At 43.1% G+C, this 72,089-nt stretch overlaps 1 pseudogene; it reads right to left on the bottom strand.

The window, feature by feature from the left end:
• Window positions 1–15,598: 15,598 nt before the first annotated feature.
• Window positions 15,599–51,674, bottom strand: LOC149283204 (serine/threonine-protein kinase MRCK beta-like; annotated as a pseudogene).
• Window positions 51,675–72,089: the final 20,415 nt, after the last annotated feature.

The following is a 72,089-nucleotide window of genomic DNA, read 5'->3' as shown; positions in this document are numbered from 1 at the left end:
GCAGAAGCCGGCATCGCCGGCTTTCTGCTGCCCGATCTCCCGTAACAGCTTCTGGCATGAAAGCCGGTAAGCTGTTACATATGAAAGTGCGCGATCGCGCAGTTGCAAACGCGCGATCGGGCATTCCCTTCCTGGTTGCGTCACTGCTGACGTAACCCGGGGGCACAGAGACGCTGCGATCGGTGTGATCGGTGCAGGGGGATCGCGGGGAGGGGAGTGAGAAACCATCTCTCTCACTCCCCCTCCCGTCCTGAAAGAGAAAAGCAGAAAAAAAAACGTTAGTCCATTTAAAAAATAATATAAAAAAATCATTAAAATAATAATATAAATACAAAAAAAATATATAATGTGAGCTGTGATGTCATTGTGACATCACTGGCATGTTCAGGAGGTCCTCTAACCATTACTGTGTAAAAAAAATATATAAAAAATAAAAAAAATGTAAAAAAATTAAAATAAAAAAAGATATATAAAAAAAGATAAAAAAAAAATCTTAAAAAAAACCTTACTTCCCATTGCCATAGCATAACATCTAGCCAGGATAACCCTCCTGCCCCCGTTCACAACCCCCAAACCCGATAAGCCATAGGCATAAAAATTATACAAAATTGTACATCTAATAGTATGCTCCCTGGTGCTGGGAAAGTCTGGAAAATCTATATAAATTAGGTATTTCTGAAATCAGGACACCTGAATTGATAAACTCGGAGGGGACTTTCCATCACTTTACCTAATTTTGTGAGGATTCAGAGGGAAAATGTATAAAAAAAAAATTAGTTTATTTTTCTAATCTAATATTTTTTTACAAAGGAAAAATGCATTGAGTTCTCTTCTGCAAGAGAAATGGTTAAAACAGAAAGGCAAGAGATGTCGTTACGGGGCTGCTATGGACAGGAGTTCAAAGTATGCTTCCCAGTGAGTCCAATAAAGGCTTCGTGTTCCATGGAGTGCATTTTCCCCGCAGTCGCCTTGTAACTTCCGGCTACGATGGGCTTGTGTCTCGCTCCGCACTTCATACTTAAAAGCAGCAGCATGGTTTGTTTTGTTGTGTGCAGAATTACGGGGCATTTTGTTGACGTCCATTGTACTTACTGTCTCATCAGAACCTCTCTTCATCACAGCAACACCCTTTGAGCCGAACATTACCACCGTTTTCGAGAGTCGTCGGTAAAATGAAGTTATTATTGTGAAGAGGTTTTATGTAAGCAAAATGCACGGCTCTTCAAAGGATTGTCAGACTAATAATCCCCATAATATCTGTTTGGAGTGAAAATAACTGTCTATACCCTCGGCTTTTGTTCTTGCTTTTCAAAGTTCTTAATGCCTTTGCTAATGGAGCCATTTCTAACACTATGTCCTGCAAACAACATGGGGTGGGGAGGATAATGGGACTTGGAGTCCAGCAGTAGTTGAGTGCATGAAGGGCTTGCAATTTCTAAACCCTTTCAGGACGAACGCCATGTTCTAAACTTTACAATTGTACTGATGCATTTTTTTTTTATGTAGACAAAGTATTTTGTCGGCAGAATAACACAAAAAAAGTTACTATAGGATGAAACCCTCTTCTATTCTTCTATTGTTTTGTGAGACGCATAAAAAAAATCTGCTATTTCGTGAAAGATATGACATAAAATAGAGAGGAAATAGAGGCTTTGGTTGAAGTTGATACTTTTTATTGGGCAAACATAGAAAGATATAAAGTTAAGTAAGCTTTTGGCATGTGGGAGGTTATTTTTTTTTTGTTACGGGTACAAAATGTGGTAGCCCAGATGCAATATGGGAAGAAAACCGCACAATAGATCAATAATTCACTTGAATTTTTCTTAATAAAAGGAAGCCATTAGGAGAAAAAAATCTGACATTCTGAAGATAATAGGATCTTAAATAATGAAGAATACAGAGAAAATGTAAGTTGAGAACAAAAGTGCGTGGCTTTTGGACTGCTCACAACAAGGAGCAGTCTATAAATAGAATGTGTGACAACCTATGACATCACACACAACAGGTTCTGCATTAAAATGCATAAATTAGCACCGCATTAAACTGCACAGTCGCCATTAAAGCTATTCCGGAGAAATAAAGTTTAAATACGTGGTAAATCAGAATTATTTAACGAGTTTCCGGTTGTCTCTCTTCTCGCCGTTCCAGCTTTACAAGGACCGCTGGAACCAGTCAACAATCATCAGCAACTCAACAACGGTGAAGAGATAACATGATGAGGTTTTTTTTATGCATTTAAATTGCTTATTGTACTCTGTAAAATCATTATATTGGTTTATTTAGAACTGTAAAAGGCAGAAGTTGGGAAAAGTGATAGAATGTGCCCCAAACAAAATGTTTCATCTGAAAGATACTTAAGATGATTAAAGAAATTAAACCCTTTGGGGGGGGGGGACGTGATCCACCACTAAACCCCGAATTAGCTGAGCGCCACACTTTATTGAATATATAACAATAAAAAATAATACAAAAAACATACATAATGTTTATTTAGTATGTTATAAAATAGCTCATGGCTATTGCTTACCATTAGCATGTCAGGTTTGCTGCGAAATACCCCTTGCGTGGTAAACATTAAATTCCGCAACGCCGCTAATTTATTGAATCCCCAAATTCCTAGGAAGAAATTAACAATTAATGTGTCACAACAAAGTAAAACAGAAGAAATGCGACCGGTTTTTTTTTTGTTCCGCTATTAATGAACGCTCGTAACTTAACGTTGTTTGGTTGTTGGCATCTGGCGTAATGTATCTCCTGTCCCCAAACTAGAAAATATATGACTTTCAGATACAGACTACATATGGCGTTCCACCACAAAGCGGAGCACCTTTTACGCCGTACATACCTAAATCACACATTGACCTTCTGTTGTTGCTCGTAGGTGAGATTTTTGCATGGAAAACAAATATCATTGATCGTAGGGAGCAGATGTTCATACTTATGAATCAGAACCAAGTGTTACTTTTATGTGGTTTAACCAATCATGATTTTAGTTTATTGCTTCCAACTCCTTGGCTCTACTCCATCGCGTTTGTTCGTTCTTCAACGTTTTCGCTTCCTTTGTTGGTTTGGGATGGGTTAGTGTCAGGGAACTGGGTCCATACAGACGACTGTAATGACCCAGCGTGCCCATAGATGGAGTTCAGGAGGTATTGCGCAGGAGTGGAGTAGGACAGGGCCTGGTGCAGGGCGACTGTACTCTCCCAGGTGGGCATCTAGGGTTGAGCAGCCACATACCAGCACCCTGACAGAGCAGCTGACGATGTCCAGAACAAGGCAGAACCAAACTTGGCTGGATGCGGAAATCCAAACTAAACTTGGATCTGACAAAGCATCAAAACTTGGAGATATCCTGCAAGCATCCTGGAGCAGGCATGAGACATAGCACTAGAATCATGTCAGGGTGCTGCAGGAGCTGGGAGTATGGAAGCTAAGCAGAGGTTATAGAAGAAACATAACAAGCAAGGGATAGGGAGACCAGGCAAGGAACATAACCAAACAAGACATACATGATACAGGGCACAACAAAGGACAGGGAACAAGGAAAGGAACACAGGGGAAGGAGTGAGGAGCCAGAATCCTCAGACGCTTCTCCTTTAAGCAAGGATAGGACTACTTAACTGGGACAAGGGGAGAGGAGAGAGGAACCGAAATCCTCAGATGATTCAGGGAAGAAGGGCAAAGGTACATAAGAGACAAACAAACATGAATACAGGAACTAGCCTAGGACTAAAAGATAACAATTGGAGATTCCGTCACATCATATGGCCATAGTATGCTTAGCCCACCACTACGCCAAAGTACTCCAATGACCGTGGGTCCTAACGCTAAGCCCTGCATACGAAAGACTGATAAACTAAACATTGACTCCAAACACAGAACCGAGAAAGACATACCTTTAGACTGCAGACTGAGACAAACAGAACAAACGGGTGGGACGCACCTTATAAAGGAAACAGGAGCTGACGCAAAGAGCAGACTGGAATCAAGGAATCAGAGGTACAGAACAGAGCATACGGAAATCCAGGAGTGGACCAAAGCAAAACATGAGAACTGAGGCAAGGCAGGGAAAACAGAGATATGCAGCTCCGCGGCCTGGATGGACCCTGACAGGTAGGCCGGATCTTCGGTCTTGATGGTTATTCATTTTCTCCATCACAATATCATGCGTTGACTGGAAGTGCCGCATGATTTTTTGGTATTAGCGTGCCTGTCGGTGTGTCAGTATATGGTGTTAGAGTGTATGGTGTTAGCATGAGTGTTTGTGTTACTATGCATACACCATCTTGCATTGAGAGTGTGTGGGTGTCTTAGTGAATGGCGTTAGTGTGTATGGTGTTAGCATGAGTGTTAGTACTTGGAGGTAGCATGCACCATCTTACATTGAGAGTGTGTGTGTGTGTGTGTGTGTCTTAGTGAATGGAGTTAGTGTGTATGCATTAGCATCTGATGTCAGCTTGTGTAGGTATATGTTGTTGGTAAATTAGGGGTGAGCCTTGGATTAACGGAAGAAAGAGGGAAAGGAGGAAAGAAAGTGACTGTGTGTATGTATGTGAATGGTGTTAGAGTAAGTGTGTGTGAGTTAGGGATGGGGAGGCCTAAAGAAATACTGCCCCAAGATGCCACTGACCCTAGGCTCACTTCTGTACCAAAAAATATAAAATAATCTCATATTTTGTTTCCCATGAGAGGTAGAAAAGATTCTCGTACTACGCTGGAGCAGAGAAATAACCTAATAAGCGTTCTTGACTGATCATTTCAATATCGAGGGAATGTTCAACATACTGTTATTCAGCCCAATTTAAAATGGTAAATTGTAACTTTCCGTGAACTTCGACAACCCATATCGCAAGAGATTTTGCTCGATTTCCTTAGTTATGGATTAGCTGTTCGATTAATGAAATTACAAAAAAACTTTTTTTAAGTTTCCAACTTTAGTTGAATCGTCCTCTTCCAATACTTTGTGAAGAAGCTGCGAGACGAAAGAAGGAGGTGAGCCCAGCATCGCCCAAGATTCTGTGTACAAGGTGGCCTGGTCCTTTTTGTTTTAGGAAACCAGCCCTGCTTGTACGCAGCTCCATGGCACTACCTTCAGGGGAGGTTTGTCTTCCTTTGTAAGATGTAAATTTAATGTAACTGCAAAGCTTTCTGAGCTATGAAACACTTTTTTCTTAAGCTAAATTGATCAACATTTTTCTTTAAAATGTAAAGCCTATTTACCACAGGTACTTCCCTAGGCCCGACCCAGGGCAGCAGCCAAAGCCCTCCCCTCCATGTCTGCTGACCTCATTTCAGAGCGACGGAATATGATGTAATATCCTGATGCTCTGTGACATAAAGCAGTCTAGGGAGGCTGTGCCAGCTCATAATATAAGCGGGCCGGTTAAGGAGATCTCTCTTGTAACCGGCCTGTTGAGCAGCAGCACATCAGGGGCGACCCACTTGGACCTACCACCCGAAGCCTAGTCAACCTAGGCCACAATATAAGTGTTATTTTTAATATACTAGTTTTAATACTTGATTAGTGTGTCATAGGCAAAAGAATTGGGATTAGGGACAGTCCAAAATATGACAGCATTCCTTAAAACACTGAATAAATATTCCAAAGGCCTGTTATGAAATGGCTGTGTGGTCGAATGTCCTCGCCAATAACACTGATTCTGGAACTCGCAGGCAGAGACTTTTTTGCTGGTCTGTATGTGAGCGAAACCGTCTACAATGTAGCTTTTCAGCTAGATAAGACATGCGCAAATCACAAAAGGCAGATCATTCAACTAATAGCTACTTTATGGCTATTAAACAGCTTTTTGACATTTTCTAGTCTTGTCATCATAAAAAGGTCTTTCCTGAGTCCAACAGAGCACAACAGGTACTAACGTAAAAGAGGGATTTAATGCCGATCGTCACGTCTTCCAACTGAAAAGTACAATTATTTTAGAAGGTCCTTTCATTGATGGACAGTAATATTTTTAAGTGCTTTTTCTAGTTGTGAGTCCCATTTTTTCCCCATTTCCTCTATTATTTCTTAGTTCAATCTACTTTCTCTATCTTTGTTGGTTTGTTATAAACAACTATTTTAGTTTTCCATTTCTTAATTATTTTTATTCTTTCTCTGTTCTATAATATCTCTTGAATTATCAACCTTCTCAAGTAGCAAATGACCAATTAACTATAAGTCAAGAAGATGCGGAAATAGGGTTATTTCAAAATACCAGAACAAGAATAATGTTTGGGGGGGGTATTTTAAAAAAAAATAAAATCCTATTTTAACAGGACAGCAATAATAGAGAATAATTGATGGATACATCCTCGGGAATAGATTGGATCAAAACAAGACGGATTGAATATCCAGCAGTTCTTCTTATAACGTGGCTAACACAGTAATCAGGTTTCTGAAACGCGCAACAATCTCACCGAGACAATTAAATAAAAGCCGCATGCATCAAGCATTTTTTATGCTGCGCTATATGTTTTTAATACTGAAACTGAAGTTGTTTTTTTAGGGTGCACCTACAGGCAGTGGATAAAAAAAAATCTGAAGTTTTGAAAAATAGATTTTGGGTTCTTCTTACCCGTAATGTTGCTGGCCGACAGCCACCCACCGGCGTGATCTGCCGATCCAGTGGGAGACCAATAGTTACAGTCAGTGACTGGATATTCCCGGCCATACGCTACATGACCATAAAAACGTAGCTTTCAGACGCGAGTATCCAGCTGCTGACCACATTAACGTCATAGGACAGCTGCTGGCCTTAAAGCGCCAGGGCCACCTAATCATCGCCAGTGTGAGCAGCCACTGGACAGTTCTTTTCTAAGATATAGCAATGTTTCCACGTTGAAGGAACCTTAGCAGAATATTATGGGAAACTAAGGTGCTTTTCATTTATCTTTGGCTGGTTTTGGACACCGGAGCGGTAATATTTCCAGGTTGATGTAAAGAAGAAGAGATTTCACATCTATTTATAAGCCAACTTGTGTATTTGCATGATATGATGATTAAGAGCCACTTAATATCTAAACAATCTGTATTCTGTACTTCAAATGAAATCTTGAACCCTTTAGTTTTCATTTTCCTATTAAACAATTTAGAATGGAACCTAAGTTGTGTATAGACATGGTCCCCATGGACAGTTTTGGTTGAGTAATCAATTAGAGAGGAATTAGACCCACGGTTCAAATGTCCGCTTATAAGAGATATAATGAAGATTAATTCTATTTTATGACTTTGAACCTTATTGTCCTTGATATCCACAGCGGAGCTTCTTAAAATCATGAATCAATCTATTTCACTCCCAGAAGACGTTTCCGAGACTTTTTCTGTATCCAGATGAAGTTCTAAACCCTAAATGTCAAGGAAAGAATTGTTCTTCGGCTTCAACAAACTGTCAGCGATTCAACCTTCAATTCATCACCAATTTTATCCTTACAACGGTGTGTCCTGTTATGAAAGGCGGAATATTTGTTAATCTATTGGTTATCTAAAAAAAAACTGAAAGAGTAGAATCTTCACTTATTGTCAGAAGGTTGGGGTCTTTCGAAATAGCATTTTTTTTTGGTGAAATTTCAAATCAAGGTAGGGTTCCTTAAAATTGATTTTTGCGATTTTTCTGCCAAAATGTCTCTTCTCGGAAGTGGGGCTCTTTAAGCGCTTCTGAAAAGATGGAAAAACTATGTTCATGGTTCACAGTGGGCACAAATTGTCAAAGGTAACAATCAGAGATTGGGTGAAATTGGTGGATTTCAGTATTGAATTGATGGAAAATGGAACTTTCCACCCAGTATTTCTGCATCCAGTTGACAAGTTGTTTGCGAGAAAGTCCTGCAGGTAGAAAAATTGTAAATTTTCTGCCCAATTCTGTTAGTTATTCCCTTCCGAAACTCTGGGTCAGAGCTTTACCCAGCCCAGACCTCGTGTATCGACTTGATTCCACTCCCGCTCTCCTCACAATGGTTGAAGCCCTCATAGCCGTTGTCCTCATAGAAACTCGTAAAGATCAGGAGAAAGAAGACGTTTCAGGTCACATCCATCATTATCATCTGATATATTTAATGTAACAATCTTTGTCTTCATAGCTTTTTTAATAGTTGACATATTTGATTGTGCTTCGTTTTCCATCTAAAATAGCCTTAAAACAGGATTTCACATTTATTGACGATTCCCCATAGATGTCCACTGAGAAATTATCCTCTCCATTAGAAAGAAAAATCGAGAAATGAAAATTCTAAACACCTCTGCCTATAATTTGTGTCCAATTTTCATAATATGATTGTGGTTTTATCAATGAACAGACTAATAACATTTCTCTTAGTATCATTTTTCCCCTCGTATTCCCCGGGGCAATCACAAAAGTTCACTGTGCTTAGAAGATAAAGATTTAATTATGTATAGAATTTAGCTGCCCTGAAGATTCTAGAACATTGTAGATTTAGTCACATCTGTTACTAAATATGGAAGCTCCTGGGTGAAGCGACTGGAATGGTGTCTGCTACGCACACCTCAAGGCTTTTCCCTTCCGGGCGTTCCGGGTCAACCAGAGGAAAGATTTCCATCTCAAAGAGATTCGGTTCCATCGTGTGATTACCTTGTGCTTTAATTACTTAAAGCTGCTGTTCCACCCAGACATTTTTTCCCCTAAACTCTTAATTTTGTCTCTCTTGTATGTATGTGAAGTAGACTCTGCACTGCTCTGCTCTGGCTGCCTGCCAATCGCTGTGATGTAATACATGGAGGCGGAGCCTTGGACAAACAATAGGACTCTGTTTCTAAGCAGCTTTCTTTTACCTCCCTTTACACAATTTAGACTGGTTTTCAGTTTTTTTCTGGTTGGGTGGTCTTAAATCTAAGCGGGGGCGCACCTACAGTATTTGGCACCCCCCCAAACGTTAAAATATAAAAGAATATTTATGATACAAATCTGTAAACTGTTTCATCCCAGCATTTCTTCTCATTTTCTGCACTTACTTGTTCTCTGGTGCTCTAGTGGGGTGTTTTCACAAAGAGACACACAATGACACTCACCTTCCCTTTGCGGGACGCCGCCAGGACTGCACACTGGCGTCAGCGGGTGGTCCCACTGATGTCGGGGGCATCCCCGCTGATGTCGGGGGGCGTTCGGCCTGATGGCAGCAAGAAACACCCCCATTAAAAGGAAAAAATGGGCGGGAGCGGGGCGTGTCAAGACCTCGCTCCCGCGACCCAGAGGATTCGGGTCTTCACCCGGAGAACCGGAGAAGCAGCGCTCACCCGGAGAGTTTCCAGGTATGACTGGAGGTCACCATCAGTGCCCCCAAAAAGCCTGCCTGTGCATCTTTTCCCCCAAACATTCTGGGAGGGAAGGTGAGAGATTATGCAACGTGTGCCGCTAGCTGCGGGTATTACAGGCACATAACGGCTTTAAAGGGGAGGACAAGTGGTCCTAGAGCAGCGGGCCCATTTGAAGTTGCAACCCCCCACGACCATGATTGTTGCGCCCCCTGGCTGGAGGTCAGATGAGTGAACGGAGCTGCATCCAGATACGTTCAGCGAATCTCTGCTTTAATCACATCGATACAATATTTATATACCTTTTCCCTCCCGGCACGAAGCACTCCGTGGGTCCTGCAATCACTTGAACTCGGTTGTAATTATCTGTGCCGAAGAGGTTCAGTAAAGAAGCTCTGCCAAAGCAAACCGTTCATCAGTAAGCGGCCTGTAAATATTTAGCACACGTCCCTTAACTCATTCTGCCGCCGTCCTCCGTCTGTTCCTTGGTGTCTCCTTCTCTCACACACATTCTTAAACCGCTCGTTCCCTCTTCCCTTTTCTAATGCCCAGTTTTTAATCCTCCCAAATCCTCCTAATGTTGTATTTTCACGAGACATTTGACAGATGCCGTTTCCATAATTTTTCATGACAATACTCTCCGTCAATGCTGTTGGGGAGAAGAATTAAAGTTCCCTGTATATTTAATTAGAGGCATTTTACGGCCACTGACGTCTGCTGTAAGAGTCTGCCAGTTCTGGTTTCAGGCTCTTTGAACGTATGGACTATAAGAAGCGCTTCGGACATTGTTGGTGCCATATAAATAATAATAATAATAAAAATATTCTCCACTTTCTGAAGAGCAGCACAGATAGAACATCAAACCTCGATTCGTAGGTGATAAGTGTGGGGGTCTTAAGGATAACTAGGACTCTAGAAGCCTTGGGCAGGGTCGGAAGGGTTAAAACTGTATGGTCACATAAAAGGGAGAGCCCCACCGATCTGCCCATGCCTCCAACCAAGTATGAGACCAAGAAGAAGATCCTTCTCGTCAGACACAGGAGTTCTTGGGGGGGGGGCGAAACTGTACTTACCAGTAAAAGGCAGGTGAACTCTCATGATCCTCAGCCATGTAAACCTTAACTGGGAGGTGTACGTTGAGCTGGAAATGGGATCTTATCCGAGATTAACCACTAAGCATAGCAGAAAGGCATTTAGTCGCTGCCGTGCTTAACAGGAATGAATAAGTAATTCTTTAAAGCAGGGGACACGAGTCTAGTGCTAATTACAGAGTAATGGAAGAGCCGGCGTTCCCTTCGCACGTTTCACCAAAATCTGTGGCTTTAATGCAGAACTAATTGTATTCGTGATTTATACATCGAGACGATCGTGTCATACAGCTATCAGAATGCAACGTAGCAGACATCACCGAACATTGTCCCTAGGATAATAATGCTTTTGTATCCAGTGCTTAACCTGCGCCCGTTCCCTGCCAAGTGCAGAAGATCACATTTTATGCCGTGTAACCGGTCTGCCATCTAGCGGCAATATGTTTTCAGCAAAAAAAAAAAAAAAAAAGAGAAAAATACCAGATGGGGTTAAAACTGATTTATAGTGACCTGCCCTGTCCCAAGGATCACTCTACCAGACATAGTCCTTGTTTACCTCCCCTGATGCCCCTCTTTTCTAGAAGCTCAGGATGTTTGCTGGGTATGAGGGTATCACAGCCCTAAAAATCATAAGATAGAAAATGTATTAAAACCTTTTACTTCTATTCTGGATTTTCTCAACAAGGTCAATGCTTAGTGCCATTTTCTATCCAACCCAAAACAGCGAAGAACAAGAAGACCAAATGTATCCAGTAAAGACAGATATGGTTCCTATGAATCTGGCTGCGCTAGGTAGATGAGGGGTAAGATGTAGGGACATTTGGGAACACATTATGCAGATAAAAAAAGGAAGCCAAAATCCATTCTCGTTGGGAAGCTTGCTTGAGCACGGACCTCCTCTTCTTTTATTACTTGATCCAGGACTCCTTATATCCTGATTACACCGAGTGCAGATGAACGCGATGACGCTTTATCAACAAAGAATTATAGGTAGAAGAGATGCAAGCGTTCAGTGAGACGATGCTTGGGGCTGAATGCATTGATTTTGGACAGTGGACCTCCTTGTGCTCTTGGATCTAGAGGAACACCAACTGTGCCCCATTGATGGGGTCAAAACATGCGTGAGGTTGTTGGTTCGCTCGCCCACAGAGCATTTAGGTTCTGGACTGTCCTTTTGGGCAGGATTAGACTGGTATGTAGATGGAGATGAAATGTGAGATGCCCCTAAGTGGTGACGCACCGTGGGACAGGCTAAGAAGCATCTCAATGGAAGCAGTAAATACAGAGGAAGAGAAAAAAAAAATAGAAAGATGTAGGTAGAAGCATTGTAGGCATCCCTGCTCCCATAGGCATTGCCTTAATCTCCCATAAGAGAGTAACCAGCAACAGAGGATCTAGGGGGGGCACATTTTTTTCTATTTCATATATTGTTTTAATGAAAAAATAAAAAAAAGGGGGGAGTTATGTGTTGCAGTCAAGGATGTGCGAGATAAAAGTCAAGTTTACCGGTCCCGTGTACTGTGAATTCGGTGTATACAGTCACGCTAGACAAGTGCCAGCGTGAATCCAATAACCGACCGTTAATCCAAGAGAGCTTCACATCACACGGTTTAAGAGGTACAAACACTAAGCGCAGCTCGTTACGGTAACGTTCGAGTTAAGGGATGGAAATTGCCGAGATATTCTGCATATCCGCTGTCATTGCCGCTGTCGGCTGTCAGCGTGACACCAGGGATGTGGCGTCGAGCGAAACAGGTCATGCAAATTGGAAGCAGTGCTGTCAAATTCAGTTTATATCTTCAGTGAAAACAAATCCTACCCTTCTTCTCTGGCACGTCCGCCGCATCGCTAATGCCTTGATCGGTGCACCTTTTTTTTTCTGTACAAGCACTGTTTGTTAACAAACGCGGGTACAGACAGGCAAGCGGAGTACGTTATTCAGACAAAGTCTAATTTAAAACAAAAGATTGGCGACAGCTATTTCCCTCCTTTCCAGTATAGCAGATCCTTAAGAATGCGGTTTGAAACGTCTGCTCAATCGTCCTACTCGGCTTGTATCAAATATATTCCCTTTGTGAACAAAATGCTAGTTCTAGAGTCCTTCTATTCTTGGTGGCATTGTGGAGATGAGGCTTCTCAAATTTTTGAAGTCTTACGAGGAAAGTCTTAGGTAAAATACCGCGAGGTTTGAAATGTTTGGTTCTCCATTGAGTTGACCCAAATTCCATTGACCAGATGTTGAGTACCCATCGGCTTAGCCGTAGAGCTTTTGAGTTGGATTCCGCAAGTCAATGGTTTAAGGTCAACGGAGTTGAGTTGACGTTGTCTAATGAAGTCCTTTTTCATGTCTACCGCACAACGCTACTCGAAATTGTAACGCTTTCTATTGCCAACTTAACTTGGTGAACTTACAAAATTTTGAGCCAACGCAGTTGAGTTGGCCTAAATATGTCAACGGGACACAACGTCAACTTTTCTGAACAGACCTCTAAATATCACGTGAGCAGCTAGAATACCAACAGTTTACAATATAAGACTTAAATAACGATTAGAAGCAAAACCTCTCTCATTCTTACCTTATAATTTGTTTAATGCTCAAATAATAATAATATATATTTATATTTATTTTACATACGATTTACCCTGAATACACACACTTTAGAGGATACTCATAAAAAAGTAATTCTGGTACAAAACTCGGAGACCAGGAAAATATAACTGGTTGTTCTGGAAATGACAATGCTTTAGACTTTGTACACAAAATAACTTCTTACACAATCCTGATAGCCTTCGGTGCTCTATTGACGAGGTCGTTCCTGAGTGGGAGGGTCACTTAAATGAAAAATTAAGACATTTTGGCTGTACATGTTAATTTTAATGTTTTAAAACAATGATTTGACATTTGATGAGAAGTGTGCTTTGACTCATTCTCCACATTAGTAAGAAACCAACTACATTCAAAATGACAAGTGGGTATCCATGTCAAATGTTTTAATATGTTAAGACAGACCAGAACTTTGAAAATTGCCTCCTCTGATTTATTAACAGTGTTAAAAAAAATAAAAAAAAAATAAAAAAAATAAAAATAAAATAAAATTAAAAAAAACGTACAATTTATAATTACAATGACAACTTATATTTATATATATATATAAAAAAAATTAGAAAACCCCATGACGCTCTTAGCAGAACCTCTAAATCGGAAAGGAGCTATGAAACGCACAACAGAACAGGCAAAAAAGACTAAGTCACTTGGCTTTCATATAAAAATAAGTGCACGTCCTATACAGTGTTTCAGAAAGGAACAATTAACCATTGTTACACATCATTGGCCCAATAAAACCGAATTTAAGTTAATGGCGATACAACCGTCTTATGATTGGCACAGAAGGCACCCTAAGTGTAGCGGTGACAAAACGGATACGCCAGCCAAAATATTAATGACAAGCTTTTAATAAAACAGGGTCACGGATCGTGGGTTCTAAAATGAATCAGACATGAAAGCATACGATTAAATATACACGCAGAGCCAGGCGGCTGTACGGACAGGAGCAAAATGTACACGTGTCGTGACAATCTTTCATTTTACATGATCAAAAGACTGAATATCTATGTGGTTCTCATGCAAGCGTACATACAATGGATATAGTGTGTTTGCTGGGGTTGACTCTTCTGGCCATGGAGATTTGGGGGGGGGGTATTTTTATTTTATGTAAAAAAAAAAAAAAAAAGAAGAAAAAAAAGCAGCACATATACATCTGAGTAACTCTTCGTATTCAAGAGTTGATGGTTAAACCCTGCACACAGTAACGCTTGCAGGATCGCCTATAATTTAAAGGGTTAATGACCCACTTTGGTTGGCGATTCATTCGACTGGACGCCCGAGTGACAAAATCTCTTCTTCCTTGTTCTGATCTCTAAGAACATATTCTACTTATACACAAGAGAGTATCTTCACAGTGACATGTGCACATGTACAATAAAGACATGTAGTGTGGTCTTCACGATGGCAACGGAGACACAAAAAAAAAATTAGTTCACAGGTAAGAAGCATTTCCAGGTCCCATACGAAGAGGCCGAATGTTCACGTGTGGATGGGGGATAACGGCATGAAGCAGACTACAAAACGATGGAGGGAGAGGATAAGTCGTAACAAAGACTAGGAAGCCTTTGAACTGTTGGCGTCGCTGCCCACCACTGATCACACTTTGGCAGGGACAGGTAGACCTAGCGGACAGATTTTCTTTTTTGTTAATCATGTTCTTCCACTTACAGCCATAGTAACCGCTAGGACTTACTTGCGAAACTGCCGACAGCATGATACGGGGGGGGGGGGGGGGGTCTTTAAAAGAGTTGACAGCTGCAGGAGAGCATTAGGGTTTTTGTACATGATCAACCAACCAACGGGAGATTAGTGAGATGCTTATTTGTTTTTGCTTGTATTCGATCGCCTCTTTTTGTCATTACTAAGAAGCCACCTTTCTTAATTGAAATACTGAGCTCATAATACATTTTTTTTTTTCCTGTGCAAGTAAAACAATAATTAAAACGCGAAGCAGATCTAGGTTTGCGAGTTTAAACCCACGCAGGTGTAGATCAGCTCTTACCCGGAGATGCAGTATATTAACGGCAAAGGACCAGGGCAGCCTTCATTAGGTACGACTCCCGGTCTAACATTGGCTTCATGGGAGTTGTAGATCACCTGTTCCAGCCAAGAACAGAAGAAGCCTGACCTTCTGGTGCAGCCGGACCAGTGTTACGATTCCTATGCAAAACCCCAAACGCCTCGGTAATATTCGTTAAGAGCCTATGTCACGTTCCTAATGAATTATCCTATCTCTGACGCTGGTTACCAAAAGCAGTAGCAGCCTCTTTTTTCTTCTCCCCCCCCCCCCCCCCGAACTAGCAGCATCATAAAAAAAGGTGACATTTAAAATAAAATAAAAAAACAAAAAAAAAACATCCTATCTTTTTGTCTCTCTATAGTAAAACAAAAGAGAACAGAATCAATATAAGAAACAGTGAATTCTTTTGCATATAAAAAGCTTGATCACATATATTATACCCTTTTTTTCTAACTTTTTTTTGTTGTTGTTTTTAACTTTTACTGTATCTACAACAGGGGGGGGGCTTAGGATTTGTGCAACACTAGAGATTTCTCGTCTTGGCACTATCTTAAGGAACGGACGTCTCCTTCCCTGTAGGTCAGGGATCGATGATGCTTTGAAGTCCTGGCGTGGAGAGCGCGCTATGCGTCGCAGGCCGATTGGTCCATACCGTCCAACGTCAGCTGATTTCGGTGTGGGGAGTTGGGGCTTGGGGGTCCGCTTGGGTTTGAGCTGTTTGATGGAGTGGAATGTTTTGTGGAGTCTGAATCCGGCTGTAAATATAAAATGGGGTAAATGTGAGTCAGGTGTGGGTTTTGCGCTTTCGACCAACTCTGACTTTCCCAAAGCTCTCCAAAGAGCAAACCTATCCCTGAGTACCATGAGAAAACATAGACCTAGGCATTGGTAATAGAAAATAAGACCCCCAAAGTATTTACCTCTCTGTCCAGATCCTGGTCAGGGTCTATGCTCCGCGAGGGCAATTCTCCAGCACCTGAGACACAAATTAAGGGTATCAATCGTCACTTCTCATTAAATTGCCACGAGGGCTGGTTCACAATAAGCAGAAAATACATTGTTGCATATAATGCATTACAAACCAATATATTGGCAACAATCTTACAACCACAGAGATGGACAAGCCAGCAGAGCTCAAAGGCAACGGTTGGCTTTATAGGCGGATAAGCGCAAGCTGGAGCTTCCGTCATCATGAACTTGGTCTCTGTGCAAGTACCAGGAGCTCCAGAGACAAACTTGTGCTCGGATATCTCTTGCCCACTCCTATATATTAAGACTTTTTTTTCCCCCCAGTAAGCCAAGCAAGCTACCCAACGTAGCCAACATCTGTAACACTTGAAAGTTAGGGTCGGGTCCCTTAGATTACCTGAAGAAGGCCGTGAGATGTAGGATTTGCTCCTCTGCTGTTGCTGCCGAGCCAGGTTGGTTGAAGGAGGACGCTGCCTTTCTCGAGAGGTTTCATCTTGACTGGGCGGCAAGACGCTCTAGGAAAAATATTAGAGGTTTAATAAACTTTTCCACACGTCATGTACAGATATTGTACACCTGCCTTTAACTAAAGCTTTTATACACAAGGTAATGTTATTTCTCAAGCATTTCCAGGAATGCATCGGTGGCTATTGGGGTCTCCCAAACATATTTAGTGGTCCTAAAATCTTGCGCTCTAATGCAATTCAATTAGTCAATAGAGTTATTGTCATATCTGCCCTTCAACAAGACTTTTCCAAGGTTTAATACGACCAAACCAAATACCGATGCTCCTGTTTGTGATCGCCATTAAGGGACAACACCGTTTGTCGCTGGAAATGTTAATGAAGGATTAGAATGGTAACGTCGGAAGCTAATCTACACGCGTAGAGGAAGATAAACTTAGGGTAAGGGCATCATTTGGTCTCTCCAAAAACCGGGCAGTGGAATGCTTTGATCTCAATTGGTATGGAAAGTAGCGCTTTCAGGGGTGATACAAAGTAACGTGCGGAGTAAATGTGGTTGAGCGATTACAGAATGTTACTTGGCTGCATGCCATGGGAGCTGAACCAATGATTACTTTATACCATTACCGGGCTTGTTCTCCACATTTTTATCTTTCTAGACCTCTTTAGATCTTTAGATTCTGAACATAAACCACAGACTCAATTGGACATAAAGTGAATTCATGTTCTTCTTGAGACAGAAGGTTGCAGAGACAGAAGGAATCCCTGGACATCTGATCAGGAATACTTACAAACACCACCATAAACATCAGTGAGCAAGCTTATTTTATGCTTCGTGTCCCTTTATTGAATGCAGACTATGAAACAATAACGGGCCATCTTTCTATAGACACTCAAAGGAGGTTAACTGCGATGGCCCCAAATCTTGCCCTGTGGACGACAAGTCCTCCAGAACTGCCTTAAATAGACTGCCATCAAACTGATTTTTAAACGTCTGTGTATTACTCCCATGGTGTGCCACACCATCCAATTCCATAAATGTGCGTTAATGAGTATGCTTTAAATAAATGTAAAAAAGCGACAACAACAAAATAAAAAATATATATATATATATATATAATAAAAAAATAAAAAAGAATTAGTTGTTGTGTTTGTGCACCAAACCACAGCACACGCTTCAAAGCACCGTTTCGAGCGGCTGGTCCTACCCTTGCTAAAGAGGAAGAGGAGGGACAGGAGGAGGAAGAGGACAGAGAGAATTCTTGCTCGTGCTGAAGGAAGAGGTTTGCAGAAACAGAGCTCATGTGATAGACGTGTTCAAAGTTTGCCGGAGGTGATATCAGAGCAGAGTTTCGGGAGGATGTTATTTTATGGGGAAACAAGAAAATGAAGAAGGACAGTGACCAATTTCCAAGTAACTGCGAACACAGCAGAACAGAAAGAATTAAAGTTCAGCAGCAAACGTTCATCCGGATAGAACAAAAAAAAAAAACACAAAAGCAGTTTACCAAAGGAAGATCCATGAGTGCTTGCATCCCATCCCCTGGTCCCATGTGGGCAACGTGGTTGAAGTTGGTGGGATTCGATATCATTCTAGATCTTAATTCCGGATCTCTCAACATTTCCCTGCAACAGAAGCATGCTTTCTTAAACCAGCAGTAAGCACCCCATATCCCCTACCATCGAGAGAACACATTTCATGCCTATCGATTAACCCTCTGTTTTTTTTTTTACCTTCTTTGCTGCAGCCTCTCCTCTTCAGGCACCTTGAATACGAATCTCCTCTTGCTCCTCGTTCTCACCATCTGCTTTTTGCTGTTATCAGATGTTTCTGGGACGCTAAGGAAGGGGCCCTCTGAAAATAAAGAAATGAAAAGTACCGTATTGGCTCGGATATAGGCCGCCCCCGTATATAGGCCGCACCCTAAAAGTTTGGTGCTTTTTTAAAGAAAAAGTTTTTTTCTTTAAAAAAGCACCAAAAAAACATGCTGCCACTCTGCCCCCCCCGAGATATGCTGCCACTGTCCTCCTCCCCGAGATATGCTGCCACTGTCCTCCCCCCCCGAGATATGCTGCCACTGTCCTCCTCCCCCCCGAGATATGCTGCCACTGTCCTCCTCCCCCCCGAGATATGCTGCCACTGTCCTCCTCCCCCCCGAGATATGCTGCCACTGTCCTCCCCCCCCCCCGAGATATGCTGCCACTGTCCTCCTCCCCCCCGAGATATGCTGCCACTGTCCTCCTCCCTGCCCGAGATATGCTGCCACTGTCCTCCTCCCTGCCCGAGATATGCTGCCACTGTCCTCCTCTGCCCCCCGACTTACCGGAGCTGACTCCCGGCTGTCTTGCGAGGCCGGCGGGGGACATCTACGCAATACATCCGGCACCGGAAGTTGTATACGCGTATTGCGTAGATGTCCCCCGCCGGCCTCGCAAGACAGCCGGGAGTCTGCTCCGATAAGTCAGGCGGGGGGCCAGAGGTAAAACGCATCGTGCGGTTAGACAAACGCACGATGCGCTTAGACAACCTCCCGTGCCGGCACCCCCCCCCCCCCCCGTGGGAAGTGCTGGCAGGGGAGGCTGTCTGAGCGTATCGGGGAGTAGGATGCAGGTCCCCTGCACCGCTGCGGGGGATCTGTATCCTAATCCCGCTGCCTGCCCGGCGCCCGGGACTGCATGTCCCGGGCGTCGGGCGCTAGACCCCGAATATAGGCCGCACCCCCACTTTAAAGACTTAAAGTGGGGGGGAAAAGTGCGGCCTATATCCGAGCCAATACGGTAATCAGTATAGCCGGATAAAGCGTTCTAGCTTTCGGCTGTACTACAGAGGAACAAAATCTTAATACACTCATTAAACGCGACAACGTTATTTCACGTGTACATACGAAAAAGACTACTGTGCAAAAGAAGCCACCGACTCCATAGTCTTTATAGACCTGGTTCATTAATAAGATGGTCAGAATTAAAAGTGAATGTTATTTATAGGGATGAAATCATTTGTGGATGATCTTACTAGAACAACATATAAATAAAATAATTAAAATCATTATCCATATCCTTTTTGGGGGAAATTTCTGGTTACTGGTTGACTTTGTAAGTGTGTTTCTGTGATACTGAACCTGAATATGTGCTCCTCAAATACAGGAGACGCGGGGGCTCGGAATTCAGCAGGTTCAGAGTACCTTCCACATTTAACGGCTTGATCTGTATTATAAAAAGAATTTAAAAAAAGTTAGGAGGTCACATCAAAGGACAACAAATAATGGAAAGAATGGGAGATTTAATTTGTGTTTCATCTTACCCGTCGCAATCCGATCGTCTGAACCCATTCCATAGAGGCCACATCAAACACGTCAATGCCGTACTCGCTGTATACGGTGACATAAGAGGAGCTGCAGCCTGCAAAAGACAAGAGAAGACATCGTCATAATCATTAAAAACCCAGGAGGTTTCTGAGAAAAGTTATCCTAGACCTTAAGCTTGTTAAGCAACACAGGCTCGCTGATCATGGACCTGCTCTACTTCCCGACGATCAAAGGGTTAACAGAATAAATGCATGCGCGTGTCTGCATGTGCACATGCCTGGTTGATACATGGGTCAACTATGTAAATGAGGGATTACAATACTCCTCGAAACAGGTGAAGCTCAACACCTAAAATGTTCTTAAACAAACCCAGAACCCAATTATAAAATTCATTACACATGAATGAACCGGACCCAAGTCATCGGCACAGCAGTCACATGAGATACGTACTGCAAGCAATAGGGGTGGCCGGCCACATCAGCTCCTGCAAGCGCGTCCGCCTGCCCTGCGAATCCACATAAACTCCCATCTGACTGAAGCACAGCAAGCATTCGTCGTTACTGATCTCTACGGCGCACAGGGCATCGAAGGACTGCTGGGACAGGAACCCAAGGGAGGGATCGCTAGGATTCACAAGGTTCACAGGTTGCCCTTCTCCGTGGACGTTTAATAGCGAGAAGCCGGACTGGTAGCCAACGCAAAGCCGGTCTTTAAATACCGCCATCCACTGAACATTTCCGGGAGCCGAGACCTCGTTAAACTTCTTGTGGTATGGTTTAGTTCTGTGGATTTCGTAACAAAGAATCTGCCGCTTGACGGCCACAAACAAGCAAGACGTGGACGTTTTCTTTAGCGTTCCGGTGGCGATGAACTGGCAGCCCTTGGATTCCGGAAGCTTTATGTCAAAGCTGCCTTCCGAGCCGTCCAGCGCGGACCAAGGAAACAGGTGAACGTGGTGGTTGCGGCCGCACACAAGAACAACGATCTTCTCTTTCGGGACCAATTCGATCTGGTACACCTTCTTACAGTCGGCGGCACGGACTATCACTGCAAGCACAGAACGGGTCATTGTTATCCGGTTAATATCACCGCGAAGATTATAGAAACACAGCCACTCGGCCACATTGAGTCTGCCCGGTATTAGTGACGCAATAACGTTACTCGGTCGTTGGTCTCGTCTTAGATTCAGGAGCCCTATGCCTATCCCGTGTATGTTTAAACTCCCTTGCTGTATTAGCCCTGACCAAAAAAAAAAGACCATTGCCGGTCCTGTGTAGGTGTAATAATTGTTTGCACCAGAATCTAATTTGACTATTTTTCTGTTCCCACGTCTTTCGTTTAAAGGCAAGCTGTGTACATACCGTCTCTTGTAACCTCTATTACGTAGAGTCCTTCTTCTGTGCCCACGGCAATTCGGTCTCGATCTATGATACAAAGGATAACAAATCATGAAATCCTCAGCCGACGAAAGCACCACCAATACAGAGCCACCCAAAAAAATTAAAAGGTTAACTATTTCAACAGAAATCAGCAAGCAAGTAGTTTAATTAATATTTTAAATAATTATACAGACATTCATTATGGAGCACACTGAAAAATATATATTTTTTTAAATTTAATTTACTAATTACATGGCCCCGAAGCATCACTTAGGATGTATGATCCTCATGTTATTAGTGGGATCGCTTCCTTAAAAAGGGAAATGACGTTGATTGTTTAGGGGTCTATCAGCCACAGCCCCCACTCCCTCCCATAGTATTTAATGTAGTTGAGTGGCAGCCATCAGACATGGAAACACAGAGGGCACATTCAATCAGCTGTCCCAGTAACACGGTGCCATTAAAAGCCGCCGCGGAACATCGTACCGGCCGGAATTAATGCTGTTGAGAGTTCCGCCATGACGAAGACAGGAAAGACACATGGCTACAACATGGATAGACAGAAAAAGCGGTACATCAAACAGGAGCGGCCTGATCCCACCGACATGATGAGGTCCATACCTACGACAGCAGCTGCAACAACTGCTTTAATAAGGGGCAAAGTGCTGTCGTACGCCTCCTGCGGACAATGCACCATCGTGTTTCTGAGATTGTTCTTCTGTAAGATGGACTGCAGGCCTTCCAGAATCCCGACCCATTTCCTCTTCTCGGCCTCGCTCTCCGTTAGGATAAGGAGCGACGTCGTGGCCTTGGAAGGTGCGCCTAGAAGAGAGGCCGTCACCTGCACAGACAAAGCATGAATCGTTACAGGGATATCAGTGGCCTCTGGCTTATTCTGTGTTTTTATTTCTTTAATACAGACAATGTTCCGGCCATGTCCGAAAACAAGTAGAAAGCTTACCCGAAATATGCATGGAATGTCCTTGCGGGTGGCGTGGATCACATCGGATGCCAAGACGGAACTCACGGAAAAGTCTTCATCTCTGATTGATCGGACAGAAGAAAGGATGAGAGCAATTCTTGCGTAAAAAGTCTGGCCGTGGCCATTAGTACTTACGGACAAAAATGTAGAACATTATATTCTGGAAAACAATGGCGATATGTATTGGGTTGGGTACTCTTCATATTGTTTTTGCCTTGTAAATGAACCCTTAAGAGCAAACACGTCAATTAAGATACGGTACAGAGGTCAATATTAGCCGTGGGGGGTATGGGGGATTAGCAGACAGTTGCTGGGTTCAAGTATTCTTGTATTAGATTTAAAATCCAGAGTCATTTTGAAGACAACAGCAGAGTACTGGGCTTTAAAGAATTGCTCCGTAGCCATGCGATATTTCTCAGTGGATCAAATACTCGGATCCCTGATCGTATACACACCTGAGATCTACCACTTGGCTGGCAATCACCCCAGGCTGGGTAGACTTTCCTTCCGGGACGTCGTACAGAAAAAGCTTACAGTCGCAGACCACGGCGTACGCTCTTTGCCAGCCCTTTTTGACTCCCGTTGGTTTCGGTATCTGTCAAAAAGATTAACGTATTTAATCCTTAAAGTGGGGCATGAAAACAGTCTTAAGATCAATTTTAAAGAACACACCAGAAGTTTATGGGATTAAAGAATGAAATCCGTATTTTAGAAGTGTATCAAGGATCAAAGGCAAGGTTTATCAAATTATAATTTTATCTGATATGATTGATAATTGGTGCAGACATACATACATACATACATACATACACACACACACACACACATACATACATACATACATTTTAAAGCATTCAGGTGCTCTAAAATCACTAAGTGGTTAACTAACTCTACAACACTGGGGCGAACTCTCCACCAGCCACTCAGCAAAGAGTTCACAAGAGATACTCACCCTCACGTAGCCCTTGTACGCAGTCCCTATTCCTCTCTGTACATCCACGCCAAGTGGTCTTTTGGCTTGCTCGGGGGGAATAGGACATACCTGAGGGGAACTGTCTTTACAGGAAACATGACAAGCAAAAGGACACACTGGAAGAAGAACAAAAGAAAGCATGATAGAGCGAGTATACTAAATGAAAAAGGGAAAAAAAACTGCAAAAACAAATAAATCTAAAAACAGAGCTTTTGGTTAATTAAATTAATACAAAGGTACTGAATCCTCTTATGTTCTACACGGTTAACAGATCATAACCAGTTCATTTTCTCGGGGTGCTTACCTTCACACGCATAGCCTTGTCGGACTAATCCAACCATGAGTGATGTGCAATGGGTACACTGAGTGGGGCTCGCAAAGGTCTTTATTGCAAGCTGGTGAGCTTTAGGCTAAAATACAGCAAAATTATACAATAAGTAATAAAACACTCCCCCCAACATCAAAATCAAAGGCTTCTATAGCATTACAGACAGACAGTCTCATAAACAAGATGTCCCCGCAGCGCTGGCAGAACCAAAACTAGATCAGAATCTGGGCGAAATCCTTCATCTGTAACTTATCGAAACCGTTAACGCCAAAGAATGTTACCGAGGGGCTTGCTGGGATAGCCAATCACAGTGTGTGGCCGACCCCCCCCCCCCCCCAGACAGCTTTACTATTAAGTAGATCATTGGGGAATCTGTACAAACAGGGGTGATGTCCGTTAGCTGTAGACATATTATAGGCAGATCATCAAGTTTAAGAATCAAAAGAGCTCTTACCTTAGGAATAGAGATGGAGATTGGAGTAAAAGTGGGTGAAGGAGCAGCTGGTGCTCGGACCGACGGTCGAGTGGGCTCCTAAATCAAAGCAAGCAGACTTAGAGTAAGTTTGGTGCAGGTATACTGCTTGATTAACCCTTAAGTGCACAGGACCCAGCTTAGTGATCTCCCACGGAGGTTTCGCTATACACGCAAAGAGCCGTTATTGTGTTCCCCCGAGAAACCACACAGATCTCAAGGAGCTGCATCCCGGTGAAAGAATCAGCTTTTCGACAATCCCAAATTAAATTCGTTTATAAAATCGCGCACACTAGATGGCCTGAATAGCTCTTATCGGACTTCAGGTTCTGTCTCATAAATACACACACATTTTCACTCTTGTGGACTTTTCCCCCCAATGTCATTACTAGGAGCCAAACATCAGCTCTTGGGGAAAAAAAGCTCAATATAGGATAAAATTACATTTACGCACCAATTCTCAATTTAAATTATCAGCTGCCAAGCAATGTTATAGCAAGTCCACACCGACGTTGGTCTACTAGACAAGCACAGACTCCATCTGATGATAGAAGATAACTGCCTCTTGTCTAAGCATCCCGATCAAAGACCTGAACTGCCGGGGGATTGGAGTTTGGGTGCGAGGGCAACGGTTTTTGACGAGTCAAAGGAAAGAGTAGAAAACTCCCAGAATCTACGAGAAGCAAAGCTTCTGCTGAACCCTGGACTACATCAACAAACGCTCATATAGTTAAGTTAAGTTGAAATTCACTTGCCTCTTGTGGTTGCTCGTGGGCTGAAGGGACAGACAGAGAAGGGGAGACATCAGGTTTGAACGAGGGGAGATCTTGTTCAATAATAGTGCTGGTCTGTAAAAAATAAATAAAAAAGTTCAAGGCATGAATTACACAATACACTAAATGGTGTGTATTTAGAATCCAGATTTACAGGTCAGCAAAAAAATGGCAAAATAAGTTCTTACAAACCAGGACAAAATAGCGTTACAAATAGTAATAAGGCTACAGTTAACAGGTACAAGGAGAGTTTCAACATCTATTAAAATATTGACCTCTGGCTCAGGTTCCACTTTCCTTGTAGACAAGTTTACACGTGAAATACTGTTTACATGGATGTATGTACATATGGCAATTAGTGAAGTTAGTGCAGATGCTGGAAAAGGCTGTAGCTGCAGTGTAATACTGAGCCAGCAGGTGGCAGGCTGGAGCACAGTAAGCAGGGGGCCGTTTTACCATTTACCCTGCGTCACCATTACCTCCAAACACATTTCGGTGAGGGTTACAGTGTATGGTGGAGCTTTGCAAAATGGGTTTTCATTAGGGACCCTTAGGGACCATTTGGGTCATATATAGTTGTGCGAAGAAGAGAGTCGACCCTCTTTGAATTCTATTGTTTTGCAGAACACAACAACCTTCTGCTCCTTAGCAGGTCTAAAAATTAGGTAAATACAACCTCAGGTGAACACGTGACATATTACACCATGTCATGATTTATTCAACAAAAATAAAGCCAAAATGGAGAAGCCGTGTGGGGGGAAAAAAAGCATATTAGCACAAACATCATACCAACTGTCAAGCACGGTGTTGGAGGGGTGATAATGTGGGCCTTATTTGTAGCTACAGGACCTGGGAACCTTGCAGTCATTGAGTCTACCATGAAATCCTATGTATACCAAAGTATTAACGAGTGAAATGTGAGGCTGTCAGACAGCTAAAACTTGGCCAAAATTGGGTCATGCAACAGGCAACAGCACACTAGCAAACTTACAACAGAACGGCTGAAAAAGAAGAATCAAGGTTGCCATGGCCCAGTCAACCCTATTGGTGTGACCTTAAGACAGCTGTGCATGCGCAAATGAAATGAAGCAACATTGTGAAGAAGAGCGGGCCAAAATTCCTCCACAATACTGTGAAAGACTGACAAAGTCATACAGAAAATGTTAACTTCAAGTTTTTGATGCTAAAGGTGGTTCTACAAGCTACTGAATCATAAGGTGTACTTAGTTATTTAAACACAGCTTCTACATTTTGGCTTTATTTTTGTAAAAATCAATCATGACTCGTGTAATATGTCATGTGTTGCTTTATTTACCAATTTTTAGACCTGCTAAGGAACAGGTGATTGTTATGTCCGGATACGTAAAATCATAGAACACAAAGCGGGTATTACTTTCTTTTTCACAAGACTGTGTGTAATATATATATATATATTTATTTTTATTTTTTTTTGCAACAGATTTGCTTTAAGAAGAAAAACAGAAGCATTTGTTTTGGAAATAAAGAGCCCACCGTGCCAAATATATGTCTAGTTTCTTAAATAACATTAACTGGGTCACAGATAGTAGTACATCTCAGGAAGTCCATTGTTGCAGAAATCGTTGAGTGGTTTGCAATACGTTGCAGGAGAAAATTCCTAGATCAGAATCTGAAAATATGTTCCATTCAGAATTAGGTAGAACAATGACTAGGTTAAGAAGAATTCCACATATAGTCGACGTATGGCACTAAATGTGAGTGGATGACGAATAAGCAAAAAAGAAAACACATTTATAATGGTTTTGATTTCCTTATTAACACTGTTTTCTTCATATTAGTCTATTATGGTTTATATGTTGGTGAACACAGGACAGTGTTACTGGGTATTAAAGGTTGTCCTAGGTTACTGGGTGCTGGTTTGACATCAGTCATGGCTTTAACACAAAAAAAGCTGTTTATAACAGGACTTACATCTTCCCAAAAGGCTAGCAGTGAGGCTCTAGACGGAGAAGACATTGGCTCCTTTGGTGGGACACACGAGGGACACAAAAAAATCACTTAAAATGTACATATACATGAACGTCAGTCGGGTGATGGGTACATAGATCGTCTTTGTACTGCACCCCCTTTCAACTGCTAATAGAGAAAGGCTGCTCTAGCAATCATAGGATTAACAATGTAAGCAATGTAAGCGATGCACGCTGATAAATGATTAACTGATCTGGCATCTATTTTTAACCATTTATTTTAAACGGTGGACCGCTCGCCAATGAAGCTGTTCACATCAACCAGCAGAAGACAAGGGTGTAACCAAGCCAACGACAACTGAAATTGAGATGCACACAGGGGTAGATCCATCCCAGCCTGCGGGCTTATGTCCGTGTGCCCCTGTATCTGTGTGCATGCCTTAGGCCTAATAAACATGCCCGTGATGTGGATAAACTACATTTCTCATACTCTGGTTTGGGACCGTCAAATTCGTACATTAACAGCGCCTCTTTATTAACCACTACTTCCATCATCCTCAGCCACAGGGTCAACAAGATCGTCGTATATACCAAATAATTTGGTAAGCAAATATACCAAGGTATACTCACCCTAAGTGAAAGTTCATGTGGCAGAGGAGAAGTGTTAAAATACTCAAATATGGACTCTTGGAAGTCGGGAAGTTTCAGTCCTGAAAGAAAACGAAGCCAAAAGTAAAGAAATCAGGTTCTGCCAGATTACACAGTAGCGCCTGAATCCACGGAAAGCGCTAGCTTCGCTCACCGCTATCTTCTCTTAGCTTTTCTTCCAACTTCTTTTTCAAGCTCTCCATTTCCTCCAAGAGCTCTACGTTTTTCGATTCGGCGTCTTTCAGTTTGCTGTAGAGGAAAGGGGATGGCGTTATAACATTCAAGCGATTACGGGTGGAGGCATTGATGGAAATCTAACAGAGATTACTTGCAAATACCTAGCTGACAAAAAAAAAAATAAAAAAATGGCAGCTTTCACCCAAAGAATGTAAACATAGTAAGTGTATACAAATACATAGACGTGCAAAGCATGTTTCATGTCTAAATATCTACCTCTATACACATCGTGACGTGTAAATAAAAAGCAAGACTACCGCTAGGTAGTATTGGCGTATGTTTCAACTAGCCCAATGTCATGGCCAAGAAGAAAGCAGTATCTTTTCAGGAACTGCAGGTCGGTGCCATTGTATGAAATGTTGAGAGCCTAGAACGCACAGATCACCGTTACACGTAGCTCCGAGCAACACGCAAGCCTCAACATAAAGCATCTGTTTTATCTCAACGACGAAAGCGTTTACCGGTCGAGTCAAAGGAATGTGGAATGTTGAAATAAAGCATTAAGGCATCGAGATGAGATGGTTGGGTTTTACTCTTAAAAAGTTGGTCACGTCTGTTACCGTTTCATACGATATACACAAAGTATCGTACGGCGTAATAAAATACAAAATAAAAATCAGACCTTTCAAAAGAGATATTTGCATCCTTTGCCTTCCTCAACTCTTCTTGGACCACTTGCTTGGCTCGAATCTCCGCGTCGAGTGCGGACTGCAGCTCCAGACGAGCAGACATGTCGAGCTTCTGGCTGCGACGCACCTTCCAGAGCGGATCCTGCAGCAGGTACATCGTAAAAGGAATAAGCCTTTAATATACAGACGCGCGCACAGGTTTTCTTATTCCTTTTTAAGTCATAGAACAGAGCAGAAGTCAAGAGTAAAGCATTCCCCCCCCCCCCCAATCCCCCAAGGATTGCGGGAGGGCGGAGGGTAAAACTTTGATTCCCACCACCGAAATCACCAAAGCAAATCACCGTCGTGTTGGATTGCCACGGTGTGATTTACCGTTTGCCTTGATCAGTGGCGATCACGCGAATAACTCACCAGCCTATCAGAATTGTAAGGGGCCAAGCCTTGTTGGTATGAGAGGTCATGCTAAAGTAATCAGAACATAAAATCCGTTACTAGAAACAAAATGGTAAAATCCCAACGGAAAAACAAAAAAACAAAAAAACTTTCAAATCTGCTCCAAGTTCATAATAAAATAGAACTTTGTTTTTATATATATATATTATTGTGCCCAAACAGGTTAATTTAAATATATTTATATGTCGTATCTGTATTTAGATAATAATTAAGTGATCTGTCTACTAAGGGCTATTTGTAAGGAGTTTGCCTACAGGTTTCCGAAATCATATATGCATATAATGACGACAGACACCAAACAGGTTCTTCCCCCCCCCCCCCCCCCATGGAGAGCACAACACAAGGAGTTAAAAAGAAAGCTTTAAACGTTACATCACGACTCTTAACTCACCAGAGTCCGCGGTCCCAGACTGAAGCTCCTCAGTGACTCAAGTTCCTCTGTCATTTTAGAAGCTAGTGCTTGGAGATAACCCCGGGCATCTTTCTCATCGCTTACCCTGAAAACAAAAAAATTATATATAATATATATAAAAAATTATATAATATATACATATATATAATATATATTGATTAAGATGGAAGAGGACAATGAATGTTATCAAGTATGGTACACTCCTATAATAATTTTATTTATTGAATTGTGTATAATTCAGAACAAGCAATAGCCCTGTTATACAAAAAAAATAGAATATAAAGAGTCAGATGGAGATTGGTCAGCACTGAACACCTGCTGGTAACATGACACTTTTTGCCGAGGCATAAGTCGCCAGCAACGTCGGGCATTTCCATCCTCATAATAATCAAAGACGTTTAAAAACAAACATTATACAACGTCAATCGTAATCAACTTGACTCCGACCGGCCACGCCAGAATTTACAGGCGAGGACGGGTATCCGCTTATAAACGGAAGCTCCAGAACGCGAGACGTACCACTGAATGATTTCAGCGATCTGGGCTTCCCAGTGCGCGACGGATTCCTTTTTGGCCGTCAGATCTTGCAGCTCGTCTTCCAACTGTCTGTTTTGCGAGCGCAATTTATCCACGAAAGAAGAGAGCTTGGGAGAAAACAAAAATGTGTATTTTTAATTTATGCAAATATCAGTCAAATGATCACAGTAAACATAAGACTCACAGATGTCTTTATATAAAGTTTTTTCTACGACAGATGTCTAATTGTTACATGCCACTAAACCTACAGATTTCAGTATAGTAATTCTTTAGCACAGGTGGCTTCTGTCCCAACCATCGTGTCCATTACCTGTGACATTCCAGCCATCAGGTTTTTTTTGACAATAGCATTAAAACAGGTCCTATCTAAATAAATTTGGACTTTTTCCAATACCAAGGGACCAACGTTCTGGAACAATAACCATACCTTTTCCGATTCTGTAGAAAGTTTCTTATTCTCTTCGAAAATAATGCCCCTCTCTCGCTCATATTTTTCTTTTACCGTTCCCACGGCTTCCTCCAGCTCACTTTGCCTGGGACAGAAGGAAAGACAGACTCGGTAATCGTCCGTAGACAGGGCGAAGGATCCTTTAGGAGGGCGAAGGATCCTGTAGGAGGTCGAACGCAACTCACCTTTCTCTCCTCGTCTTCTCCAGTTTATCTTTCAGTATGAGAATCTCTTTCTGCAGGGCGAGCTGTTGGCCCTCAGAGTCATGGATTCCCTTTTTTAGGTTTTTGATCTCTAAGGAGTGAGATGTATCCCTCCTCAACAGCTCCTCTTCGAAGTACAAGATTTTTTTCTCTAGCTCGGACTTCATCTTAGACAGTTCCTGCTGGTGCTCCAACGTGACCCCGGGGGTACGTCCTCCTTGCTTTACCTATGGGGTTGGGGGACAAAAGAGGGGGCATCTAAGACTGTGCAACAGTGTCCTGGAACATCTGCCCTACGTACACATCCTATGACCTATAGATATTCATCTTTCACGGGCTTCTGTAGATGGTGGATAAGGCAGGTGGGCTGTCTGGGAACAAGAAAAGTTCCTCAAACAGATGATCATCTTCCAAAGCCTTAACCCGAGAGAAACGGATCAAGGGCTGCTCTTTGCAAATTCAGAAACCTGGATCTGCTTTCGCGATTCATTTGATCTCGCAGAGAAGGCAGTCGGTGTCACGCAGTAAAAAGGAGCTCGGCATTCTAACCTTGAGAGCTTCCAGTTCTCTTTCCAACTGCTTGGAGAAGTTTTCACTATGTTCACGCAGCTTCCGTTCCTTCGAAGCCTCGGCAGCGGCATCTTCAAGCTGAGTTTCCAACTGTTGTGAGACAATACATATAAGATTAAAATTATGCACCCAAAAAAATTGGGGGGGGGGGGTTATTTTGCATCCCTCAGAGTATCACAGAAAAAAAGAAGTCAGTTTCTGCACCAAAATCTGTTAATATCGCACACGGAAACGTAGCTATTCCGCGATCTCACCTCCTTTCTGGCTTTCTCGGATTTCCGAATGTCCTGGCGCATGGAGTCGATTTTCTGTGTGACTACTTCCAGTTCTTCCTCTTTGTCCCGTAGCTGGCGGGACAGCTTCTGTTTTTGGGAGCGGAGCTCGGCCATCCTTTCGTTGAGCTCGGAAAACTCCTGCAGGGCGAGCTTTCTCTGCTGGTGGGCGTCCTTCAGCTCCTTGGTCTGCGACTTCAATCTCTCCTGAGCGTCGGCCAGTTGCTTTAACAGAAGGAAGACAAATCATGTCCACAAGTATTTATTTTACATGTTACAGGGTCTTTATGCACTTGTGTACTGGTTAGCCCATTTGGACGAGACACAAAAGTACTGCATTACAGGCATTTTACATTTTAACTCCACTTCCCCCAACCCTCTTTACTTTCTCTCTTCAAACACAGTATTTTCAGGTCTAATCTGGTTTAGGAGATCTGCCCCCAATGTCACGCTTCTCTCGAGTGGGTTTATAAAAAAGGGGGTAATGCTATAATGCACTAGTCACCCAAAAAAAAAAAGGCATAAACAGCTAAACACGCGCTATATTTAAAACCTCGGCAGGTATGTGGGTTAAAGGTTTTGTAACGAGGCCAAAGGAGATATGAAACACTCGCTATTCTGCGCAACGCTGAGATAATACAAGGAAATAACTGGACACAATGTACCGAGAGTAGAGACAACCCCGTATAACCACGAGGTGCGGCCAACATACGCAGAAGTCAGCCTATGATAAACGGCCGATTATCCAGAACAAAGCAGAAATCGGTTTGCTGGCCGGCTCTGGAGGTATTGAGAAAGTGGAAATGCCTGCTAGGGTCCAAATGATGGACCTCTGCAAGAATAAACCAGTTTCTGATGGCTCGTTGCCCCTTACAAGCGAGTCTGATTAACCAGTTACATGCTGTCAATGTTTGCAATAGAATGCAGAATAGTCCAATCGTGTGAATAATTAAACACAGAATCAATTTCTTTATTTGAAGTTCATCCTGGGAACTGTATACATGATCTGAAGCACAAAGTGATGTCATCAGCAGGTCTGCTTACATCACTAGGAGCTTCGGCGACTACAACTCCCGCTACTACAATACTGGTCATTATCATGACTTAAGAACGTTACTTAGTAGAACGGATGTCCCTTCATAATCTCCGATCGACACCTTACGTGTTTGGCATAAATCCTGTCTGGGTGACATACCTTATGAAGGTCATCCCTTTCTTGCTTTAAGGTTCTAAGCTGCTTCTCGAGTCCTTTCATTTTGATTGTAGAATCATCAAGCTGTTGTCGGAGAGCAACCGCATCCTCGAGCTGCCTCTCCAGCCGGCTTGAATCTAAAATAAGATGTAATCAAAATGTGAATATCCAAGAAAAACGTCCAGTAACACATTAAATGCTTCAACGTTTCAAAACAAATTTCCATTTAGAAGCATACAAGCGGAAAGAAAGAGAAAAAAGTTAACCCGCTTACCAATGCATTTCGTTCTGGAACACTACAAAAACTTAGCCCACAACTGGGGGAAACCAGTGTTTAGAACAAATCGGTGATATTTCAGCCAAAAAAAGAACATACCTGATAACTTGTTTTTTAAACGTTCAATTTCCTCATTCAGCTTTCTGATCTCCTTCTCCCTGTTTAGGGTCCCGGTTGATCGAGACGAACCTTGAAGAGACTGAACCGCTTGTGTGGATTCTGTGGAAATAAAAAATGTAATCAGACCGCAGCCTGTGTTTTTATTCACGCCGTTGTGAAGATCGCAGCTCCGCTAACCTTGAAGCTTTCGGTTGAGTTCCAGTTTCTCCTGCTCAAGGCGCCGAATCCTTCGCTCATAGGCATCGATCTGCAGGCTGTTCTCCACCCCTCGCTGCACGTCCTCGTCTTTGGTCACAGCGTTAGAATGAATGAAATCTCTCAAAGAGCCTCGGTCCGAAAAACAGCTGGAGAAAAAAAAAAAATAAAGGGTTCCACCATTAGAAAAATATGTATGCTGTATTGTCCCGATTATAGACCGCACTTTCACCCTAATTTAAATATTTAAATATCAGGGGTGGGGCCTATAATTGAGGTTAAGAGATGTGCAGAAACGCTTCTCTTTCTCCGCGATTCTGTCTGCAATATTCTGGCTTCTTGGCGTTCTCTTGAAAATGGGCAGGGCCGCGCCATGCCCCACATTGGCAGCCCCTCCCCTGTTTCTCTATTCGGGGGGGGGGGTGCCCGGAGGCTCCGCCCTCTCGCGGAAGCACTCCAGGAGGCGGATACCAGGGAGAAGCGAATGAAGCCAGAATAAGAAGGCAAGAGAAGAAGAAGCAGTGCTGCTGGAGAAGGAGACAGAGACGCGGGAGCTGGAAGACGGTAAGGAGGCCTTGAAAGAGAGTAAGCGTGGGACCATGATTAAGAGTGAGAAAATACTGTTTTATCCTTCTACTGTGTATTTTTTTCTTAACCAAATTCTCTCTAAAGTAGCACCAAACTATAGGGGAGCAGCCTATAATCAGCACAATACGGTTTTGCTCACAGTTGCAGATTAGTTATTTATGCATCCGATCCAAGATTCTAAGTCTTTCCGGGGTTATCAAGGGGTTCATCTTCTTACAGAAGGAAGCATTTTAGACAACTCATTTTTAAATCCTACATTCTATTAACACTTTAATGTTACACGGTACAGACATATGCCTGAAAACCCTATTGCGGTGTCCACCAGTCCATGCCCTGCACCCATTCACTTTAAAAGAAGTCATAAATGATTCCAGAGAAGCCGTTAAAAAGTTACGTGTACGCGCAAGCAGCGAAATGATCACATCTACAAGAGTTTAGCTTGTAAAAATGTTTCCACGGAAGCGCATGCATTAGATCTTTCTAAAGAAGGGAGATGACAGCTTACTTCCTAGAAGGCAGGACACAGATCTTCTAAATTAATAGCAACAAAGGATCCTGCAAAGGTGGTGGTGACCCATGTCACCTTTCAAGAATGGAAAATAAACCACGGCGTAGCCAGGGATGCTGCCGGGGCAATGCCAGCTCCTTGGGCAGGAGTTTGTAGGACAGTCAGGGCCAATGCTGGCAAGTGTCTTCCGTGTAAGGGACTGAGCTGGCCCTGTGTGATGTATAATTTACTAGGAGACTGGAGAAATCCCATTGATTTAACTATACATTATACACGGCTGGCCAAGTTCCTTGTGCAGCAGGCGTGAGGAGAGGGAGTTGAGAGCACAACTGCAATGACTCCTAAAGACTCAAGTCCTTTAACAATAGAGTCCCTAATCTGTGCTGCATATCAGAACTGGGATATATTATTCAAAAAAACAAATATGGGTGATTTAGGCTTTATTCTATCAAAAAAAACATCCACGTCATCACACTTCCCACAAACTGTGTGTAAGCCGCTGTCAAGAAGGCCAGGCTTACCTGTCGGTGGTGTAGGTGAATCCTACAAAAGGTAAGTGGAATCCTGAAAAGCCGCTGTGAGTACTGTGGGGCACCATTTCCTGAGCAAAAAAACAGAACGTGAAAACAAACAAGATTCTAAAGGATCCACACAATGATTATAAACACAAACAAAAAGTCAAAGTCTTACAGGATTCCTAAGAACGTCATCGTCGACATCAAAATTTGACGTGTCGGACGGACTGCTGACATCGGGAATGTACGGAGCCTCCATGTTCCTGATGTTTTCCCAATCGATTCCCTCGAAAAAACGGGTGCGTTTTAAAATCGCCTATCCCGTTCTGCCCAAGTCTGCGCTCGCGGCTACAGATCAGCCGCTGGATGAGATCCTTGGCGTATTCGGAAATGTCCCCAAGATGAGAGGGGAACTGAAATCTTTCCTAAATGAAACACAAAACATTATATGCTAGTTAAATAAAAACTTATCCTAGTTTCATTCTTTCTATAAACACAAATAGTAAGGCTCAGAACAAAAAAATTCTGGGGGGAAAGAAACAAAAAACGTAAATAAATTCTGACAATATTGTGCAAAATCTAAAATTATATTAAAAGCCATTGCGCAACACTCCTGGCACTAAGGACACGTAGAAATCATTAAATGTTGTTATTTCCTGTTATTTAATTCAGACTCTAATATAATTTAATAATCGTTTTATAAAAACACTGCTGGCTCCAGATATATAAAAAAAAAAGTAAAATAAAAAAAAAAATAAAAAAAATTATTATATATATATATATATATATATACATACATATATATATGCACACACACACACACATATACACAAATTTTGTGTACTTTTGTTGAAAAATGGATGGACGCAGCATTGACGCCTATCATTAGAAGAGCAAACCACGCCATGTTCAGCTATTATCATGGGAGTTAAAGACGTCACTGACCTCAATGTTATTTTAACCTCATAAAAACGCATTAAGGTGTTATTCTACAGCAATAAGGAAAATTGTTTATTTTTTTTAACACATTCCATTTATTGAATAAGGCAAAAAGTGTTTGTTTTTATAGAACGGTTACGCTCTGTCCCAGAACTAAATTTAGTTTTGCAGCTTCTAGCCTTATTATCTTTAAATGCCAAAAGCCGTCTTTATTCATGTTAACCTCGGGCCGCCGTGCACATATTCTCCAGACCAAATTAATTATGGCCTTTTATAGGGCTGGTAGGTTAAAAGGTTTTGTTGCCATAGCGGCAGAGAAGCATGAGAGAAACGGAAGTTCGGAGCCCTTTGATTCATGGGGGTCCCCCGACGTTTTCAGACGTTAGTGCAAATTAATGAAAATAGGTAATTTCATTAAAATTGAATTCTGTATGAATGCAAATTCGTAAGTCTACCTTAAACCTATTTGTTAGAGTGGAATGGGTTAAATCCTATATCTCAAACCCTGCTACAGAGGACCCTTGGATTTTAAGCGTCTAGGTCTACAAGCACAGGCTCAAAAACACTTCAAAATCCACTTGTGGTCATGCGCAGAAAGATGCTCTGCCAATTAGTTGCCTAATGGATATGGTTTATCAAAGCAGCCAAAACCGTCCGACATACTTCATGATTCATGATCTTTCCGTAGGTCTCCACGAGAGACTCTGCGTAGAACGGGGTTTCTCCATATAACATTTCATACATGCAGACCCCCAGGGACCACCAATCGCACTCGGGGCCGTATTTGCCCATTCCATCCTCCATGGCTTGCAGGATCTCGGGGGAGATATAGTCAGGTGTCCCAACCGCGACCGATGATTGTACCTGGAAGGAAATGTAATCGTTGAATATTAATGTACCTTATCAGCGAAATGATAAAACCTATGATCATAAAACAAAAAAAAATAATAAAAAACTTCAGAAGTCCGGTCATTAGCACATCCTTCCTTCACAAAGCTCATAACAGCAAACATTCTTCAGTAAAATGTATATACACTACTGTTCAAAAATTTGGGGTCAGTTTGAAATGTCCTTGTTTTTGAAAGAAAAGCAAATTGTGACCATGAAAACATGAAATGGATCAGAAATCCAGCGCAGACGGGGTTAATGTTGGAAATGACTATTGTAGCTATAGACGGCTGATTTTTTATGGAATTTCTTCATAGGCGTACAGAGGCCCTTTATCACTCCCATCACTCCTGTGTTCCAATGGCCCTTTATCACTCCCATGTTCCAAGGGCCTGTTATCACTCCCATCACTCCCGTGTTCCAAGGGCCCGTTATCACTCCCGTGTTCCAAGGGCCCGTTATCACTCCCATCACTCCCGTGTTCCAAGGGCCCGTTATCACTCCCATCACTCCCGTGTTCCAAGGGCCCGTTATCACTCCCATCACTCCCGTGTTCCAAGGGCCCGTTATCACTCCCATCACTCCCGTGTTCCAAGGGCCCTTTATCACTCCCATCACTCCCGTGTTCCAAGGGCCCTTTATCACTCCCATCACTCCCGTGTTCCAATGGCCCGTTATCACTCCCATGTTCCAAGGGCCCGTTATCACTCCCATCACTCCCGTGTTCCAATGGCCCTTTATCACTCCCATCACTCCTGTGTTCCAATGGGCCTTTATCACTCCCATCACTCCTGTGTTCCAAGGGCCCTTTATCACTCCCATGTTCCAAGAGCCTTTTATCACTCCCATCACTCCCGTGTTCCAAGGGCCCATTATCACTCCCATCACTCCCATGTTCCAAGGGCCCGTTATCACTCCCATCACTCCCGTGTTCCAAGGGCCCGTTCTCACAACCATCACTCCCGTGTTCCAAGGGCCCGTTATCACTCCCATCACTCCCGTGTTCCAAGGGCCCGTTATCACTCCCATCACTCCTGTGTTCCAATGGCACGTTGTGTTCGCTGATCCAAGTTTAATTGTAAAAAGCTAATTGATCGTCAGAAAACCCTTTTGTAATGATGTTCCAGCCACAAATGTCCTTGTTTTCCATGAAAACAGCCGAGTGACCACAAACTTGCGAACGTCAGTTTATAGAAACTGGTGTATTTATACTACGTCCAAAGAAATCGAAAAGCATCGTCTTCCGAGTAATCCTACTATAAATACCTAAACTGCACAAAGTGCGAAGCATTTACATAGAGTCAGTACTTACAGTTCCATCATCGTTCATCTTTAGACACGAGCCAAAGTCTGCTAGGCGGATGTGTCCGTTCATGTCTAGGAGGACGTTATCAGGCTTTATATCTCTGCAGAGGAAAAAACACGCGATGATCACGTGTAACACAAACAATTAACGTCACGCCGTACGGAGCCGACCCAACATGCTATAGAAATAAGGGTACGCGCATTTACGGCTGCCGGTCTTTTGCTCGTGCAAAAAGGATCAACTGTATGGTTATATGAACATGCGCATTATACGCCACCGTCCTTACTAAAACCAAAAGGGAGTTCAATGCCGTTGCTCAGATTTCATGGGAAGACCACCTCGGGATGATCAATGTGTCCCAAATCTCTCCTACCCATATGATGACATTTAAAGGGAAACCCAAGATTATTTTTTTTATTGCGCAAGTCCATAGTGGAAGGACTGCTGAGGCTAAACTGGAGTCCATAGGGATTAAGTTCTCGGTCTGCATGCAGTATGGATAATAAATAAGACTTTAAAAGCGGGACAGTTCCTTTATGTCGGTAGTAAACTAACTGGCTTAAACCAAAGAAACAGAAATCAGATCATTAACCCCGTTGTCCTTAAACCTATCACAATGTCTTGTGAGCCCGTACATGTAAGTCGTGAAGGGGTTAAGGCGGAAGCCCTGAACTGAAAAGGTTTTTTTAAACCTGCCGATTAAAAGGGAAACAGGGGAGACTATATTACGGCGTTAGGAACAAACGACGAGTTTTCCTGCTTGAGGAGTGGGGTTTGAAGGGTTACTGAATAGCCCCACCGCGTCGAGCTACGAAGGGGCAGACTATTTCGCAAGAGTTTCGCAACCGGTGCGAGGCCCGGGTCTCGAGCGTCTAGTAACATTCTTTAGGTTATCAACTAGTTTGTTTTAAGATCTCTTAAGCCTGACAAAAGCTAACAGGAGAATTGTCACAAGAAGCTATCCCCGTGGAAGTAGACAAAAAAAACTAAAACTGTGTTGGTTAACCCCTTAAGTGCCAGGAGTAAGGAATACATGGCACCGGGTGGGTTTCATGGCACAATCTGCAACTCATAAAACAGTCCGTGGGCAAACTACCCCCCCCCCCCCCCATCAGACGGTGCAACCTGGGGGTTACGGCGGCTGGATGGAGGTGACTGGGCAATAAGACAACGAGATGGGGCATTGCTGGCTTCAGGCTTGTTTATTGATGGATAATGACCCCAGGTGACCTTTTAAACCTCTCTGTGTTATGGAACTGAATAAATCCCTGGCTCTTTCTTCTACTAAGCAAAGCAGATCTGCACATTGTAGGGGTACACGTCCGGACTCGTAACGACCGAAGGTTTACAGATTTAAATCCTCGGGCTTCTTTATAGGACAGGGCGATTGCAGGGATCTCCGCAGGGGGGAATGTCGTCTTCCGGCTCACCTGTGCACGTAATGCAGCTGATGAATGGAATGGATGGCCAGCACCATCTCGGCGAGGTAAAATTTAGCCATGTCTTCAGGTAGACGGTCTTCAAATTTACTGAGAAGCGTCAGCAAGTCCCCCCCTACGTAGTAATCCATCACTAGGTACTGCGCCAAAAAAAAAAAAAACAGAAGAGAAAACGGGGTTAAATTGTCTGTTCGGGCAACAAAAAATAAAAGGCAGAAATGGGGCTTAAACCGCGTGCTTTATGGGTTTTTTGTTTTGTTTATTAATTCAACCGATTTGAAAAAAATATTAAAAAGATTAACCCCTTAATGACAAAGCCCGTAACATGTACGGGCTCAAAATGCATCGTTTTCAATGGGTTTAGGGACTGCCCATTGTCCTTAAGGGGTTAAAAGAAAGGGCATTTGTGGCAAACAAGTCCTCTACCTATTCTTTCCCCGGTCAAACCAAGCCCGTCGGAACAAGCTTCTACCGACGAGGAGGAATAAATAGGGTGGGTAAATTAATTGCGTAGATTAGAATTAGAATCTCGCGTTAGAGCGCCACGTAATGTGCGTTTTTAAGTATATCACACAATAAAATCTGAAACGCGGCGATAGAGTGATTTAGTTAATCGAACCCCAAAGTGAAGGATTTGAGAACTACCCCCCGGACCTGAGGGATGGTTTAACGTCAAAGTGAATAAGGTCGCGCTTACCAGATAATTCTCGTCCTGAAAGGCGTAGTGTAACGTGGTAATCCACTGGCAGTCGCCGTTTACCAACACGTTTCGCTCTTCTCGAAAACATGCTGTCTGGGTGGGTGGAAGCAGAGGCAATCAAAATCAGAGGATAATAACCCGGAAAATCCAGTAAGGGTCGGGGGCCTGCCTTTAAACATTTGGCTTGGTTTTATCCTCAAAACATTAGGGTCGTAGGGCTGGAAGGGTTCGTACGAGTCTCGTTCTCATTATCGATGTACAGTATCGGTTAAAGGGTTAATGACCCACGACGGAACAGAGCCTGCCCCGCATACACGCAGCCACGGGGGCCGTCGTCATCGCCAACTCAAGGCCAGACAGGCAAGCGACGTATGCCCGGAAGGGTCGACAGAAACTGGGTCACCGCTTTCTAAGACGCGCGCCCCAAGGCGTGGGAGGCGAGGTGCGGATCCGAGCGAGAGGCGATACTTACTTCTGCTCTCTTAAGCATTTCCCATTTGTTCAGGATCTTCATCGCGTATATACGCTCCGTGCTTTTCATCCGAACCACCGCCACCTACGGAAACGAGGACGGAAACGTGAAGCACCTTCTCCTGTCTAAAGAGGGTTAAAGGGAACCTCCATGATCCAATCTTGGCGGTGTAACGGATACTACTACTGCGTTCGGCAGAATGAATGATGAAAAAGCATACAGGTATATTGGCCAACGAGGAAAAGAACGTTAAGTCACCCAAACTCGTGGAGGCTCAGAGGGTCTTATTAACCGAAACCCACCGGCTCCTGGAAAGACAATGGACCCGGCATGTTTGGAAAGACGAGGAAGGCAGACGCAGCGAGGATTCGGGCGCCGTCTGCCAATGCAGCCCTTAGCGGCTCTAAACCATCACACCTGGTTAACGGGTACTTGTCTCTCTTTCCTTTTACACATTAAGAAAGATGCTGAAGATGTAGGGGTCATTTATATGTCCAGGCACAACGTTTCAGGGGGACCCTGCCTGACGGGAGCCCCGGTTGCCCTCTAAGTCATTTTAAAGAGTGGCAAAGAGGTGAAGCCCCCAGCAGGACAAGTCATTCGCGTGATCTCAATTATACCCAACCAAATAATAATAAAAGACACGGCTATCAAATAACTGAGACAGTCTGCTTGGTGGTGATCTGTCCACGCCGGCACCCCCGCTTACCTCTCCAAACGCCCCTCTTCCGATAACCTTTATGATTTCAAAGTCCTCGCGGTGAAGCTGCATCCCTTTCAGCGTGTGCGTGAACGGTTTGGCTGCGGACAGGAAAACAGACATATCAGAGAGGCGCATGCGCGTCGTATAACACGGTCCTTTTCCGCTGCCTGACCCCACCGCGCTCCATCCCTTCATCATCATCGTCTAGAAGCAGGGAAACGTCCATCCGACGCACCCCAAGACGTCAATATCACCCAAAAGGAAGATACCAGATTACAATGGAACACCATGGAAGGTTTACCCCAAGTCAAGGGAGGCAATGCAGTGCTAAATACCCCCCCACCCCCCGCTTAACTAATAGGGCAGAAACACAAAACGGGCATTTTTTTTTTATTAAAAAGATCTCTTTGACAGAAATCACCATCATCATTAGAATACGGAGGGATTTTCTATAGCACCCCACGCAGCCAATAAAGGAGGTAATTAAGTTTATTGTATTCACGGGAAAATGTTTTGAAAACAGAAAACCACAATATTTTAAAGAGATGTTTGTAATTAAAGGTGTACGTTCACAAATAAAACCGGACATGTTTATGGAATATTTAAATCGATGATACACGAGGCGGAGAAAGAATGCCGCGGTGCGCCGTAACGGCAGCCGCTCTAACTTGGGACATTCGTCTCATTCTTTGGAAGGAGGGTTTAGAGTCAACTTATTTTAAAAGAAAGACAAACGCAAAACCAACCCGCAAACGTCCCAAAGCGGCCGTTACAAGCGCTACGGGGGCTGAGCATTTATTATACTTCTCCACCTGACCACTTAACGCAGAGAACTTCTCGCACGAGCGTCCCTTGTATTACTCTCCAAAAGTTTGGGGTCACCTACAAACTTTCCTGCTTTTCAAAGAAAAGCAGATTTTTATTTTTTTTCCCCATTAAGATAACATGAAATGGATGAGAAACCCAGCACAGACGGGGTTAATGTTGTAAATGATTATTGTAGCTGGAAATGGCTGATTTTCAATGGAATCTCTTCATAGGCGTACAGAGGCCCTTTATCACTCCCATCACTCCCGTGTTCCAAGGGCCCGTTATCACTCCCATCACTCCTGTGCTCCAATGGCCCTTTATCACTCCCAGCACTCCTGTGTCCCAATGGCCCTTTATCACTCCCAGCACTCCTGTGTCCCAATGGCCCTTTATCACTCCCATCACTCCTGTGTGCCAATGGCCCTTTATCACTCCCATCACACCTGTGTGCCAATGGCACGTTGTGTTCGCTGATCCAAGGTTAAGTTTAAAAGTCAAATTGATGATTAGAAAACCCTTTTATGATTACGTTACAGCCGGAAATGTCCTTGTTTTCCATGGAAACAGCGAAGTGACCCCAAACTTTTGAACAGTAATGTAACATATGTATATACACACACACCTATTGTATAAATATATATACCGGGACCGGGAACTTGTTTCCATGACAATAAGGAACACTAAAATATAGAAAGGAAGCGAAAGTGAGCGGATAAACCGGTGCAGGCTCTGGAATTATCCAAAGGGCATCTCAAAAAAGTAAGCGTGTGCGATGGTTCACTCTGTAACGCTCGCTATAGGTGCTGCGTCTCGTATAACGATGGAATCCGAGCACGCATCGCCGCGCTGGTAATCGCCCCGCGGTGCGGGCGTGGAGGAGCCGCCTGGTCATTCTGCTCTTTAAAAGTCGACAGATGACGCGCAGGCGTGCGGCACACCCAGCCGCGGCACGCAGCGGCACAAAACAACCGGGGCGAAGTCCCATTGTCTGAGCGCGTGACAAATGTGTCTGAAAGAATGCCAAGGTGATCCTTCCCCGAACAAAACACGCAGAGAACGGCATCCGTGTGCGAGCAAAACCCCCGCACGGCCAACACGCTTCCCCTGCGCCGTCAGACGCCAACGCTGGCGGGATTTATAGGGAGAAGGGAGGATAATCGGAGAGTCCTCACGGGAAAGCGAGGGGACGGCCGCAGCAAGTCCAGGAACGCGCAACAGCCTTTCATTCTTTAATCTAATCAGGTGCCGATGTAAGGAAGTTTTACTTTACTGAAATGGGTGGTAGATAAGTGGAACAGAAGCCCAGCAGAAGTGGTAGAGACTAATATATATGGGAATGGGATAGGTATATATGGTCCTGAATCTAAGATGAGACCAACAACTGATTAGGTTTTTAGTCGTTACAGCAGGAAAAACGGGCAACTAGATGTTTATTCCTGCTGTTTTTGGAGAGAGACAAAAAAAAAAAAACTTTGTCCATTAAAATAAATGGATCAGAAATCCAGCGCAGACGGGGTTAATGTCTGTAAATGACTATTGTAGCTGGAAACTATTTTTAATGGAATCTCTTCATAGGCGTACAGAGGCCCTTTATCACTCCCATCACTCCTGTGTCCCAATGGCCCTTTACCACTCCCATCACTCCTGTGTGCCAATGGCCCTTTATCACTCCCATCACTCCTGTGTTCCAATGGCCCTTTATCACTCCCATCACTCCTGTGTTCCAATGGCCCTTTATCACTCCCTTCACTCCTGTGTCCCAGTGGCCCTTTATCACTCCCATCACTCCTGTGTCCCAATGGCCCTTTATCACTCCCATGTCCCAATGGCCCTTTATCACTCCCATGTCCCAATGGCCCTTTATCACTCCCATCACTCGTGTCCCAATGGCCCTTTATAACTCCTGGGTTCCAATGGCATAAGTTTAAAAGTTTAATTGATGATTAGAAGCCATGAAAACAGCTGAGTGACCCCAAACTTTTGAAGGGTAGTGGGTAAATACAAAGGATTAGGGGGTAGGAAGGATTAGGGGTCCTCGTATCTCCTCCAGTAACTACGATGGACACGGTGACTTCCTGGAAACACTCGCCCGCATCCTGTTTGCTTCCTTGGCTGCAGCTGCACGCAGAACGTTCTGTTTCCTCCCTTTCCTGGTCATTCTGCCGTAACGCAGATCCATAGATCAGATATTTCCTCTGCCCGGCCGCACATCCCATCTACACCGCCCGGCACAGAGACCCTTCTTAGAGAGCTAGATCTCCATCGGCCTCTCCCTACTCACGCAAAGGGACTTCTACTGGGGCATAGCACATATTTATTTAGCGCCATCATATTCCGTAGCGCTGTACAATGGGCAGACAGGACATAACAAGCGGAATATAACATCATTTGACTTACAGAAACCCTGCCCTGCTCAAAAGAGCTTACAATCTAGAGGTCGAGCACAGAACACTCAGAGTTTATTTAGCTCGACAGGAGCTGCCGGGAAAGGTTTTGTGGCCCTCTATGTAAGTCTCTGCACCATTAGGAACGCCGGCGTGATGCGGCCCCCCGGACGTAGCCTCGGATAAGCCACGCGGATATGACAAGGTTGACAACCGTCACTAAAATGATAAAAGAATTGTATGAGGAACCTTGCAGAGTAAATCACAATTATTCACTCGGCTGTCCCCGGCCCCCTCCCGGCTGTCGCTACGCATCCGCTCCCGTCGGAGAGTGGCCTATCTGGCCAAGACACGTGGCCCCCGGTGGGCCGAGTATCTGGGAACAACAACAACAACAACTCGCTTTAATATGCCAAGCTCAACGCACCACTAGGCTCTTCCTTTATTCTTAAGAAAACAATTAAAGCGAACATTAACCCCTTAAGGGAATGATTGTACAAATTTTTACGGATTTTACCCATCGTACAGCTCTACGGAATTTGATGGCGCTATATAAAACAATAAATAATAATTAATCGGCTCCGGACGGTCGCTTCCTCCTGCGTTTCTGGACCCCCCCCCCCCCGAGGTCTCCTAAACCGAGGCGGAACACGACGAGCGCGGGCGGCTATCTCCAGCTTCCAGAAGACGCTTCCTCGTCCTCGTCGATAACGTATTTGAAGCCGCTGAGCGCTCTGATGGAATTAACCGAAAGCCATTAGGACTTGAAGACCGTGGAGCGAGCGTCACCCCCCCATAGCCATTAAAAGTCTAAGTAGCTTCTAATTGACCATGTGATCCGAGAACGGCCCCTGGGCACCAAAGAGCTTAGAGAGGCAGGAAAGTCCAACTTCGAGGAGGACTCATTAAGGGGAAAATTCCTCCTTTTCTTAAGTATCTACACTTTGGGACCTAAGTGATTATTCGTCGGACGGATTTGTAGCATCGCTTCCAAGGAGAATCTTAACGCCTGGTTTTTTTTTTTTTAGGGTTGATTTTTGGTGTTTTTCACCATTTTTTTTTTTTGGGGATGATAATCAGATAAACATCATTTGGATGGAAACCATTACAGGAGTGCGTTTCTTGTAAAAGCTCTCTGCCGGAGGACCGTAAAACCTTTTTTGATTTGTTGCAGGCAGGGTTGGCCGACAGCTGGCGCGAATATAATGGATGAATCCTCTCGGCGAGCGGGAAGCGCGGACAACGGGACCATCGACCCGCCTGGCAGATGTCCGAGGGAGGATCTCTACCTCTAGAAAGGAGACCTGATACATTTTTAATGCTCTGTGTCTCCCTTTAACCTCTCCGTCCCGCGGGCCACCGGGGCTCCATCTGGTCGCGAGGCGGTTAAGCACATTTTACCAGGAAGTATGTCGGACAGGAAAAAGGAAGCAATCACTTTGGTGGCAGCAAACGGTTGACATTCATTGTTTAACAGGGCACGGCGGGGAGCTCCGTATTACGTGTCCTTGGATAAGGTCTCCAGCGAACTCGTGGGTCTAGTTAGATTTCTATGGAATCGTAAAAAAGAAGGAAATCTGGGAGGATAAGAACCTCAATTTTCTCCACGACTTCCATTCTTGGCAGCTTAGAAGTTTCTGTATCCCTTCCTTCCAAACATTGGTTCCTTTCCCTTTTTATCCCTCGTTATCCGGCATTCTCTCTCCTCCGCTATTTCCTTTGCGCTGGGAAAACATTGTTATTATACGGCTTGATGAGGTACCAAAAAAAACAGACTCGGGGAAAACGCCATCCTCTGGGTCTCCCCATTGGCTCTATAGAACTTTCCTCCTTCGAAAGTCATTAACCAAACATTTTGATCTATAGATGGAAACGGGGAAGAAACTCTTAAAAAGCCACTTTAGATCTACAGAAAACAAAAGGATTTTTTACAACATGTAGTCCCTTTACAAAAAAAAATGTTATTAAATATATAAAAACTATTTAAAAAAAAGAGCTTTCAATCACTTTTAGAACAATCTGCTCGCTGGAAACCTAAAACTGTTCTATGATCTATAGTGTGTTATCTAATGCAACCCCCCCCCCCTTCATGTACATCCCGCCGCAGGCACCCAGCCATAAAACCATCCCCACCGGAACAATAAAGAAATATTTTTACCTGTCGGCCTTATGATAAATCACCACACGCATTTAATACCGTTTATAAGACATGAGATATGGTAACTAGATTAGATTGTAAGCTCTTTGGAGCAGGGCCCTCCTCACCTTTTGTTTCTGTAAATCAAAATTGTTATGGGATGAACTACCTGTCAAGTCCTGTTTATCCATTGTACCGCCCTGCGGAATATGAAGGTGCCTTCTAAATCATTTGTACAACCCCCCCCCCCCGCTTTAAATGATTATCTTATCTCACAGCGGACAACCCTGCTTGAACACAGGTGACCCGATGTATGATTTCTAAGTACTATTAGGCCAGGGCTTCCTTCTGGGCTGGTTTAAGGATGGTTACAAGGGTCTGGGTTCATATATATATATATATATATATATATATATATATATAATATATAATATATATATATATATATATATCCCCAAGTGTTATTTATTGCTTTGCATAGCTCCATCATATTCCGCGGCGCTGTACAATGAATAAACAGGACATAACGAGTAGCAGATCACAGGAAGTTGGACTTATACGGCTAATAACGTGCAAAACTATGCATTATACCATTAAAAAATATATATATATAATTATTTACAATGAGGTTACAACTAATCTTACAGAAAAATGCAATTTCCAAGTTGATTTAAAAATACTAATAAAAAAAATATATGGATCATTTTATCAAACAGTACGGTGTAAATTGCCATAATATGCAATAAAAAACAAAAATATTTTTCCAGCCATTTCATTTAAACTTTAAGCTGGAAACCACAATACACTGCATTAAAATGTGAATTTATAATAAGGGCATCATATTAGTGTAGATATTACGCCGTTTGTAAGCATTGAACTAATTATATATATATATATATATATATATATATATATATATATATATATATATATATATATATATATATATATATATATATAATATATAAAATTCCCAGATGGTTTCAATGAGTCTTTTGATCTTTTCATTTAACCAATTTCAGAGAAAAGAAAAAAGAAAAAGAAAAAAAAAAAAAGTGAAAGTAGTGGGCTCACGGAATCAATATCCGCATATCTTCTATGCCGTTTATTATATTTACAGTCGTATAATGCGGTGGAATTAGCTTCTGGAGAGCCAGGTGTCATAAATAACGTAGGTTGTGCAGCTTTAGAGGCTTTGGGGGGGGGGTTAGTAAATGGTTTGTGAATGTGTTCTTTAGCTTACGCAAGCGTCGTCCGACTATGGAGCGCAGCAAAACCCAACGCAAGTTTGTCCCCTCGCAGGCTTCCTGATTATCTACGAGAACTCAATGTATGAAATAAGGGCATCTGCGTGACCTTAAACAATGGCGAGAGCCATGCTTAGAATGCATTAGCCTTATTAAATATTAACGAGTCCATTTCCACCGAACGAAAACGCACGGGCATTTACCGGCCCCCGTAATCTCCATGCCGTTCGCATTACGGTCGTTCACTTATTCATGCTTTACCCCCCGCGGAGAGACTGAAGACGTTCCCCTATAGATTCTATACGTTTATTCCACGGTCTCCTGTTCCGCGTCGCGCGACTTTAATATGAATTTAAATATTCCCAAGTGTGCATAAAAGTATAATTCCCCCACGCGCTCCTCTCAGGATATTCATCGCAAATATTTACTAGATCGTATGATATCGCCCTAGGCCAAGGCAGTGCACCCCTAGCCACCCGCGCCGTCTACAGGGTGCAGAGATACGACATAGAGACGATCTGCGTCTTACGCTGTCACAGCCTCCTCAGTGCAAGTGGGCCGTTTGGGGACTAACAATGGGGATAAACGGGTAGAATGCTAAGGGGAGGGCAGAAAGCACCCCCATTTATTCCAATGGGAGCCACATTACTGGCTGCTTCAACCAGCGGCAGGAATCCTTAGACCACAGAGGAGGGCGGCAGATGCAGAGCTGCAGCTTCTACCGCAGGAAAGCGCCTTTTGGGGGGGGAGAAGAAGAATGCATATTAAAGTCCTTTAAGTCATTTAATATGCATTTTCCTTCAGTAAACCGTCCCTTTAGTCTGCTCAACTTTTATTATTAATGATCTATTGAGTTAAAGACAAACACGCTTTGAACTGCAAGAAAAGTTCTTCGCTTTACGGGAGGCTTTTAAGATGCCACTTAAAGGAAGCTTTTTAAAAAGTATTTAAACGGGAACGGTTATATCATAATTTGTGAACGCCTTCCTATTCACAGGCAGATAAGGGTCTGAGCAGCCAACCCCCCCCCCGGCCGCTTAGTCTTATTCTTAGCCATATAAACAGGAAACAAAATTTCCTGCCTCTCGCAGAGACGATTCCAGTGGATTTTGTAGAAAAGGCCATCCCAACGGTTACTGCACTAAATGATTAGCAGCGGCAAGGCCTGAACACACAGATAATAAAGCAGGATTATGTAGGTTTCACTACCGCATTGGATACATTGAACAAAAGAATAATATTTATATATACCATATTATCATAATATTTTTATATATCATAAGGATATATAATATCAGAATATATTATATATATATATATATATATATATATATATATATATATATAATATCAGGATATATAATATCGGAATATATTCTATATATATATATATATATAATATCGGAATATATTATATCAGAATGTATTATATTGTAATTGTATATATAATATCAGGATATAATATCAGAATGTAATATATATACAATATATTCTGATATTATAATATCATATCAGTATATATCATAATATCATATATCAAATATTCTGCCACTTCTGTGTTATCGGAATCATTCTGATAACGGTGCTGTTCAACCTTAATTGCACCCTGTAATTCGTTAAGCAAATACACTTATTTCCTCTGCGTGATCTCAAAACAGAAACCTTTGTGGGTTTCTATGGCAACAACCTGTCAGCAGCCTGCTTTTATGTCACATGACAATTACCTGTTCCCAGCAAAAAGAAAGTTATGATGGAGACAAGTTTGAGGAAGGTTTTTGGGTTTTTTTTCTAAAGATACGTTTCGATACAAAAACGCTGAAGCCAGGAGAAGCGGGAAGCTGCAGCGGCAAGCGCTGCATTCAAAGCTCCGGCTTCCTGTCATATTTTATGGAAGCAGCTGTCATATATATATATACAGCCACGGATTTTATCCGGCGTACACGCATTCCAGAAACACGGAGGACGATATCCAGAAACAGGGCGGACGGGAAGCGTCCGCGGAGTAGTCCATGCAAGAGCACAGCTGCGCTCGGCAGTCCTGATTTACCGGATCCAGCTCGGAGCCGCGTATTACGCCGATACCGTTCAGAGCGTCACGCCGCAAATCATACGCGCTTTAATGTATAGACAGCCGAGCGTCCCCCTGTAAATGGACACCGGTCCCACTTGGCAAATTCTCCCACCATGCATTTGCCTTGGTGCCCACCTCGGCTTGCAGGTAATGTGTTTGGCCACACAAAACCTATGCGCACGCGTGCTAAGCTCAAGGGAGGTCTCGATAGACCGCCGGCCGCCGAGGTTGTAGAGCCATAAGAATATCGGGCGCAAGACAAAAGGGCAAAAGCGCATGGGGGGGAATTCTGTACACTCCCTCGTTCATTTGCAAGTGGGACATCAGGCCAATTTAAAGGGACCTCTCAGACATGATTCGCATTAACGTGCATTCGACGGCTGGAGCGTCCCTTTAACAAAATAATGAAACCGTTAGAAGGGATCGCAGCGAGAGGCGCGACCTCTGGCCATTTACACGATTGTCAGAGCAATGGCCAACATATCTGGCGCCAGGGCTTAAGGAAACACGGCCAAGGGGTATCCATTAACACAAAGGAGACGGCCTCACGATGGCCGAACCAAATGTTTACATCCATCTAGTAAGTTCAATCACTCCTTTGCTGGAATCTGCCACTCAGCTGAGACGGGAAGGTTTGCCCCTGCTGCGCCCCGTCATCAGTCTGTTTATTCAGCTGTATGCGTCTGTCGGCTGTTTATCTAGCCACGCTTCACGTGTGCGATCGCCACCAAAGAAAGGAACGTACCGCGTCACTTCAACATCGGGACTGCACAATAAAGCCCGAGTGTACAGGCAGGACTGCGTTCTACCTGGGAATTCCATATCTGGTTCCAAACACAACAGCTAGAAGTTATCGTCACACCCAAAGCGAGAAACCACAACGCAATCCGTGCAACCTCCGCAGAGGGGGAACCAGCCGGGAACAGAGCCGATGGCGAGATATCAGGCGCTACCCGCCTCCTACGTCCGGCCCGGCCCTGATATTAATGCAAAATACCAATTATATGTATATATAGGTATACATACACAGTATATGCAATCATGTGATCATATCCGCTGTCACATGTGATCTCTCTCTCCATAATGGAACGTCTGTGATCACAATAAGCATAGGAACGAAAGAAAATGATTATTCATGCAGGACAGGAGATTCCATTTAAAAGCTGAAACCGGAAAACATTAAAGACGTTTAGAAATAACCATTATTTTGATTGCATATATTATTAAATAGACTAAAATGATTCTTCACCACGGAGTCCCGACAGCAAACGTAGGAAGCCGGAGAAGTTCTCGGCAAGTAGCTGTAAAACTTTAAGACGTTATTAAGAAGCGAAGACTACATCAGGGTAGATTTCACAGAGGAGGGGGGGTTTATGACAAAGTATGCATTAAACGACGGATACTTTATTAAGGCTATAAAGCTTCAAAAGCCATGCAACAACATGGAAAGGGAGCCACCGATGATCTATCTCGATATTCTCGTTTAGAATCATACTGTTCCTGCCAGTCTAGTAGCCACGCCAGAGCCATCATGTGTTGGCATAACTATCCTAGGCCATTTCCTCCTTTACAAGCCCCTGGCCAGCTTGCGTGACTCCACCCTAACAGCCTGATGGCCTCTGAGATAATTATTCGGCACAATCGGCAGAAGCCTCCCAGCCAGACCCAGGGTACAAGAGTTTAACCCTATCTGTACACGATGACCTAGGTGCCTAAAGATACCGGAACACTTACCGGCCACAAAGGCATCCTCAACCCACTGGCCACCATAGCTCGGTGTAATCACAGGACCCTGTCTTAATTCCTAGATCAAGGATCATCCCTAAAGCCCCAGCTGCCCCTGATTAGGGTGACCACTGGCCACACTCTTGTCCTCAGCTTTGCTCAGGGCTCTATCGTTGGCATTAGCCACAGAGGAGAGGTATGCAGCAGGGGTTGTGGTGCCCATAGGCATCAATGACTGTCACAAGCCTTGTCACTCCCATCACGTTTAGCCAGCCAGCACCCCCCACACACACTCCCTGCAAACTTACCCCACTCGAGGAACTCGCTGACATACTTGTCCCTGCGCAGCGTGGAGCTGTTGCACTCCGTGTACAGACAGATGAGCACATCCAGCAGGGTCTCCACACTCAGGGCCCCCTCATTCCTCTGGGGCCCATCCAGGAGCAGCTGCTCCAGCTTCTTCAGCCGCACCTTGGCCGACATCTTCAGGCGAGTAAAGCGCTAGATTAAAATAACACCAGGCAGCCGAGTAATCCTCCCGCACGGTATGGGGACCTCCGCGCGGTATAATGGCCTCTTATCCTGTGGGTGCGGCCGCCTCTCTCCTCAGGGATTATCCCGACATGTTAGGGGGCTCCAGACACCGTGTGGTTTCCAGGCCCCAGGGGGTCCATGAACCGAGCCGTGCCCCCCGACCCTGCCCAGTGCCTTCTCCCCTCACACGGCACCCACCAGCTTCGGGCCTCTCCTCCTCAAGCTCGCCAAGTGTCGCTAACCAAATCCTGCAGAGCGGAAGCGGCCCTTAGCATAGCCGCCCACCTTTCCTCCCCCTCTGTATGTTTGCCCCTCTTCCTGGGATCGGAATCACGGAGAGCCGACCGGGAGGCGAAACCCCGCCCACCGGAAAGGGAAGGAATGATTCCCGACTGACGTCACAACAAATTGGAATAGCCCTCTTCCGGTCATTTGGATACACTGCACATCCATAGGGAATAAGCGTTGGAGTATGAGGGGAGGAGAGGGACAAAATTGTGCAGTGTGCGCTTCCCTGTGATGCTGATTGGCTTCCCATTGTGAAGATTCTAAGTATTGATTCGCCAAATGTGTTACCCAAATGGCTTTAATACCGGTTCCCATGGAAACCTTGACTTGTCATTATTTGAAGATACACTTGATGGAGCCACCTGCATTCAAGCAGGGATATCATCTATAGCGTACTGGTGGCTAACACTTTATATGTGATCACAGCAGTGTAGAATAAGAGGGGATCAGGTCGAGATGTGTTACCCTGAGAATCTACCCCTTCGCCCTAAGACCCTGAGAATGGGGCAGAGACCCTGAGAGGGGCAGATTCTTAGGATTCCCTTATTAAACTCTACCACTTCTGCTGGGAAGCTGTTCCACTTATTTACCATCTTGTCAGTAAGTTAAAACTCCATTCCATCTAATCGTCGGACTTTTCTGCTTTTAAATTATGGCCTCTGCTCTAACAATTAACTTCTCTCCTGTACTTTGTTAAATCTCTATCCCCTCTCTCTCTTTCCTGATATTTTTTATCCCGCAGACTTTTCCCCATTTTCGGTGGAAGTTCTGCTAGAAACAGCTATCCGCTGGCCACGAAAAAACATAAAGGATCCAAGTAAAGCCATTTGAGATGTTGGGTGGAACGTCTGCCACCCCGGTACCCTTCTTTCATGGTGTGTAGCCTCTTTTATTGTTTCATATAAAATATTTTTATGGGGCTTGGCGACCTTTTGATATTTCGACCTATATAACAGAGTAAAGCCTTAAAGAGACTACAGTGTTACAATTATACATTATCGGGGCTTTTAGGGCTGTGCTACCCTGTGATACCCTCATACCCAGCAAACATTCTGAGATCCTTGAAAAGCGGGGCATCAGGAGAGGAAAGAGGGGCACAATGATACATGCAAGGTGTGTTCGGTCTGCAGTCGCCCCCCCCCCCCCCCCGCGCATGCACAATGCTTCTTTCGACTGTTACAGAGGGTATTAGGAGGTTGCCTCCGAGAACAATTAAAAAAAACATTTGAAAAATCATCACCGAACTTCATTACTGGTTAATGCAATCAGCAAAAAAAAGGGAATGAAAGAGTATCTAAATGATTAATATCTGTGAATGAGGGAATGAATGAGTAAATGAAGGAGTGAATTAATTTTTGTGAATGAGTAAATGAATGAGTGTGTATTTCAGTGCATCCCTAATATATATATATATATATATATATATATATATATATATATATATATATATATATATATATATATATATATATAATATAGTTCTATAGGTAAAATTGCTAAACCCTGCAGTAAGGTGCATTCACTGCTTGATAGATGAAGAAATTCAGTGCGGTCTCCTGTGTTCTGTCTTCATGGGGTGGATCTTGAAATGAGGAGTTACCCGTAAACATATGAATGTCAATCTGTATATAAGTCGCTATTATTTTCTGTTACGCCGTTTGTGGGAGCCGCCAATCTGCCGCAGCATCATGAGTTATGAGCGTTGCCTCGCCCTAAAACATTCGTAATAATAGCTTTATATATGGGAGACTCGATTGAGGTTTATTCATAGACTAGACATACATTTCATATCCAGGCATGCGCAGAAGACCTCAACAGCTTCACGATATATTCAGGCATATCATTGTACAATCAACATCCTTCACATCATAAACACTCGTACTCCCACTGTCGGTGAAGAAAAGGGGACAAGGGCTCCAAGTGATTTTAGGGCCACAGGGAAACCAGGTCCCCAATGCAGCCCCTTCCTTCCCTCCCAGACTCAAGGGAGCACCAGGTCAGAAGAGGAGACCCACTGAAGTCTTCAAGGGGGGATGGTGGCCAAATGGCTCGACCACCCCCTACATCAAAAAGCCGAGTCTCTGGCAATCTAGCTTTGCTGTGGCATTTTTTAAAGTGACAAAACAACACATCAGTCTATAACATAACATAAAGAACCAACAGACAACAAAGCAGTAAAACAAAGGGTGCTAAGATGGCAGAAGTGACACCTGGGGTTGAGCGGACACTCAAGGATAATCACTCTACTGGTGGACTTCTCAGGTTTCAGGATAGATCGTGTCCAGAGATGCTTTTTTGCGCCGGTGCCATCTTTACCTCCTTCAGCGATTTCCTGATTTGCCATAAACCTAAAGAAATAAATGAACATATATTATCGCTAGTGGAACTGCAGCTTTATAGACAGATGACCAGATATTAGCTAAATATTTAACTTGTCTCTAAAATGTAAAGAGTTTAATGATATTGTGATTTCAAAGGACAGGATCATGAGATATTTTTTTAAACATGTTCTTTAAAGTTGCTCTTCCCGAAAGTCTCCGGAGTCTCTGAGTGAAGTGCTGCTTCTCCGGGTCACCAAGTCGCCCGGGATCTGTCTCCTGGTTACAGGACTGGCAGCCCCACCCTTCTCCCTCCCACTCCCATACAGATTTAAGATATGTGGGACTAGCCCCGCCCCATTACAGATAGCAAACCCTGCCCCTCACTAAGCCACACCCACCAAAGAGGGAGGGTTTTTTTCCAGCCTGAGCCTGGAATTTCCCACTAATGAGCATAAGGAACATCGTTGACCGTACAGCTGACTGAACGGCCAAACCTTTGCCATAATTTATTTTATTTCTTTTTTTTTTTTACCAAAAAAGTTTGCCTTCGATTTTTGCCAGTAACACGTAATTGTCATGTAACATACAAACAGGCAATAATTGTTGCTATGGAAACTGACGTGATGTTATGAGGAAGGAATATAATGTGAGATCTGCTGAGGTTTTTTTGCTATTTCATATTTACTCCAAGAGGAACAACAAAAAATGTTTGATTTTTTTAACTTATTCTCGAGGGTGTGTAGTTCGTTTGCGATTTGGGTCTCTTTACCTCAAACCACCTGTCCCAGGAGTAAGAATTTCAGACAGGGTGACGGGAGGTAATTTAAAAGTACATTCTTAAAAGCACTCGTTCTCTAAGCAGGAGTCAACAGAATAAAATACTTCAATCCAGCTCGTTCCGGAAAACCAATTCATAATCACCGAATTAAATTGCATCCGTCTATTGGGCTGTTATTGAAGTACTTTAAAGTTATGAAAGTATGATTAAATTCTTTGGTCTCACCGTCATTCAATATCATCTATTTATCTTACGTACCGTGGCTGATGTAAATTAACAAGACACGGAGCCAGGAAAAATTTAATATAACGAACATAGTTTTAGGATTAAATCACCGTAATCTCTACAATTACAAAAAAAAAAACAATTAAGAGCCCAAGAAAACACACAGTAGGCAACATTAAAACAAATATATGATGACTTCATATTAGATTTAGAAGGTATATTATAGACCATATAACGGCCCTATATAAAACTATATATAGTAATATAAACACATAGCTGGCTCATGAGTCTTGGTGCCCAAGTGGGCTATAAACGTTGGTAGGACTTGAAGGACTTCGTCAAAGAAGGGTAGACTCTGGTCCAAGTGGCTCTGGTCTGGGTAAAAATGAATCTTGCGCTATCATCTGCCTCACAGCCTCACAGATGGACTCTTGGTCTGAAACGGAGAAGGTCTTCTTCTTCTTCCAACAGTCACGTTTCCTTTGGTTTGAATCTCTGAGTACTATGGCCACCAGCGTTTTAGCTCCTTGACTTAAATTAAGTCTTAAAGGTCAAACCTAAATCCGGAGCAGGCATGGTTCTTTCAAAGCCAATAGTAATGCCAAGGATCGGGGCAGACAGATTTAAATCAATGCCAATACTCAAGTCAAAGACAAAACCAAGAAGTCAAACCTAGAAAAATAAGGCCAATAGATACTGCCGCTCCAGCAGCAGAACAGGACCTGAAGTGTGCAGCTTCCGGCTGTGAGTATCAAAACGTAAAAGTGGCCAAGTGTATCCAGCACGTACTCTGGTAATGCAAGGAACCCTTAGTCATCCACAGTCTGGCCCTGTTGGAGGCTATGCTTGTTAGACAAAGACTTCTGTAGTACAAATGGGCAGATCTCTGATCACCCCTGGCCCATTGACCAGCACCCATCAGTGAACCTATCTGGTTACCTCCGATAATGCAACACAAGGGGTGTCCCTTGGGACCTGCCACCCTAGCCATAGACCAGAATCATTGATGATGGGCATTACTAAGGGTCTTCCCCTGAGATACACCAGCAGCATTCCCCTATACTCTTGAGGTTTATCAATTGTTTGCCTGCAAAGCAGTGGCCTTTCTTCAAGTAGGGTTAATGGACTCATGGACCACTTTCTCGCTTGCCCAATCTTCACTCGATGCCTTGTTACCTCCACCAGAGTCTAGCAGTTGATTAAATCATTTCAGAGGAGGAAATAGGAGGACCCCACAAAGGTTCCCAGGTATGCTCAGTGACTACACGCTGTGTCATGGTGGAATCATAGTCTACATCATTCTGGGTAAACAATGACTCAATGACCCCTTATCCACCCTAACCTGCCTCGCAGCAAAATCTAATTAATCTAGATTAAACACCCCATTCAGCCTTCTAATTTTTCTGTTTGGTTAAATAATGTTATTTATTCTCCAGGACAGTCAGTCCCATGTTCTGCAATGTATTGCTAAATGCCCTGATTTTCAAAACTCTCCGCACCCTCTTCTGGTGATGTGAACGATTGCATTTAGAGTCTGGATGTAAGATTTAGTACAGGGGCGTCCAACCTGCGGCCCTCCAGCTGCTGCAGGGCTACATCTCCCATCGTCCTCCGCCTGCCCCTTAGCTGAAAGAGCATTATGGGAGATGTAGTCCTGCAGCAGCTGGAGGGCTGCAGGTTGGACGCCCCTGATTTAGTAGATTAAATATATTGTAATGGTTTATGGAAGAACATGGACAGCTCAGTCAAGGCAAGGCAAGGCAAGTGTCTTCTCAAACACTTACTCTTCAGGAAGGCCAATGACATCAGTAGGCTAATGGCATCAGTGGATGGGGCCGGCAACGTTGCCGGTGGGCCTAACCCCAACCGCTTTATATTTGTATGGGATGGGATGAGAAGATGTCCATGGGCAGGGAGCGTCTAAATCCAACTTTCGCGACCTGACAATTTTGGATTGTGTCCCAGAGAAGCAATGCTTCACCTGGCGTCTCTGGGTAAAACCCGGAGAGTACCTAGGTATGCCACTCCGACATGGCACTATCTATAAGCATGCAGCCCTATAAACCACTGGTCCACTGGGCAATGCAAAAGCTCTTTCATCCTTTATAAGATCCGTCGTTAAGGTATGGATAGCATCCCTCTAGGTACGGCGAGCGTAGAGGTCCATGTTTCCGCTAGCCCTTTACTACAAGACCACTCTTGACTGAGCAAAACTAATACTTATTTGCAACTTTTAAAAGCTGTCTTAAATGATAAAAATCTCAAATATTCCATATGGCGTAACATATTTTTGTGGTTTATTGTGAAATCCTTCCACATGTTAAATGATCATGATGGTGTTTGTGCTGAAGGCATTGCAGCTATTTGATATCTCTATTACTAACTTAATTAACCCGGTACCTGAGTGACTCTGAAATCATTGTTATTTTTATAATAACACGGATTAAGTTATCAAAAGAGCTGAGACGAGTACGTACAGGAGAAGGTATGGAGTCCTCCGGAACAATAGACAAGGAAATGCTTTTAACCCCTTAGAGACACTGCGTACTTTACTTGTTTGGGTCTATATGGGTGTGAATTCAAGTCTACGCTGAGACTTACTAAATTTAGGAGGAACTTAAAATGTTTAAATCAGATCACTTTTATAGATGTCTAATAAGTAACATTTCTGATGAGATTTAAAGTATTATGATAGCCTTTTAACATTCCACAGTGGTATGCTGTGTTTTCCACAGCAGAAGCTCAAAAAGACACCCTGTCCATCTTAAATCCTTGAAAGGTCAGGGTCACAGCACTCTATTTTCAGGGGCACCACTACTAATATTTACATATTAATTAGAGAAACCTTAAAATTCAGGGGGTGTATCCCTGGAAAACCAATAATCAGGTATCTGAGAGCTCTTGACCCTGGGAGGTTTTGGTTGTAACTATAAGGGTGACAGCAGGGTATGGTTGGCATCTTCTGGGTGGGGGGGCAGGTTAAGCCAAGTGGCCCCTTGTACCCCCCCACCCAGTAACTCACATACGCATTGGCACACATACTTACACATACTCATTAACACACACTCTAACACACATGCGCATTCATGCTAACACACATTTGCACATATACATTCATGCTCACTCACAAACACACATATATATGCTCACGCAGACATACACATTCATGCTCACACACACTTACACATACACATTCATGCTAACACACACTCCCTCTCACACACACACTTGTACAAACATATTCATGCTAACACACATTTATATATACACTCTCACATACATACGTACTCACTCCCTCCTTCCTTACTCTCTCACCTCATCCCTCCCTCAACCTCTCTCACCCGCAAACACAGTTTTAGATATCTTTCTGCAATAACTGATGTACCCCAATAGAGCCATTATTGGTAGTCCATCCTCAAATTGCTGTAAAGGGTATCACCTTTTTTCTTAAGAGCTATTTTATTTTGTCATCAGTTTGAGTTAATTGTACTATTAACCCTACTTGGACAGAACAATAATCCTGATACGAACATTTTTGTTGAATGAGGGGGTCGTCTATGCCAATTCTGTATAAAATAAATGAGGTTAACTTAATCCAGTAGAGGGCGCTACAGTATAAATTTACATTTGTAGAAACATTGTTGATTAAATAGCCATTTATTACAAACCTTGATGGCCAATATACAACTTTTAAGGAAAATTATGAAAAATATATACTTCAATAGTCATTTGCTTCTGTACAAATGCACAATTCACAATTATTTTATCAATGCTTTTTTTTCTAGCAGACATGCTGGCGGCTTCTTTGACCGTCAAAGAGGGTCAGAGGCTTAGATGTAATGTAAGGAAGTTTTTTATGTACGAAGAGGGTGGTGGATGCGTGGAACAGCCTCCCTGCAGAAGTGGTAGAGGCTAATACAGTGGAGGGATTTAAACATGCATGGGACAAATCCAATGGGAATGGTTCTTATCCATAGAAGCCATTGTCAAATGTATTTGCTCAACAGGCTTCTAGTTTGCTGTTGTTTATCGTAAAATTGCTTAAAATCTGTCCTGGCTGGGAGTAAAATATACCGAATTTGCTTGATTATAAGATGACCCTGATTATAAGATGACCCCCCAAAATTTTAATATTAATGTAGGAAAAAAAGAAAAAGGCCTGAATATAAGACTAGTTATACTAGTTTATTAGTAAATATTAAGTCACATGTAAAGTATTTTTTCATATTTAATAAAAACTATGAGAAAAATGAATTTTTTGTTTTTATCTCCTTTTACTTGCCACTCTGCACCCCAGATATGCCTTATACCCTCGATATGGCACTCTGCCTCCCAGATATGCCTTATACCCCCCTATATACCACTCAGCCTGCCTAATATTCCTTTTAACCCCCTATGTGCCACTCTGCCTCCCTGATATTCCTTTAAAACCCCCTATATGACACTCTGCCTCCCTGATATTCTTTTTAACCCCTATATGCTACTCTGTCTCCAGAAAGCCCTTTAAAGTCCCCCCATATGCCACTCTTACCCTCCCCCGACTTACCAGTGCTTCTTTAGACTTCTCCTCGTGCTCCAGATTCCTTGGTGTCTAGTGGGGCAGCCGGTGGAGGTCTGTGCAATGTGCGCAGACAACCTTAGCTGCTGCCGGCACTTCCGCCGGGGCTTCTGTGGACGAGCACCGGAAGGTCATGTGATACCGGTGCTCCGTCATAGAAGCCCCGGCAAAAGTGGAGGTTGCAGACCTCCACCGGCTGCCGGAGAGGAGGATCCAGGTCCCCTGCAGCGCTGCGGGGGAACTGGATCTTAGTCTTATAGTCAGACCAGTATTTGAGGTCTGATTAGAAGACGACCTCGAATATAAGACGATGGTTATTTTTCAGAGCATTTGCTCGTCTTATAATCGAGCAAGTACGGTAATATACACACAATGATTATTCAAAACGTCATCTCGGCAACATTTAGATTTAAAAACAGCTTTCTAGAAATATTAGGTCAAGAGCTTGTATTTCATCCATTAGTGTCTCTTTGATATCTGCAGAGTAATTACTTAATATGATTAATTAAAACAACTAAATTAAAATGTATTCTCTAAGGCACCTGTTACAAGATGTAACTCTTTAAACAACAGATCGGATACGTCAATAAAACAGCTTCAAATTATAAAAGTAATAGTGGAATAACAAACATTTTTTTGCCAAAAAATAAAAATTTGTAAAAACACTAAAAACCTTTAGGAAATAATTCCTTTAGCATCCAGCATAACATTCTAGTTAAAAGGAATGGTATTGGAGGCCTGCTGTGGAAGCTACATGGGACACCAGATATGGCTGAAAACGTGAAAAAACTTAGACCCCGGACCAAAATTTTTTGCCAAAAAATGAAAAATTTTAAAAACACTCAAAACCTTTAGGAAATAAAGACCATTGTATCTCCCGTTTTGCTAGATTTGGGAAGAAGTAATAAGTGAGGAGGAAAGCTTCAGACCGCCGGCAGAACGCAGATATCGAGTAGGGGAATATTTTGTTATCGGGGCAGGAATGTATGGAGGAATAGTATGATGGAGGCCGTTATATGTTAGTATGAGGATTTTCATTTAATTATTGAGAGCCAGTGGAGGACTTCACAGATTGGGGAAGCAGAAGACGAGTGCTGTGTAAGGAAGATAAGCCTAGCGGCAGAAGTTTGGATAGACTGCAGGGGAGAGAGTCAAGACAAAGGAATACCAACTAGAAGGGTGTTACAAGGTTTGTAAGTGTCTCATAAGTGAGTCAAGAAGATGGTGATCGACAGTATTAAAAAGCAACAGAGAGATCCAGGAGTATCAGCAGGGAGAAGTGACCTTTGGCAGAGAGCGGCTCATTGTTAGAGCCGTTTCAGTAGCGTGAGTGTGTCTGAAATTAGATTGAAGTTGAGGAGTGAATTGTGGGAGGGGGACTTAGTTAAACACTTGTACAAATTCACTGTATCAACTTAGGGGTGAAAGGGAATAGAGAGATATAAGACAGTGGTTAGTAGGAGAAGAAGGGCCTAAAGAATGGGTGAGATTACAGTTCCAGAGGATAAGGAAAGGTTGAATAGGTGGGTAAGTAATGGAGAAAGGGAGAGACATCTAGAAAGGTGCGTTGGGATAAGGTCAAGGGGAAAGGTTGCTCGGTGTAAGGAAGGAAGAAGAATGTCAAGTTCTTCCTCACTTTTGGGGGCATTTACTGTGAGGTAGGGGAGGTGGCGGTGGGTGGTGTGCATGGATGTTGCAGAGAAGTGACGTTCCATCTAGTCTTTGAAGTGAATGATGAGATTGTGTTCCGAGCCTCTTTGTCTAGTTCTTATTATAGAAGCAAGCAGACCCATTTGAAGGTCAAAGGATGATGCACAAGGGTGATAACAGTAACCCATACTGCACAGCAGAAGAAGAAGCATCTGCAGTTTTAACAGATGGAGTCTCCAAAAACAAAATGTCACTGTTTATGCCCTAGTGGCCCCAGTGCCGTAGGATCCATTGTAAGAAATATTGTGAAGGTGTTTCATACGTGGAAACCATTTGGATGGAATATGTTAAAATAGATGTGGTCTGATTCCATGGAACAGAAAATGGGCAAGTGTGAGGCATGGACAGAGCGCCAAAAAAGCCCCAATGCCCCCCCCCCAAAAAAAATATGGTATCAAGGTCTACCAGTTCCAACCATAGCCAACATGGAACATATTGTATAAGGTATTTATATATAAAGTATTTATTATAAAACATATGTTACAAATGAATTATACATGTAAGTTTTATAATGAAAGTAAATGTTTAACCATAACACGTATAGGAAAGATGCCAGCACTTTGGTAGAATATAAAAAAAAAGAAACAGATTGTACGAGACCAACATTCTTGGCATCTTCTCACAAACATCTCCTCGGAATAGCTCGTTGTTACCAAACATTTCTCTAAAAGCAACAAGGTTTTCGTGAATTGTTCTATCGTCATGGCCACCTGGCTTGCTATCGAGAAGAATTCGGTACATTTTGTGCAGAAATAAAAATAAGTTGTTTTTTTTTTGTTTGTTTTTTTTTTGCGTGGTGCGTTCCATTGTAAAAAAAAAAATCTGGTGAGTTTAACAAAGGTAAGCGCGTCCATGTGAATTTTTTGTGATGTTGTTATTTTAATGAAAAGCAACCAGGTTTTGTACAAAAAAGCAAACTACGGAGTGTCATTTTAGCCTTGATGTGTCCGTTCTAAATATGTTCTTGTTTGCCGAATATGAACCCTTTTTTTACTATATCCTCAAGAGTGCAAATTATAATACGTGATAGAATAAGAAAAGGGTTAAACACCAACAAAATTCAAAAAGAAAATAATTGCGATTCTAATCATTCGAGCTACATATTTGCGTTAGGAAATGGAAGAAATGGCCGGAAGACGTTCGCAAATATGTTTGGGGACCCCTTTGAGCGATCAGCGGTTCGTGAACGGATTGATGGAAATGGAGCGACCGTACTGAAAATGTTATTTGGCAGGACCTAATTATACTTCTAAATAAAGACGTTGTTCTATCCACCCTGCTGAATTTAACACCTTTAACAAATTTCACACTTTTGTAATTAAAACACACAATTAAAGAGACTGTTCCTAGTTCTGTTAAACGTCCAATCCCTTCCCAGGAATGATTCTTTAGTCTTGTGAAACCTTGCCTTATCCATCCATAGGATTTTTAAGTAGAAAGCCCAAAAACGTCATAAAGGTTTTTTTTTGATGTACCGTATTGGCTCGAATATAGGCCGCCCCCGTATATAGGCCGCACCCTAAAAGTTTGGTGCTCTTTTAAAGAAAAAAAACATGCTGCCACTCTGTCTCCCCCCCCCCCGAGATATGCTGCCACCCCCCCTGAGATATGCTGCCACTGTCCTCCCCCCGAGATATGCTGCCACTGTCCTCCCCCCGAGATATGCTGCCACTGTCCTCCTCCCCCCCCGAGATATGCTGCCACTGTCCTCCCCCCCCCCGAGATATGCTGCCACTGTCCTCCCCCCGCGAGATATGCTGCCACTGTCCTCCCCCCGCGAGATATGCTGCCACTGTACTCCTCCTCCTCCCCCCCCGAGATATGCTGCCACTCTGCCCCCCCCCCCCCGACTTACCAGAGGAGACTCCCGGGTGTCTTGCGGGGCCGGCGGGGGACATCTACGCAATACGCGTATACAACTCTGGTAAGTCTTGGGGGCAGAGGTGAAATGCATCGTGCGGACGGTCACCGGCTGCGGCGATGCGGGTAAACAGCCTCCGCAGCCGGTGACTGTCCGCACGATGCGCTTAGACAACCTCCCGTGCCGGCACCCCCCCCGTGGAAAGTGCTGGCAGGGGAGGCTGTCTGAGCGTATCGGAGAGTAGGATGCAGGTCCCCTGCACCGCTGCGGGGGATCTGTATCCTAACCCCGCTGCCTGCCCGCCGGCCGGGACTGCATGTCTTAAAGTGGGGGAAAAAAAGTGCGGCCTATATTCGAGCCAATACGGTAATTAGACCTTCGGAGAAAAGAATACAATGGCAGATCGAGGGTGTATTTGCTTAAAAAAAATAGCAAGTGCAATTTATATTGTTTTTAAGTGGAACGGCATATTAGAATAACCTGTATTTGGGGGAAAAACGATGGTGTTTTTTAAAAAGGGGGCGTAGGTTGGTGCTTCCCACCTACTTTTACCATACGGCCACATGCTGTAAATATGTAGGGTGAGGCTGTACACCTATTGTTTACCGGCTGCTGGCCTTAACGTGCCAGGACTGGCTCAATAGTCCAGTATTGAGCCAGATAATCAGAAACGCTTGTATGTTCTGCATTGTTTTGTGTTTATAACTTTTCCGGTACGTTGACATCATTGAAAATAAACCTTAAGTATGTCGAGACGTGGAACTTTCACATAATTATTAGGTGAAGTCATTTAGCGGCAAGTTGGATGCGCCAGATCTATGGTAAATCATTAAGAAGATTACACAAAGTAGTGAAGTCAACTTTAGAGCAAGCGATCTTGAGAATTCAACTTGTGCGTTCAAACTGGGATTGAAACAATGTATCTCTCGGACTTTCTTCTGCATTATTAGGGACCAGCCGCAGCCAGCCTGATAGTACCTACTTATAGAACATTTTTAATATTCATACAGAACTCTTGTTCCAGGACAGACCTTGTGTTTTTGGGTTCCTACCACGCTGGACAACCTATATCTCCCGTGAGTCCTATATCTCCTGTGTTAAACTGGGTGATAACATAACCGGTTGTGTTCCCAACAGCCGAGCAGCCTTATAGGTCACCTATAAGTTAGGGCCAGCCATGCTACCCATCCAAGTAGAATTACATTACACGGATCACATTGTCTTCTGCTGTACTGTTGTCTGAAGCTTCTTAATCGTCCATTCTTCATATGTGTCTATACTTGATGAATCAGCAGCACAAAATAACAGGATTAACAGATACAAATCTTATGAGGTCATACATCATGATTATTTCTGCACGATGAACATACCACGGGCGATGTTTGTTGCCAGGAGAAAAAAATAAAAGCTCACACGTTGATAAGTCAGGGCCTGATGAGGATTGAGGTAAGCTTTGGGAAATAAAATATGCGGCATATAACCTAACTCTAAAAAAAGGTTAATATGAATTGCTAGCTTTCATATTTCATAACTCCTATTAGATAATAGCTTGAATAATAGCACAAATAGCTTGGATCCTTATAAAATGAAATACACAAGTGGACTATTGGGTTTTTTTGGACGTTAAATGATAAATCAGTACTCCAGTAACATTTATAGGAAATGCAGATCCCCTGAACATTTGCAAGGGGGGGGGCACCACAAAAATGTAAAAGGACCACAAGGTTTGCTTTAAAGTGCATGTGAATGCTGGAGTGTCCCTTTAATTTATTTTTTTTGTTTTTGTTATGGTGTCGACTTCATATGAAGGACTTTTATTGTTTTTGTTTAGCATTATAAAGATTATAATTAATGTATACTGTTATAATCTGTATGTAACAGAACCCTAAAATGTTTTAGAATTTTGGTAAATATTATTGTGGGCTTCAGAATAGAAAGGGGTAATCCAGATCTGGACGCTGTTGACCACATAGAGAGTCGAGAGGTACCGACGACCACTTATTGACAAGGTCACTCATTGATGAAATGAAGTTACATCGCACTCTCATGGGTACCAGTGAGCAAAAAGAAATCAAGAAACTTACGAGGAGAGACTTACAATAGATCAATTAATAGTATCGCTGTGATCCAATAACCAAGTAGAATTTCCTTTTGTGTTAACAATATCAATGTAATTCTTGGTAATAATTAGGAATGTGTTAGGAATTGTCTATGAGCCAAAAAATGTTAATCCAGCAGCAAAAAAAATGTGTTGAGGGACCAAGGTGCATATTTTGACCTTGGTCAACAAGAGCTAGAGTGGAAAATGTGTAGGTTCAGCTCCAAGCATTATTTCTTTTTATTAGCCTGTCTTTTTGATTTACTATATCAGCCGTTGGAGTGTTAACTCTTAGGAAACAGAAACAATATGGATTTTTGTTCACAGGCCAGGGATTTTTGCTGTGCAGCCAAGAACCAAAAGGCAACCGAATAAAATAGATACAGATTGCCCTCTTCCCTTTATAGTGTACGGTTTTTTTACACTTATCATACATAAATAGCAAAATTCACAAGGCTTAAACCTGCCAAGTATCTTCTGTAAGAAGACAAAGTTGACCCTTCATAATATATAGTCAAATTCTTGAGATAATCCCCAAATCCACATTCAACGGTCTCATCGCAGAAGCTCATCAGAGAAGACCCTTCATAATGCATAGTTAAGCTGGCGAGAGGAAATGTTTTAACCTGCAGTTGTCGGATAATAGAGTAGACCTCTTCATTAAGTATGAGAATAAGGAGTAACCCGTGTGTTTGTTCAATCAAGCAACAGCACGAAGCCTCCATCACTGGTGTTGGAACAACCCTGGGCTCCCCATTGACCAACTCCTTTCTACATACACTCTAATGGACAGCAGAACCCTGTCGTACCCCCTGATACCTGGAAATCAGGGGTCTACTACCCAGCGGCCTAATCTCTGTTAGCATTTACTTGGTTATGGCAACAGTAACGACCACTTTAATTTCCTTCATCCATATGGAAAGCAGAACTTTCCATGAAGCAGATTTATACCCCCAGATGCTCCATTGGGATTTTCTCTACTGTTAAACATGGATTTATGAATGATTGCAAAATGGACAGTTGAATTGATAATGCGCTCAGCCAGCTGCGAACAGTCACCTTGATGAATAACGATGAGAATTCTTCTGTGTAAATATACTCAATTCTTGGTATTCGCATGTTATTTTCCTCCGGATCAATCGTAAATCAATGGGGATTCTCTATAGAGAGTGGTTCTGAAATGGGAAAAGGTGTTATCAGAGACATTCATTGTGTATCCCTGTTGGATCAGTCAATATGTTTTATATACAATACAGGATAACTATATGTACCAGCTGGTGCCAGGTAAGATGTGAGGCTAAGTATTTTTTTACAAATATTATTATTATTTCATCTTTTGTAAAGATTGATCCGTAACTAGCCCCTAAAACTGCCCGTTTTGAGGTCTCTCTCATACATGCACAGATCCGCCCATGAAAATCTAAGAGCCCCTCGTCCTTAGGCGACCTTGAAAACCAGAAATGTTGGGTAGAACTGGGGGAAAAGAGGAAACGTATTCCTGACGAACTTATCACAGAAAAATAATCATTTGTCCCTCACATATGAAAAGAAGGCTTGTGAAAGTGAGCAGAAACTGGCAGTTTGTGTTATGACTTATTGAAAGTTATTCGGAAATAAGAAAACACAAACTAATACAATGTATTACAATAAAAAATAATCAAATACAAAGGAACTTTAAAAGGATTCATAGAACAAAAAAAGGCTTTGCGGTATCTTTGGTCTATTACAGACCTGGGCAAAGCACGGCCCACGGGCCACATCCGGCCCGCTGAATAGCTCGGACCGGCCCGCAAAGAGTGTCCTGGTGACTCACCAATGAGTCCGGTGTCCCCCCCCGCCCCGGTCACTTACCTTAAACTCCTGTGTTGGAAGCGTTTGTCTCGGGTGCCGGCGCTTTACGCTGGGCGCCGGCATATGACGTCAGACGCCGGCGATCAGCAGTGAAGCGCCGGCACCCGAGACAAACGCCTCACGCTTCCAACACAGGAGTTTAAGGTAAGTGACCGGGGCGGGGGGGGAGATCCTGAGAAGGGGGGGTTAGGGAGTTAGAGGGGAGATACTGAGAAGGGGGGGTTAGGGAGTTAGAGGGGAGATACTGAGAAGGGGGGTTAGGGAGGGAGGTCTTACTGTGTGTGTGTGTCTTACTGTGTGTGTGTGTATCTTACTGTGTCTGTCTTACTGTGTCTTACTGTGTCTGTGTGTGTCTCACTGTGTCTGTGTGTGTCTTACTGTGTCTGTGTGTGTCTTACTGTGTCTGTGTGTGTCTCACTGTGTCTGTGTGTGTCTTACTGTGTCTGTGTGTGTCTCACTGTGTCTGTGTGTGTCTCACTGTGTCTGTGTGTGTCTTACTGTGTCTGTGTGTGTCTTACTGTGTCTGTGTGTGTCTCACTGTGTCTGTGTGTGTCTTACTGTGTCTGTGTGTGTCTTACTGTGTCTGTGTGTGTCTTACTGTGTCTGTGTGTGTCTCACTGTGTCTGTGTGTATCTTACTGTGTCTGTGTGTGTCTCACTGTGTCTGTGTGTGTCTTACTGTGTCTGTGTGTGTCTTACTGTGTCTGTGTGTGTCTCACTGTGTCTGTGTGTGTCTTACTGTGTCTGTGTGTGTCTTACTGTGTCTGTGTGTGTCTCACTGTGTCTGTGTGTGTCTCACTGTGTCTGTGTGTGTCTTACTGTGTCTGTGTGTGTCTTACTGTGTTCATAGCTTATTCAGTTATTGTAATAAATATTTTAGCCCATTTTTTAGCTCAAAATATTTTTTCCTTTTTTTTCTCCTCTAAAATCTAGGTGCGTCTTATCAGCAGGTGCGTCTTATAGAGCGAAAAATACGGTATGCACTCCGAAGCCTTGTTCATTTTGTTCACTTCTGTGCTGTGCTAATAGTTATTCAGGCCTTACTTATTCAAGCACCTCTACCAATGACGTAGGCTTGAATAACTTTATTAAACAGCACATAAGTTAACAAAATGGACAAGGCTTCGGAGTTTGTAGTTTGTAGAGGTCTGGCCCTCTAAAACCATTCCAATTTCTCATGTGGCCCCATGGGAAAATTAATTGCCCACCCCTGGTCTATTATGTACACCAAGCAAGTGAAGGCAACATGGAGCTTCTACCAGAGGACACCTAAGCACCAAAAAAAGTGTTGCTTCTTCTTATCTGCACGTGTTTGTATTTAACCCAAAACAGGGGTTGCTAATAAGTAGCTTTGGGGTTTTTGAGTCATTTCCAGACTGCTGTAGTATGTGAGTTGTGACGGAACTTTTTTATTAACTTTTTCTGGGCAAAGTGAAGAAGACATAATCAAAGTCCACAGTCCCAAGCTTTTGAGGCACAAAGATGCAGCAAAATTACAGATGAAAACAAGCGATCCTCTTGCTTTGCAAGCAAGATACCCGTGGGAATCATTTTTTCGCAAAACAGTTGAAGCGCTACCTTTGGTCTCCTGGTGTGGAATCCATAGAATTGCTTAAACGTTCCAAAGATCCCACAAAGTATCAACAGACGGATTATGATTTCCTAAAAAAAAATGAATCACAATGGCAGGGTGTTATTATATTGACCAAAACTAACAATAACAAATGTTTTGTTCTTTGTCATCTTCAAAAAAAAAAAAAAAAAAGCGAAAGATCCGGTGTAAACCAAACGGCTCACAAATGGCTATAAATCTATCCAGATGGACTTTGCGTAAAAAACAGATTATTTTTTTTTGGCGACTGGCACGGAACGCTGCCGTTGTTCCGTGTGGATTTGTTGACACTCTAACCTCCGAAAAAAAATAATACCCTGCTTAAAATATCGTTCTTTAGGCAGCATGGGGAGGTATTATCATTTCCCTTCAAAGAGCCGTGTCAGGGCTGAGTGACGTTCACAGAGGAAAGGAAGAATCGGATTGTCAACAGTGCGAAACAAAGCTGTGATTACAGAGGGAGCCAATCTGTGTAATTGTTGAGAGAAAGGGAACATTGCAACGCTCTCTAAACTGGAAAACATGCTTCTCTCAACCACCGAAATCTTGATGCATGTCATTCAGCCAAACCAAATGTGAGGAGGTCCTGAGCTGCCCCATACATCCCAAAATGTCCTAAGGGAACTCATTAATAGACATAGTGGAACTGAAGCTTTAGAATGCACTTAATTAGTGTCAGTAATCCAAACAGACCGGTTAAAGCGCTTCTGTACTTGCTTCGATAAATTTGCACTAAATGCCCCCTCTAAGGATGAAGGCTGCGGGCTGCTGTCCGTTCAGGCCCCTGTATGCAGGTGTGGAAAGCTGTGGATATCAACAGGAGCACAAACGAGAAATGGCATTCATTACCTAGTTCGGCTTAGTGGTTTGTGAACCCGAACCCTTTAATTGGGATGGGACAAACTTATGTAGAATGCAAAAGGCAGACAAAAAAAACTATAGAGGCCAAATTATTTTCAATAGATATCAGATAGAGGAAAGACAGAGATAGATAAAGATAATGAGAAAAAAGAAAAAAATATTGGCGAGCCAACCCTGGTGTGGAATATGACAAAGGAAAAAAATAACCTCGTGAAAATGATGCAGCTTCAGAGCTGCAGTTTACTGCCCCCTCCTATAGGGCAAATAACTTGGGAGGGGGTCTAGAGAGGATTCTGTATTCGAAAAAAGCTGACATAAGCATTCATTCAGCTGTAATATGCATTGTCGTGGGGTGTACCTTTTAGATTTCCACAAACGTGATTTAGTATCCTTTTTAATTCGTGCTTTGTTATATTAGGAACGGAGAGAAAATGTAGCATATAATTAGTAATGCCAGCTGGCTTAGCCCGTCATATATTTAGACTCTTCATCTCCATGGAACAGGCAGGTGCGTGCAGGGTATTTTTAGAATAGATGTGCATGATATTGGACGATCGAGCAGGACCCGGGTATTATACGGAATTAGATTTGCCGACATTCCGTGAAAACATAGGCCCTCGCGATCGCCTTTTATTAGGAGGGAACGCGTGCGAAGCCATGCCCTACTCCAGCTTTTTACCTTGAATCACCGTGGTTGGATTATACGAGACATTTCAAACAGAGCTTGATGCTGAACAGAAAAAGAAAAAAAAGATGAAAAGCTAAATTTAACCTCTTATCTCCCAAAGAGAGAAAAATTATCAAAGATCTAAGTCCATGTATTATTTTAGGCAACTTGTGCTGGCTGTCCAGTTGTTAACAAATCTCAACTCCCAAGACCTATTTTATAATTCAGGTCAGTCTGACCCGAGTCCGTTGAATTAAGAAAATCAACACTTGTGATTTATTACTCAGTCCTTCGTTGAGGACAATGATGTTGATTTGCTAGTTTGCTTGAGTGTATCTGAGATGTGATCACTCTCGGGTGGAGCGTCATAGGCAAAAGTTTAACGTGACCCAATAAAGCAGCCATTAAAGAGAGACACATTAAAAAAAATACATGGTATTCAAGGTCTTAGATGCAAGCTGAACTCGACCTGTCATGGAGTAGAGCGCATGCAATGTCAGACGCAGTCCAAAGTCAGAGCTGGCAGCACCGGTCCTGTAACAATAAGACGAGAAACTCATAGGAGGAAGAAGCATAGGCGCACCAGTATACAATTTGGAATTTCTTGGTTGCTCCATTCACTTATGGCTCGGGGTAAAAAAAAAAAAGGGGCAACTTACTTTATTACCCCCTTTGCTCCATCATCACAACTGGGGAAGGATAAAGTGAGCAACGTCCCCGCTCCCCACGGTTGCTTCCCCTTTACTTGTAGCCCTTTAGGTGCCATGGCTGTGACATCTCACATGAAAGTGTTAATATCAGGTAAATTTGCACAAACAAATAGGGTTAATCAGCGTAAGGCAACAACTAATGGCGGATCAAGGCTCAGGAGGGCACAGCTGTAAGATGGGCTTTGAGTGGTGCGGCCCCTTTGGGACTGGATGCCATTTGCCAAATGATATGAAATCCCCATCGATTTTAACGGATAGATTTTCTCGGCTCTCCGAGTTTTTCCTTCCATATCTTGTCACGGCTGTCATCTGTCCGACAGATGATTGATGGCGTCTAATAGTCGTTTCCTATTCATTATTTTTGTAGGGGTCAATAAACCTGGCCCCCTCTGGGGTACTTCTTAAACTCGAACAGGATAACTCGGCAGCTAAACTCACTGCAATGACAGCTCATGTTCCTCAAATAAGGGGACCGTCACTAAAACATTGATTCGATGACTTACACCCTATTGTGGTCAACGGGGCTATGGGACGCTGTTGATTGGCCTTAAAGTGCCAGGTCCACTTAGCCATCCCCAGTCCGACCCTGCCTATTACTTTTTTATGCCATGGGGTGCCTGTCCATAAAATCCCTACGCAATGAGTGTGTGTATGACTTACAAATGGACATGGCACCAGGTTCAAATGTCTGCTTTTTTATACTCGCTCTTTTTTTACATTGGTTGCGTGATATATCGTTGCCTATATGTACGTTAAACATTTTGTAATATTTGCTCATTGCGTTGGAAGTACTTACGTTATTTTACATACGGCATCCATTTCCCT

This window comes from Sceloporus occidentalis, unplaced genomic scaffold, assembly GCF_023333645.1.
Source record: "Sceloporus occidentalis isolate IW3139 unplaced genomic scaffold, rSceOcc1.0.p SCAF_109, whole genome shotgun sequence".
In the NCBI taxonomy this organism is placed as follows: domain Eukaryota; kingdom Metazoa; phylum Chordata; class Lepidosauria; order Squamata; family Phrynosomatidae; genus Sceloporus; species Sceloporus occidentalis.
The sequence above is the reverse complement of the archived record's forward strand: the minus strand, read 5'-3'. Positions and strand labels throughout refer to the sequence as shown.